Here is a 72,089-nt window from a genome sequence, read left to right on the forward strand (position 1 = left end):
GGGTCCGTGAGTTCAAGCCCCATGTCAGGCTGTGTGCTTACAGCTCAGAGCCTGGAGCTGCTTTGGATTCTGTGTCTTCCTTTCTTTCTGCCCCTTCTGCACTCATGCTCTCTCTCTCTCTCTCTTTCTCTCTCAAAAATAAATAAACATTAAAACATTTAAAGAAAAATTTCATCACTTTTCATGTGCCTGTTGGCCATTTATATATCTTCTTTGGAGAAATGTATATTTAGTTCATTTGCCCACTTTGTAATCAAATTATTTACCTTTTGGCTATTAAGTCATCACACTTACTACCAGGGAAATGCAAATCAAAACCACAATGAGATATCATTTCATACCTGTTAGGATGGCTATCACCAAAATATTTGGTGATGATATGGAGAAAAAGGAATCCACATCCTGATGGTGGGGATGTAAATCGATAAAACCACTATAGAAAACAGTATGAAAATTTTTCAAAAAATTAAAAATACAACTCCCATTTGATCCAGCAACTCCACTTCTGGGTATACAGCCAAATGAATTCAAATCAGGATCTTGAAGAGATATCTTCACTCCCATATTCATTACAGCATTATGCACAATAGATAAGACACAGAAGGAACCTAAATGTCCATTTATGGATGAATGGATGAATAAAATGTGGAATACACATACAGTGGAATATTACGCAGTCTTTCAAAAGAAGGAAAGCCTGCCATTTGTGATAACATGAATGAACCTGGAAGACAATATGTTAGTGAAATAAACCAATCACAGAAGGACAAGTAATACATGACACCCCTTTTATGAGGAATCTAAAATAGTAAAATTCCTAGTGGCAGAAAGTAGAATGGTGATTTCCAGGGGCTATGAGAAGGGTGAAATGAGAAAGTATTAGTCATAGGATTCAAAGTTTCAGTTATGCAAGTTGAAGTCCTAGAGATCTAGTATACAGCATAGCGCCTTCAGTTAACAATATTGTATTGCATACTTAAAAATTTGCTGAAAGAGTAGATCTCATGTTAAGTGTTCTTATCCTATAATAATTGTAATAGTATTATTAATATATTATTATATAACATTATTATATTAATATATAATTATTATTATAAATAAAAAGGATTGGAAGAAAATTTTGGTGATGATGGATCTGTTCATGTTACAGATTGTAGTGATGTGTTCACATCATTTTGAACATATGTTTGTTTATATAAACAAAATCTATTTGTTATTGTTATTTATTTGTTATTTTAATTTAATAAATACATACTTTTTTATGTAAATAAAAAGAGTCCTCCTGGTTATGGATTTAGGAATTTAACATCTAACACACATATTGTCACAATGTGTAAATATATAGAAGTAGTTATATAAAGAAACTGGAAACTAAATTATTAATACATAATTTTCATATAGAATGAGAGCACTTACTTATCAATAAGCCACAGTTAAGTGGCACATTATTTGTCATTTCCTTATATTTCAAATACCAATTGTTAATAGTAAAATGAATCAACACTTTGATCTCAGTTACACATTATTTTAAAAACTGCTTTTCACCTGAAGCCAAGACTGGTTACACAGTATTTGAAAAAAGGGACTAGAAAATCATATTTTGCTTTAAAAAAAAAAGTGACAACCTGTGGTACAGAACTGTAACATTTCTATAGTAGCAAACTCTATTAGGTGGTTTAAATGCTTCTCAAGTACGGTAGGTAAAGCATGGTCCTTTGCATGTTGCTGAATTTGGCATTCTTGGGAAGTTTTCTGCTACTGATAATTAATGTTTCTAATAAAATCAATGTTTTGCTAACTGTAGTTTGGTGACAACATCAGGACCTTGAAGGGATAAGAAGGAAAAGAAATGAGGAGGAATATAACAAAGAGGAAGAAGTGGAAGGGGAGGAGAAGGATGCACCTGTTAGAGGAAGAAGAGGAAGCAAAGAGGAGGAAAAAGATGTAGAAAGTAAATGATGTAATACTAAAAGTTGACTAGGACAAATAGCAAAGTGACTCATGTGCAAGTACCAAAGTAATACTGGGCAATGCACTTTCAGAATGAAAATAAATGATAATCTGTAAAATGTATTGAATTGTGATGTAAAATTTAGTTACCTGAATATCTGATATCTACCTAATAAATTTTATTTATATAAGATAAAATAAATAATATAATAATGAAATTTATGACATGATCCTTCTCTAAGAGAGATCCAATGTCAAATTGGGGAAACAGAAACACACACACAAAATAATAATGTTATAACTGACTTCCCTTAATCATATACATTGGTTCATAACCTCTTTGTGAGCTTCCTGGATATAATCTGAAAGCAGTCCCCATTCATGGAGGATAAGGAGAGAGGGAAGAAAGAAGCAGATCACTCCAGATTTGTAGGTGGCAGTTTTATTGAACAAGGGAACTTACTTAACAGGCTTATCTTTGCAAGCTGCCAAATAAGTAGTTTTCTATACCAGCCCACCAAATCTTAAAAGTGGATTTAGTCACAAATACTGTCCAGATCTTCTCAACATCACATTGTTCTCTCAAGTCTGCATCCTTGAAAGTGGCTCCCACTGTAGGAATGGTGGACACCATACATTCCAAGAACAGAGGTTGGTGTAAGGAGCCTTGATTGCTCAAGTCCAACTCGAGTGTCACATTGTGGTCATGTCTTCTTGATGACCTCCTCCAATAATATACAACAGCAAATCCTGTCAGTGAAGTGCAGTCCATTTGCAACCATGCTATTCCATTTCACCATTGACATCTCATTTCAGATTCATTACTATTTGCTGGAATGTCAAAGCTAAGAGTGATCTCCCTGCTTCCGCACTTGTCTATTCACAGTCTTTTCACTATGTTGCAACTGGAACAGAACCGTCCTGTCATTGCTTTGAATCCCCTTCTCTGCAAAACTCCAAAGTCTTTGCCATGTCCTCTAAGCAGTGATCTGAACTACTTCTCAACTTTGTAGCCTTCCTCTTTCATGTGCTCCAGTCATAGAAATCTTTTGTTCCTTTAATAACCCAGGCATGTCTTTACCTCACAGTATTTGCACCTATTTTTTCCTCTACCTAAAATATTCTTAATTTTTTTTAAATTTTTATTTATTTTTGAGACAGAGAGTGAGACAGAGCGTGAGCAGGGGGAAGGGCAGAGACAAAGGAAGACACAGAATCTGAAGCAGGCTCCAGGCTCTGAGCTGTCAGCACAGAGCCCAATGTGGGGCTCAAACCACGAACCGTGAGAACATGACCTGAGCCAAAGTCGGACACTTAACTGACTGAGCCACCCAGGTGCCCCATAAAATATTCTTAGTGCAGCTATCTACAAGAGTCTCTCCTTCATGCCACTTGGTTTATCTATTTCTACATTTACAGTTGAGGGAAACAGATCAAGTAACATACCAAATGACAAAAAGTATGTATGACAATGTGTGACACAAGTTAGATGAAAACTTAACTTTCCCAGACAAGTAAATAATCCAGTATAACAACTTGCATCATAATATGTTAATTGATATTTATTTCAAGGTCATTTTGTAGTTTGAATTTACATAGAACTTTATTTTATGGTCTCATTTCTGTAATTGTTGCATATCAGCTTAATTTTGATTCTACAGATAATAATATTTAATGAATGGACAAAATCATAGAGATTAGACCAATTTATTCCAAATTTTAAAATCCACTCTAAATCAATCCCTATAAATACCATAGAGTTCACGAAAGTCATCAATGATGGGAAAATCATTACTTCATGAAGCGTTTTTTTTTGTCTTTTGCAGTCTTTTTGTTGAAGCCCTGATGCAAAATTCTTCCTTATATTGAGGTGAAATCTAAATTCCTGAATTTTCTTCTTTCTTGTTGTTGTGGAAGTGTAACTTTCCTTGCTTTCAATTAAAGCAGTGGGTGTATTTTGCAAATTTTGTTTAAAACCTAATTTTACTAATAATTTTTACATAACTAAAGATCAACACTGGTGTTATGGCCAATTTCTGTAATGACTATAAGATTAATTTCAGATCTATTTATAAGTTCTCGCTTTCAGATATTGCTCACACATAATATCAAATCATATTATGAATTCTCCAATCTCTAAAATTTTGCCCCTCTGCAAATCTTCTGGAAGGTGAGATGCCGTAGGCAACAAGTTGTCTATGTTCAAGACATTCAGGAGCAACCCAATCAGCCTTCAGCTGACCTCAGATGCATAAGTGAACATTCCAAGTCAGTCTATCCCTAGATTATTGTGATTGGGAGTCAATTTATTCTTGTATGCCACTGAGGATTTGCGATTAATTAAACAGCACTGTGTGCAAGATATACCTAATACAAATAGTTAAAAAGTTTAATTGGTAAATAAATTTTCACATGATGTACTCTAAAATATGATGTTAAAACTAGAATAGAACACAGGTAACATTTATGTACAGGAATTATTTCAAAGCCTTTCATGCTTTAATTTATTCAATGGATATTTATTACCAGACAGTAGAGATGCCAAGATGTTGCCAACATATGTGTGCCAGGACAAGCCATGGGAAATAGATTTAATCATTTCTTCATCAAAAAAAGTTATCAAATTTGTTTTGCCTAAGCATCAAAATGGGTGCTTGTTAAAAATTGGGAATATAATAACCAATTTTCAGGCTCAAATTTTTGTGTGCAGTTTAAAAACTTCTCTGGCAAAGTGTACTCCAGCTGGTTCTAGTATATTTTGTTTTCATATTACACTTTGAGAAACACAGATTATAAAATGTCCACGAATGGACGTAAAAGTTAAAAAAGATCAATGGTGGAGCTCTGAGGAAGACAAATACTTAACATATAGGAAGAAAAATAGGCCAAAAAAAATTGAAGAGGACTAGTCTTAACATTATTGTTCAAATGTTACCTTTCAATTAGGTCTTCCCTTGCACTTTATCAAAAATTTCAACCATCAAGTCTCTCTCTTAGACTCTCATTATTTAATTGTTGAGTAATTATGAGTTAGAAGGAAAAGCAGTGTTTTGTCTAGAAGATCTTTGTCGTTCCACAGCTAATAGCCTTTGCACCCAATTGTCACCAAAGCAAACCTTCATATAGATGGGCTCCTTCTCAAAAAGAAGCTAAAGAATAAAGAGAGAAGAAATAACAAGAAATAATGAGTTACATACCTAGATGGTTTGCTGCCTGTTAAATTGATGTATCTGGAGAGCAAATTCATGAATGTTTTTGGGTATTTTAGATATAGGTATTTTGGAAGGCTGAATTCCAAAATGGACTAACTTTCATCCCTTAATCCCTGAAATGTGGCTATAATAAGATGTCATATTTGTAATATTTCCAATGTAATTAAAATTAATAATCATTTGACTTTGAGTAACTAAACATGGAGATTCTTCAGATGAGTCTAGTCTAATTACATGAGATCTTAAGTCAGACAGGTTTTTCCTTTTGGTTGCAGAATAGGAAGGCAGAGAAAACTGAAGCATGGTAAGAATTTGACACAGCACTGTTATTTTGAAGATTTGGGAATCCATGTGAGAAGACATGACCCTAAAGATTTATACAGCAATGAGAACATAGTGGATACTTTTTTTTAAATTACATTTTTAAAATACAACAAAACTCTTGGAAAAAGTAAAAGAGAGCTAAAAATCCATAAATCCAAGAAATTGAGACACTTCCCAAAGTAAGTTGAAAATATTTAGTCATTTTTCACTGGAGACATTTTCAAATTGTGGACAAGCATAGAGAATCTGGATTGCAAATAGCAAAGAAGAAAGAAAACTTTTTAGGAGTTTGATAAAGCTGATAATCTAGAAATTGAGGGGACACAAAGAAATGGCTGGCTTCACAGGAGACTGAGAAAGTAGAAAACAAATCTTCAAAAAGGCAGAGTGAAATCACATCCAGTCTTGTGATACTTATGAACCCAAGACTTGACAGAGTGGGCACTTATTTTAAAAACATTGTCAGCAAGACATGTGCACAGTTGTGAAGCCACAGGACCAAACGAAGACTGTAGAATAGGGGATAATCTTTCAATGAGAATTGAATCTCTTGTAATCTTTTGGGGTAAAGGATATTCACTTGGAAAGCTCTCAATCAAAAGCTTGTGAGAGGCATTTTTACAAAAACAGACAAACCAGAGTTATACAAAGTCTTATCAAGACTCCAACAAAGGCCAACTCATCCTAATTTCTGATTGGGTTTAGATGATTAGCTACTCAGGTATTTGTCTTAAGGAGGAAAGGTAAACTTTATTAAGTGTAATATAGTATTATCTAGAACCTCTAGAATTATGTCATTGCACTGACTGGTAGAAAAAACTTCTAAACAAGGTATGAATAAGAGAAAATATGACTAACAATCAAGGAAAAGGGCAGAGAACAGTTGTAGTCACACCAAAGATCCATATAGTAGAATTAAAAAATAAGTACTTAAAAATTACTATGATAATATGTTAAAGAACCTAGTGAAAACATAGATGAAAAGTTCATGAAATTTACTAAAGTATTAGAACCTCTCAAAAATAAAAAAGAATCAGTTGACACTGCAAAAAGAAAACAAAATCTGATATCTGAAATTATGAATAGTGGATAGTTTTAAATGGACACATTAGAATAAAGTGTCAGTTACCTAGGAGAAGGTCCACAAAATACACAAACTGAAGCAGTAAGAAAAAAAAAAGTAAAATAGAACAGAGCATAAGAGATATTTTGGACACTCTTCAAAGGTCTACTATAATTACAATCAAAGTCTTGGAAGGAGAGGAGAGAAATATTGGGTTAAAAGAAGTATTCAAAAGAATAATGGCTAAGAAGTTTTTTAAATGGTAAGACTCACAGGTACAAGAAATCTAATTACACCTTAAGCAGTATATACAAAAAGAAAGTTTAACGAGGCACTTCACAGTAAATCTGCTGCAAAGCAAAGAATAAAAAAGTAAATCCTAAAAGTCAGACAGAGGAAGAAAGATACCTTCTCTTCAAAGAACAATGAGCCATAAGAATGACAGCTGTCTTCTCACCACCAATGATGGAAGTCAGAAAGCAGTGGAATGACATCTTTGTATTTCCAAAGAAAAAGTACTGTCAACCTAGAATTCTATAACAAGTGAATATATTCTTATCCTACAAAAATAAAAGTGAAATAAAAATGTTTGCAGACAAAGACTGAGGGAAGCTGTCAATAATAGGGATATAGTTAAAAATAAAAGTTTAAATTAAAGCCAGTTCTTCAGGCAAGAAAAAAACCGATCTAAAATGTGAACATAGAAATAGAGAATGGAATTAAAATACACCAATAAAAAGGTAAATAAATGAGTGAATAAAAATTGTTAGCACCCATAATTTAATATATATATAAACCTATAAAAATATTTATGCACAAATTACACATTAGTCAAGTGAATGATGGAATAGAAAAAAACTTTTCAAACCAAAAAATTTTGAAATAAAACAAAAAGAGAGCACTATTATAGATACAATGGGATAAGAAGAAAACAAAGAGCTGGATGATATACTTAACACAACTTCACAATAATTACATTAAATGTAATAAATATTCTAATTATAATATTAAAAATGAGATATTGTCTCACAGAGATTACAAAAGAAAAAACAAGACAAATATATGCCATGTGGAAGTATGTCAATAAGACATAGATGGGTTAGAAGTAAAAGATTAAAAACATATATGCTATGCAATTTCTTATTATAAAAGAATTGTTTTAATGTTTATTTGAGAGAGAGAGAGAGACAGAGACATAGTGTGAGTGGGGGAGGGGCAGAGAGAAGAAGACACAGAATCTGAAGCAGGTTCCAGGCTCCACACTGTCAGCACAGAGCCGGATGCAGAGCTCGAACTCAGGAAGTGACAGATCATGACCTGACCTGAAGTTGGCGCTTAACCGACTGAGCCAACCAGGCACCCCACAATTTCTTATTATAGAAAGCTAGAGTATCTGTATTATTACCTACATATTTAGGAAAAGAATGGCAACAGATAAAAATATTTTATGATGATAAAAGTCAACCAGAATATTTAACAACCAAAACCAGTATGCATATATATATAACTAATTATAAAACTTCAAAATATATTATATATAAGTACATATATATTATGTATATATTTACTGTATATATTATATCTATACAGTATACTGTATGTTATATATATACACTGTATATATTATATATACTTACAGTATGTATATTATAAATATATACAGTATGCTGTGTATATTATATATACTGTATATATTATATATACTGTATATGTTATAGCTATACAGTATATATTTACTGTATAGATATCATTATACATAATATCTCCAAAAATATTATGTGATTATGTGTGTGTGTGTGTGTGTGTGTGTTTGTGTATGTGTGTATACACATATATATATCCAAAGTGATTTGGGGCGCCTGGGTGGCTCAGTCAGTTAGGCATCCGACTTCGGCTCAGGTCATGATCTCGTGGTCTGTGAGTTCAAGCCCGGCCTCGGGCTCTGTGCTGACCACTCAGAGCCTGGAGCCTGTTTCAGATTCTGTGTCTCCCTCTCTCTGACCCTCCCCCGTTCATGCTCTGTCTCTCTCTGTCTCAAAAATAAGTAAACGTTAAAAAAAAATTAAAAACAAAAACAAAAACAAAAATGATCTGAGATATAAGTAAAAGCTAAAATTTGAAACTTATACACATGGAATCAAATCATTACAATCTTTGTAAGATCATCTAAGACTCAAAAATCATTAACCAAATATGAAAAAGAATAAAAATTAAACTTTATCAAAGTTTTCTGCTTTTCAGAAGGCACCATTAAGAAAATACAAAGGCTAAAGTCAGGCTGGGAGAAAATTAGCAATCCATTAATTTAAAGGACAAATAATAAGTATCTAGAATATCTAAAAAACTCTTAAAACTTAATAGCAAGAAGATAAACAACCCAAAAAATGGGTAAAAAATTTGAACAAAGCATTTATAAAAAGAAATTATATACATGTCAATAAATACATAAAAAGATATTTGACATAATTAGGAACATGTTAATTTATTTTTTTTTTTTTTTAATTTTTTTTTTTTTAATTTTTTTTTATGAAATTTATTGACAACTTGGTTTCCATACAACACCCAGTGCTCATCCCAAAAGGTGCCCTCCTCAGTACCCATCACCCACCCTCCCCTCCCTCCCACCCTCCCCTCCCTCCCACCCTCCATCAACCCTCAGTTCTCGGTTTTTAACAGTCTCTTATGCTTTGGCTCTCTCCCACTCTAACCTCTTTTTTTTTTTTTTTTTCCTTCCCCTCCCCCATGGGTTCCTGTTAAGTTTCTCAGGATCCACATAAGAGTGAGACCATATGGTATCTGTCTTTCTCTGTATGGCTTATTTCACTTAGCATCACACTCTCCAGTTCCATCCACGTTGCTACAAAAGGCCATATTTCATTTTTTCTCATTGCCATGTAATATTCCATTGTGTATATAAACCACAATTTCTTTATCCATTCATCAGTTGATGGACATTTAGGCTCTTTCCATAATTTGGCTATTGTTGAGAGTGCTGCTATGAACATTGGGGTACAAGTGGCCCTATGCATCAGTGCTCCTGTATCCCTTGGATAAATTCCTAGCAGTGCTATTGCTGGGTCATAGGGTAGGTCTATTTTTAATTTTCTGAGGAACCTCCACACTGCTTTCCAGAGCGGCTGCACCAATTTGCATTCCCACCAACAGTGCAAGAGGGTTCCCGTTTCTCCACATCCTCTCCAGCATCTATAGTCTCCGGATTTGTTCATTTTGGCCACTCTGACTGGCGTGAGGTGATACCTGAGTGTGGTTTTGATTTGTATTTCCCTGATAAGGAGCGACGCTGAACATCTTTTCATGTGTCTGTTGGCCATCCGGATGTCTTCTTTAGAGAAGTGTCTATTCATGTTTTCTGCCCATTTCTTAACTGGGTTATTTGTTTTTCGGGTGTGGAGTTTGGTGAGCTCTTTATAGATTTTGGATACTAGCCCTTTGTCCGATATGTCATTTGCAAATATCTTTTCCCATTCCGTTGGTTGCCTTTTAGTTTTGTTGGTTGTTTCCTTTGCTGTGCAGAAGCTTTTTATCTTCATAAGGTCCCAGTAATTCACTTTTGCTTTTAATTCCCTTGCCTTTGGGGATGTGTCGAGTAAGAGATTGCTACGGCTGAGGTCAGAGAGGTCTTTTCCTGCTTTCTCCTCTAAGGTTTTGATGGTTTCCTGTCTCACATTTAGGTCCTTTATCCATTTTGAGTTTATTTTTGTGAATGGTGTGAGAAAGTGGTCTAGTTTCAACCTTCTGCATGTTGCTGTCCAGTTCTCCCAGCACCATTTGTTAAAGAGGCTGTCTTTTTTCCATTGGATGTTCTTTCCTGCTTTGTCAAAGATGAGTTGGCCATACGTTTGTGGGTCTAGTTCTGGGGTTTCTATTCTATTCCATTGGTCTATGTGTCTGTTTTGGTGCCAATACCATGCTGTCTTGATGATGACAGCTTTGTAGTAGAGGCTAAAGTCTGGGATTGTGATGCCTCCTGCTTTGGTCTTCTTCTTCAAAATTCCTTTGGCTATTCGGGGCCTTTTGTGGTTCCATATGAATTTTAGGATTGCTTGTTCTAGTTTCGAGAAGAATGCTGGTGCAATTTTGATTGGGATTGCATTGAATGTGTAGATAGCTTTGGGTAGTATTGACATTTTGACAATATTTATTTTTCCAATCCATGAGCAGGGAATGTCTTTCCATTTCTTTAAATCTTCTTCAATTTCCTTCAGAAGCTTTCTATAGTTTTCAGCATACAGATCCTTTACATCTTTGGTTAGATTTATTCCTAGGTATTTTATGCTTCTTGGTGCAATTGTGAATGGGATCAGTTTCTTTATTTGTCTTTCTGTTGCTTCATTGTTAGTGTATAAGAATGCAACTGATTTCTGTACATTGATTTTGTATCCTGCAACTTTGCTGAATTCCTGTATCAGTTCTAGCAGACTTTTGGTGGAGTCTATCGGATTTTCCATGTATAATATCATGTCATCTGCAAAAAGCGAAAGCTTGACTTCATCTTTGCCAATTTTGATGCCTTTGATTTCCTTTTGTTGTCTGATTGCTGATGCTAGAACTTCCAGCACTATGTTAAACAGCAGCGGTGAGAGTGGGCATCCTTGTCGTGTTCCTGATCTCAGGGAAAAAGCTTTCAGTTTTTCCCCGTTGAGGATGATGTTAGCTGTGGGCTTTTCATAAATGGCTTTTATGATCTTTAAGTATGTTCCTTCTATCCCGACTTTCTCAAGGGTTTTTATTAAGAAAGGGTGCTGGATTTTGTCGAAGGCCTTTTCTGCATCGATTGACAGGATCATATGGTTCTTCTCTCTTTTTTTGTTAATGTGATGTATCACGTTGATTGATTTGCGAATGTTGAACCAGCCCTGCATCCCAGGAATGAATCCCACTTGATCATGGTGAATAATTCTTTTTATATGCCGTTGAATTCGATTTGCTAGTATCTTATTGAGAATTTTTTCATCCATATTCATCAGGGATATTGGCCTGTAGTTCTCTTTTTTTACTGGGTCTCTGTCTGGTTTAGGAATCAAAGTAATACTGGCTTCATAGAATGAGTCTGGAAGTTTTCCTTCCCTTTCTATTTCTTGGAATAGCTTGAGAAGGATAGGTATTATCTCTGCTTTAAACGTCTGGTAGAACTCCCCTGGGAAGCCATCTGGTCCTGGACTCTTATTTGTTGGGAGATTTTTGATAACCGATTCAATTTCTTCGCTGGTTATGGGTCTGTTCAAGCTTTCTATTTCCTCCTGATTGAGTTTTGGAAGCGTGTGGGTGTTCAGGAATTCGTCCATTTCTTCCAGGTTGTCCAATTTGTTGGCATATAAGTTTTCATAGTATTCCCTGATAATTGTTTGTATCTCTGAGGGATTGCTTGTAATAGTTCCATTTTCATTCATGATTTTATCTATTTGGGTCATCTCCCTTTTCTTTTTGAGAAGCCTGGCTAGAGGTTTGTCAATTTTGTTTATTTTTTCAAAAAACCAACTCTTGGTTTCGTTGATCTGCTCTACAGTTTTTTTAGTTTCTATATTGTTTATTTCTGCTCTGATCTTTATTATTTCTCTTCTTCTGCTGGGCTTAGGCTGCCTTTGCTGTTCTGCTTCTAGTTCCTTTAGGTGTGCTGTTAGATTTTGTATTTGGGATTTTTCTTGTTTCTTGAGATAGGCCTGGATTGCAATGTATTTTCCTCTCAGGACTGCCTTCGCTGCGTCCCAAAGCGTTTGGATTGTTGTATTTTCATTTTCGTTTGTTTCCATATATTTTTTAATTTCTTCTCTAATTGCCTGGTTGACCCACTCATTCGTTAGTAGGGTGTTCTTTAACCTCCATGCTTTTGGAGGTTTTCCAGACTTTTTCCTGTGGTTGATTTCAAGCTTCATGGCATTGTGGTCTGAAAGTAAGCATGGTATAATTTCAATTCTTGTAAACTTATGAAGGGCTGTTTTGTGACCCAGTATATGATCTATCTTGGAGAATGTTCCATGTGCACTCGAGAAGAAAGTATATTCTGTTGCTTTGGGATGCAGAGTTCTAAATATATCTGTCAAGTCCATCTCATCCAATGTCTCATTCAGGGCCCTTGTTTCTTTATTGACCGTGTGTCTAGTTGATCTATCCATTTCTGTAAGTGGTGTATTAAAGTCCCCTGCAATTACCACATTCTTATCCATAAGGTTGCTTATGTTTATGAGTAATTGTTTTATATATTTGGGGGCTCCGGTATTCGGTGCATAGACATTGATAATTGTTAGCTCTTCCTGATGGATAGACCCTGTAACTATTATATAATGTCCTTCTTCATCTCTTGTTACAGCCTTTAATTTAAAGTCTAGTTTGTCTGATATAAGTATGGCTACTCCAGCTTTCTTTTGGCTTCCAGTCGCATGATAAATAGTTCTCCATCCCCTCACTCTCAATCTAAAGGTGTCCTCAGGTCTAAAATGAGTCTCTTGTAGACAGCAAATAGATGGGTCTTGTTTTTTTATCCATTCTGATACCCTATGTCTTTTGGTTGGCGCATTTAATCCATTTACATTCAGTGTTATTATAGAAAGATACGGGTTTAGAGTCATTGTGATGTCTGTATGTTTTATGCTTATAGTGATGTCTCTGGGACTTTGTCTCACAGGGTCCCCCTTAGGATCTCTTGTAGGGCTGGTTTAGTGGTGACAAATTCCTTCAGTTTTTGTTTGTTTGGGAAGACCTTTATCTCTCCTTCTATTCTAAATGACAGACTTGCTGGATAAAGGATTCTTGGCTGCATATTTTTTCTGTCTAGCACCCTGAAAATCTCTTGCCAATTCTTTCTGGCCTGCCAAGTTTCAAAAGAGAGATCAGTCACGAGTCTTATAGGTCTCCCTTTATATGTGAGGGCACGTTTACCCCTTGCTGCTTTCAGAATTTTCTCTTTATCCTTGTATTTTGCCAGTTTCACTATGATATGTCGTGCAGAAGATCGATTCAAGTTACGTCTGAAGGGAGTTCTCTGTGCCTCTTGGATTTCAATGCCTTTTTCCTTCCCCAGTTCAGGGAAGTTCTCAGCTATGATTTCTTCAAGTACCCCTTCAGCACCTTTCCCTCTCTCTTCCTCCTCTGGGATACCAATTATGCGTATATTATTTCTTTTTAGTGTATCACTTAATTCTCTAATTTTCCCCTCATACTCCTGGATTTTTTTATCTCTCTTTTTCTCAGCTTCCTCTTTTTCCATAACTTTATCTTCTAGTTCACCTATTCTCTCCTCTGCCTCTTCAAGCCGAGCTGTGGTGGTTTCCATTTTGTTATGCATTTCGTTTAAAGCGTTTTTCAGCTCCTCGTGACTGTTCCTTAGTCCCTTGATCTCTGTAGCAAGAGATTCTCTGCTGTCCTGTATACTGTTTTCAAGCCCAGCGATTAATTTTATGACTATTATTCTAAATTCACTTTCTGTTATATTATTTAAATCCTTTTTGATCAGCTCATTAGCTGTTGTTATTTCCTGGAGATTCTTCTGAGGGGAGTTCTTCCGCTTGGTCATTTTGGATAGTCCCTGGCGTGGTGAGGACCTGCAGGGCACTTCCCCTGTGCTGTGGTGTATACCTGGAGTTGGTGGGCGGGGCCGCAGTCAGACCTAATGTCTGCCCCCAGCCCACCGCTGGGGCCACAGTCAGACTGGTGTGTGCCTTCTCTTCCCCTCTCCTAGGGGCGGGATTCACTGTGGGGTGGTGTGGCTCGTCTGGGCTACTTGCACCCTGCCAGGCTTGTGATGCTGGGGATCTGGCGTATTAGCTGGGGTGGGTAGGCAAGGTGCTCGGGGGCAGGAGGGGCAGGCTTAGATCGCTTCTCCTTAGGTGATCCACTTCAGGAGGGGCCCTGTGGCAGTGGGAGGGAGTCAGATCCGCTGCCGGAGGTTTGGCTCCGCAGAAGCGCAGAGTTGGGTGTTTGCGCGGAGCGAGCAAGTTCCCTGGCAGGAACCGGTTCCCTTTGGGATTTCGGCTGGGGGATGGGCGGGGGAAATGGCGCTGGCAAGCGCCTTTGTTCCCCACCAAACTGAGCTCTGTTGTCAGGGGGCTCAGCAGCTCTCCCTCCCTTTGTCCTCCAGCCTTCCCGCTTTCCGAGCAGAGCTGTTAATTTCTGACCTCCCAGACGCTAAGTCGCGCTTGCTGTCGGAACACAGTCCGCCCGGCCCCTCCGCTTTTGCAAGCCCGACTCGGGGGCTCTGCTTGGCCGGCGAGCCGCCCCTCCGCCCCGGCTCCCTCCCGCCAGTCCGTGGAGCGCGCACCGCCTCGCCGCCCTTCCTACCCTCTTCCGTGGGCCTCTCGTCTGCGTTTGGCTCCGGCGACTCTGTTCTGCTAATCCTCTGGCGGTTTTCTGGGTTATTTAGGCAGGTGTAGATGGAATCTAAGTGATCAGCAGGACGTGCGGTGAGCCCAGCGTCCTCCTAAGCCGCCATCTTGCCCTAATCGGAACATGTTAATTTAAACGAAACTGAGATTCTACTCCATTCAAATATGGTTGAATTAAAAATAAATAAATAAAGCTACATATACCAATTGTTGGTGGGGACATGAAACAATAGAATGTCTCATAAAATGTGGATGGGGATGCAAAATTTTAACAACCTCTGAGTAAATTGGTAGTCATTTTTGAAGTTAAATGTAAAGTTACTATATGCACCATTATTCTACTCTTAGATAATTCCCCAAAAGAAATGCTAATGTGTTCATACACAAAATACTTATGTAAAAAAGTTCATATTAACTCTACTGGATAATCATTAAAACAAAAAGGTGAATGAATAAACAAATTGTGGTATATCCATAAAATAGGTTTCTACTCTGAGTTAAGAAATAACAAACTACATATGGTTTCACTCTTATGTGGATCCTGAGAAACTTAACAGAAACCCATGGGGGCGGGGAAGGAAAAAAAAAAAAAAAAGAGGTTAGAGTGGGAGAGAGCCAAAACATAAGAGACTCTTAAAAACTGAGAACAAACTCAGGGTTGATGGGGGGTGGGAGGGAGGGGAGGGTGGGGGATGGGTACTGAGGAGGGCACCTTTTGGGATGAGCACTGGGTGTTGTATGGAAACCAATTTGACAATAAATTTCATATATTGAAAAAAAAAAGAAATAACAAACTAATTTACATAACAACACAACTGCATCTCAAAACTGTTATGCTTTGTAAAAGAAGCCAGACACAAAATAATTGAAGCTGCAGTTTCTATTTATCTGACAATCAAGAAAAGACCAAACAAAGTTATAGTAATATGAAGTAGATTATTTCCTGGTGCCAGAGGTTATAAGAAGTTGATTGCAAAAAGGCACGATGGTACTTTCTTGGGATGAAGAAAGTGTTTTACATCTTAATTTGATGATAGTCCTGAGTGTATACATTTTTTAGAACTCATGAGACCTATATTGAAAATGAATGCATTTTAAAATGTAAATTATGTCTCAATAAAGCAGACTTTTTACAAAAGACAACAGATGTGTTAAATAGGAAACAATAAACTGGCAGCGAAATGAAATATCAATTATTTAATAAATGGGATGGATTTAATACAAGTAAAAGGTTAAAATATTTATTTGTATTTTGCTTATTAAACATAGACTTTAAATAGACAGTAATATGACAAAAAGAACCTCAACACATTTAAAGTAATTTAAATCATGCAGACTTAAAGACACTTTACAAAGGAGTATATTCACATGGCCAGTAAACATATGAAAATGTTCTCAGTGTCATTAATCACTAGGGTAATACAAATTAAAAGCTATGATAGATAACATCCCACATTCACCAGAATAAAAATACAAAAAAGAAAATAGTAAGTTTAGGTGAGGATGAGAGGAAACTGGAACTTTCACACACATCTGGCTGAACTGTGATTTGAACAACCATTTTAATCGTAAGCTGAGAGGTGTACATATAAAGGCTAAACATGAGACTCCTCAATCATCCAGTGTATTCATTTTTATTGCTTCTATAAAATTTAGCGGCTTTAAATAACACAAATATATTATCTTACAATTCTGTAGGTTAGAATCCATGTCAGATCTCAATCAAGGTGTTGACAGTGCACAGTTCCTTTCTGGAGGATCTAGAGGAGAATCATTTCCTTGTGCTTTTCCTTGTGCAGTTTCTACAAACTGTCCTCATTTGTTGGCTTTTGGATTCCTATATTCATCTTCAAAGTCAGCGAGTTTGCATTCCACTTTACGGTTCTTCTGTAATCACATTTCTCTTTCACTTGGAACTCAGCCAAGAAAAGTTCTTATATCTTAGCAATTCTTGTGAATAAATTGGGCACATCTGGATAATCCAGGATAATCTCCCCATATTAAGATCCTTAATTTAATCATATTTGCAAAATTGTTTGCTATTTAAGGTAACATATAGTTCCAAGGTAACAAAGGTTCCAAGGATTAAGATGTGGACATCTTTAGGGGGCATTATTCTAACACATCCATTAACAAATCCAATGCTAGTTAGGTTTAGTGTTGGATCTAAGACTAGCAAAAAGCATACATGTGTTAATTGAAAGACCTAAGTACTGGAATGTTGAGAATGACACTGTGTAATACCTAAATAACAAACTACTCAAATGCCTATCAGAAAACAATGTATCAAAAATTGTATTATATTCAATGGAATATAATGTAGAGTAGAATATTATGCTGGAACAATATAGAACAATAATAGAAAACATCCATAACTATGCACAAACATATGGATGAGTTTGAGAGACATAATGTTGAGCCAAAGAAGTTAGACACAAAAGAGAATCTAGGCATCATTTAATTTAAAGTACAAAAACAGATAAATATAATTTATACTCTGAGTGGGCAAAATAGGAATTATCTAAGAAGTGATACAGTATAAATGAGGGTCTGTGCTGTTAATAATATTGTTTCTTGCTATGGATGTGGATTTAACAGGTATGTGCAATTTGTGAAGTTTCAGAGAGTTGTTCACTACTTTGTACAGTATATTATAGTTAAAGAAAATGTTTACAGTTTTTTTAAATCACATATTGTTTAGATCAATTTTCAGCACAAATAATAATCTATGCCATTTATTAAGCTCTTATATGAACTGCTATAGTAAGTACTTCTATTTCTCAAACCAACTGTGCAATTTTGGTGTTACTGTTATTTTTCTGTGAGTTTAAGTAACATGACCAATGTAAAATAGACAATGGTTGAGGTCAATTAAAAACCTTACAAATTTGGTTTCCAAAGTCAATGGGTAGGTAGATAGATCTTGAATGTATTTATTTAAATATTGTAATTACTATAAATCTAAAATTTTCATAGATTATATAGATTATATAGATATAAGTATCTATATCTGTCTCTATCTATCATCTATCTATCTATATATCTATATGTATTCATATATCAGAATGGCTAGAAATGTGAAAGTTCTCTAAGGTCAATTACTCTTACAAAGTATGATAACAGAATAATCACCCTGAAAGATGTCCATGCTCTAATCCCCAGAGCCTCTAATATGTTTTGTTACATGACAAGGTGGGGGAGAGACTAATATTGCAAATGAAATTAAGATTGCTAATCAACTGACATTAAAATAAAAAGATTATCCTGGAATACTTGTGTGGGCCCAATGTAATCACAAAGTCCTTTAATGTGGAAGAAGAAGGCAGAAGGGAATAACAGGGTCAGATGTAAGGATGCTACATTGCTCTCTTAAAGAGGGGGCCAGTAGTTGGAAAGGGAAAGGAAACAGAATCTCCCCTACAGCTTCCAGGAAGAACACAGCTCTGTCTATACCTTGATTAGCCCAGCAAGACCCATTTCAGACTTTGGATGGCCATATATGTAAGATTATGAATTAATGTTGTTTTAAGCCATGAAATGTGTAGTAATGTGTTATAGTAGCAAGAAGAAACTACTGCACTAAGTTCATACTGTAATTTGAAGTGGATGCTTTACTGCCATTACCCTAGTTATCTGTCTGCTTCCATCCAGTTACCCTAATTACCTGCATGCTTCCATATGGCTGTTCTCTCTGGAAAGGAAAGTTCACAATTCATAGAATTTTGGAGAATCCCTCAATTAAATATTTGAAACAATGTCAACAATAGTGATTTTCTGTGGCATGTGACTTACTGAAGAAGGCAGTCAATTGTCTGTAATATTAGACACAATTAGTTCTGTTGGAGCTTGGGCTGCATGAAAAGAAGAACCCTACGTTGTGAAAAAGATTTAAAATTGCAGAAAGTGGGGCGCCTGGGTGGCGCAGTCGGTTAAGCGTCCGACTTCAGCCAGGTCACGATCTCGCGGTCCGTGAGTTCGAGCCCCGCATCAGGCTCTGGGCTGATGGCTCAGAGCCTGGAGCCTGTTTCTGATTCTGTGTCTCCCTCTCTCTCTGCCCCTCCCCCGTTCATGCTCTGTCTCTCTCTGTCCCAAAAGTAAATAAACGTTGAAAAAAAAAATTTAAAAAAAATTGAAGAAAGTGGAGTTGGTAATCAATTGACTGAAACAAGTGTCATAGAACACTTATAGCAACCGAAGAAAATTCAAAGAAATATTTCTATAAATAGGGTATAATATTCAGTAAATGTTCTGTACTCTGAATAGCAGAACCCTCAAATTATTTCCAATCTAAAGTTGTAAACTTGTTAAATATACAGTATAATGCAAACTTTGCACACTTGGATAATATAGCTAAATGATTCATAGATGAATAAAGTATAGTCAAAATGTTCGGCTGTCCATTAAACATTACAAGTTTGTTTTTTTTTTTTTTAGACTAGAGAATTGGTCAAATTGGAACAAGAAAGTGTAGACATTACCCGTAGGAAACAGCTCCACTCCAGGTGTAGCAACTCTGAGAAGCATTGGCAATATTGGAGGTAGGTACAAAAACCTTGAGCAGTCAACATTTAACTATTGCTGTAGTCAACCTAAACAAGAAGTCAGCCATGGAAAAGGGACTGAAATTGTAGATTCTGGAAAACCCACATTAATAATATAGCTTGATCTTATGCTCTGGAAAAAAAGTGAAAGGTAATGTTTCAAACTGAAATATCCTACTATAGAATGCATAATTTCAGAGGGGAAGAAGAATTATTAATATGTAGAGCAGTCATAAAATATATCGGGAAGAAAATGGCTTATTTAGCTCTATGCTATGATACTATTTAGATTCCCAGTGGTAGGTGAAGAAGTGCAATCTGTCTGAAAGTTACAATGTCCAGATGTGACCTTCACAAATTTAATTTCTTTTATTCTTCTGAGGAACTGTCTTAAATTTTTAACTGCCCTACTTGTCAGCACCACCTGCCTGTACATTGTTAACCCCCAGAAGGTTCATTTAACTGATCACTTCAGAAACATAGAGTCTTTTTCATTGAAAGGGAGCATACTTTTTCCCCAAAGGGACAATGGTAGTCATATCTCATCATTTATCTGAATAGTAGGTAAAGCTTAACCAATTCTAACACTGGGCTGCATCAGTTTAATATAAATAAAGAAAGATTTAAACATGTACTCCACAGAAAAAAATTAATAAGAAACATATATGAAGACTCGGATTGCAAAGCTAGGATATTCAAATTAATAGAAACACCTTATAAGTTGAACAAAAATGGCAGAACCGAGGAAGAATATAATGTTCAAGTTACAATTTATGTGAAGCAGAAACGTAATTCTTGAGCTGATAAGGTTAATTAGGACTTTATTATTATATCCTGTATCTATATTACCTATATCTATCTATAGTCTGAATTAAACTGATGTGAAATGATCATATCTAGTTATGGGAATGTCATTATTGAAGTAATTTATTACTTCTATGTTGTTACTGAGTCAAGCATATATTAAACCCCTTTCACTTATTTATGAAAATGAATAAACATAATGTTTTAGTATGTCTTCAATGGTAATGCTTCTATTTTTCAGTTTTCACAACTCATAAGGAAACTGAGGGGAGGAATACCACAGAAGGTGAGGCTGAGGGAAATTTTTTTCCATAGCAATATTTCTTTTCAATTTGAGAACAAAATAAAGTAGAAAACTATCCTCTTTTGAAGAAATAATTTATGTAAGAGTTTAAAAGGGTAATCAATGAAAATGTTGTTGGGTGAACCAAGGAGACCTTGGGCCCTAAGGCCTCAATCCAGCCCCTTCAGAGATGTTGCCAGAGGTTCTTGGTCTTGCCAGAAGAAAGAATTCAAGGGCAGACACAACACAGTTAATAAGCGGTACAACCAGGAAAATTTATTAAAGTAAAAGTACACTCTGGAGATGTAAGAGTGGGTGAGCTCAAAGGGGAACGGAGCCCACTGGGGTTTGGGCTTCTATTTTTTTATTGACAGTTGTTGACAAAGGGGTGAAATTTTCATTTCATGAGGCAACGATTTATTGGAAGCAGGGTGTGTCTTCCAGGAATGTGGGTTATGCGCTTTTCCGTCCTTATTTGGTGAGGGGTTTCCTGTCATGGCACCTTCAGGGAGGAGATTTTTGTATGTTAATATAGTATAATGAAGGAATAATATGAACTTTGGCCTACTTTATCAGCCATCTTGGGCCTGTCTCCTTTGATGGTGTTTCTTGTGGTTTTGTTTGGAGTGTTGCCAGGACAGGCCCCTGACTTCCTTACAGTTGGCCATGATTTCCTTTTTTGCTGGAGTCCAGGCATCTTGTTAGAACCTAACTGCCAGAACTTTAACAAAAATATGGATTTTCTAACAGAGTCTTATATTTTGCTCTATGAGATGAAAAAGATTCATTCTTGATATCTAAATATCTCTATATAGATAGAGATATATTTCTGTTAATTACTAGAGGAAATTTAAGTATCAATGTCTCAAATGCTAACGCAACAATTGCAATTAGAACCTATCAGTATCAACTACCTCAATGTAAAATAAAGAAGCAGATAAATCCAACACCAAAGACATACAGACAATGTTGCATTCATGGAACATTGAACATGGAAAATCTAAATTTTAATTGCATGCTGAATAAGCTACCCTTTCTGCAACCGAGGAGGAAATAAGAAAATTTTGAGAAATGTTCTGAATTAGAATATGAGATCAGAGCAGAGGCTTTATCCTGGGGCAGGAAGCAGGCTGTAAAAGCTATGATAAGAAAGAAATTGGTGGAGTTTGCTTCGCTTCTTTCCATCCATTGCCGTGGGAAAATGAGTTACATCCCATATTAGCAGTAACTCAAGTCTCCAGTGCTAGTGTATTCCAGAGTAAAATCAGGCCTGTAGGAAAGCCCTGGAAACATGAAAAGCTGATAAAAACATTGGGGCTGGCTAGATGAAGATATGTGATTCTCTTCCCTCTCCAAACCCCAGAGCCTTGTGAATTACAACCTATGAAGTGTTTCCCCCTAAACTGCGTATCCTTTGAAAACAAAGATCTGATTTGAGGAGTTATTTTCCAGAATTTCAAGTGATAAACTATTCTGATTTCAGGATGGGGGTTGGGATTGGGGGGGGTGGATCTCCCTCCATTCAAGGGTTCATATATAGTGTCCTATGTCTTGAGTTTTTCAAGCTGACCCAGACTGCAGTCTGGCCTATCCCCAGTACTCAAAAATCTCATCAACATAATCCATGCTTTCCCTTAAACTTCTTGTAAAGCTGTAAAGCTGCTAAGGCCAACACATTATGTTCTTAGAAGGTCTATTGTTTAAGAGAAGCGATTTGTAGGACATATCCTTGAGATCCTGAGGGGAACATTTTTTCTAACAGAATAGTTCCCTGAGGAACCATCTTATGCCTTTCTGACATTTTATAAAGTCCCATTCTGCACTTCACCTTTGCTCTAAAGCCTTTTCTTAATTTGAAAACATGGGAAGACCTGGAAATGTGAAACTTAATTTTATTTTTGAACTCTGTAAGTACTGTTTTTCTATTTCTTATAAATTTTACTTAAAAATGGAATAATTAAATTTCAGCTCATCTCTCTCATCTATCATTTTATCATAGCCAGTGAAAAGTTTCAAGTGGTGATTTAAACATTCTACCTTGAAATATTTGCTGAATCATTAGTCATATTTTCTATTTTTCAGGTGATACGGTTTATTTTTCTATAGTTCCTAACAATTCCCTATTAGCATGCTCTTCATATTCTTTTAAGCTTTTATTGATCTCTTCTTTAAAAAAAATGTTTATTTTTTATTTTTGAGAGACAGACAGAGAGAGAACGAGTGGAGGAGAGGCAGAGAGAGAGAGAGACACAGAATCTGAAGCAGGCTCCATGCTCTGAGCTGTCAGCACAGAGCCCAGTACAGGGCTCCAACTCACAAGCTGTGAGACCATGACCTGAGCTGAAGTGGGACTGAGCCACCCAGGCACCCCCCCCCTACTGATCTCTTCTTTACTAACACCAAGCTTCTGCTAAATGACTTCCTGAGGTTCTTTTCACTTTTGCTAGCACTCTCCAAATATTGCTTGTTTCACCCAACCACCTGGTCCTTAAAAAACTTCCACATCCAGGTACAACAAAAACCACTCTCAAACTCAGAGGCACACATTTTTTTTGTCTCCTAAATATGTATTTTGGCAGGGCTTAGCAAAGAATATTTTATTTCCACTCAACTCATCACAAGATGACAAATTAAATATATGATTATAATTGTAGATCATTGTGCAAAATGTTTTCCCCTTGCGTAACTATCAGTTTTGCTTCATGTATCCTAAAGCTCCTTGTTATATGTTTGACCATTTAGGATTGTTACATCCCTCCAGATGAATTGATCCCCTTATCATTAGGATAGGACTTCCTTTATCTCGGGTAAATAAATGTCTCTTCTCTGAAATCTGCTTGAATATTAACATACTAACTCCAACTTTACCTTTGAAGTAGGTAGGTCTTTATATTTAAATCTTCCCTTTTTATTTAATTGGGGTGCTTAGACTGCTTCCATTTAATGTGATTACTGACATGGTTAGGTACAAATCTATCATTTGCTAAAATCTCTTCTTTGTTCCACTTTTTCTTTTTTTCTGCCTTCTTTGGAAATAATTTAATATTTTTATGATTCCATTTAGTTTTTTTTCTTGGCATATTAGTTATAATCCTTTTTTTTTAAATGTTGTCGTTTCTCTAGAGATTATAGCATTCATCATTGAGCTAACAGTTCAGTTCTTAAGATAGTATAAATAGTGAACTTTGCAAGTGTATGTTTTGATTTCTCACTTCCTGATATTTATGGGTTTTTTTGGGAGGGGGTTATTAACTTTATATGTAAATATGGCCTAAACTCCACAGTGAGTTGTTATTTTTATGTAAGTATTATTTTATTTTGAATAATATATTGCCTAAAATAGATTTAAGTAATAACAAAAATTATACATTTACCAAAGTAGATAGTATTTCTGATGCTCTGCTTTTTTTGTGTGCAAAACCATTTTTGCATCTGGTGATATTTTCTTTCTTCCTACTGGATTTCCTATACTTTCTTTTATAATGTGAGTCTTCGAGGAATGAATCTTTTACTTTTTGTATGTTACAAAACACCTTCTTAAAATTATTTAGTTTTGAAATATATTTTCACTGGGAATAGATTTAGGCTGGCAATTTTTTTTTCCCTTACAGATATTTAAAGTTGTTGATCTACTGTCTCCTCATCTGCATCATTTTTGATGAGAAAGCTGTTGTCATCCTTATCTTTATTCCTTTGTATGTAATGTGTATTTTGCTCTGGCTGCTTTTAATATTTTCTACCTATCACTGGATTTGAGTGATAGACATGATGGTGTTTTCTTCATGCTTCTTGTGTTTAGGGATCATTGTAGTTCTTGGATTTGTGTTTGTCATTTTCATCAGTTTTGGGAAAAATTTTTCCTGTTATATTTGCAAATGTTAGCCCCTATCACATGTCAGGGACTTGAATTACATGTTTTAGGCCACTTGAAATTGCCCCACAGCTCAGTGATGCTTTTTATTTTTTTACTCATTTTTAAATCCCCATTTATCATTTTGGGTAACCTCTATTGGTATGTCTTTAAATGCACTAATCTTTTATCCTGTAACGTCTAAGCTGCCATTAAGCCCATCAAGTTCATGTTTCATGTCAGATTAGGTAGCTTCATATCCAGAAATTTGATTTGAATCTTTTTTTATATCTTTCTTGTCTTAACATATGCTATAATTTCTCTAACTTTTTGTACACATAAATATAGTTACACTTAGTGTTTTAAAATGTTCAACTGCTAGTTCTATTATCTGCATTATTTCTGAGTCAGTTTACCCTAATGACGTTTATATCCATTCTGGCTTTTTAATGCTTTTTTGGGAAGCAAGCTATTTTTTATTGGATGCCATACATTGTAATTTTACCTTGATGAATGCTGGATATATTTGTATTCATATAAATGTTCTTGAGCAGTAATTCAATATTATTGTAAATGTTGGATACAGTTAGTTTGATCCTTTTGGGTCCGGCTTTAAAAAACAACTATAAGTAAAACTAGACTAATTACTCTCCACTAGTGATGTGAAGCCTTTATGAGGACTACATTTACTCTTGCCTCCATGAATTATGAAATATTCCAGCCTGACTGATAGAAATAGTCACCATGCTCAACCCCATGTGAGTGCTGAGCTCTGTTTCCTCTAATCCTCTCATTTGGTTCTTTCACTGGATTTGGGCAATTTCTTCATACATATGCATGGATCAACACTCTGCTGAATGATCAGAGGGAATGGTCCAGTCCACAGATCTCTGGAGTTCTCTGTGCAGGTCTCTCCTCCCTGGCACTCTGCCCTGAAAATAGTAGCTGCCTGGCTTTCCTCAGACTCTCCACCTCTTCAACTCAGACAGTTTGCTGGGTTTTGCCTGAGTTCCTTTTCCCTGTGCATTTCCTGGAAATTCTCTTCAGGTAGGAACCTGAGGCAATAATAGATCTCGAATTTTTGTCTTGTGTTTCTCAGGAATCACTGCCCTTTGTTGTCTAATGTTCAGTGTTTTGCAGACCATCATTTTATATATATTATCTGCTTTCCTCTTGTTTCAGGTGGGAGAATAAACCTGTCCCCTTTTACTCCCTTTTGGTTGACTAACCTCAGGTCTTCTCTCAAAAATTACTCAAGATAAAACAGAAAAGCAAAGAGCCGGTCTCAAACCTATAAACCTGGTCTATTTCAGTAACTGCTATATCTCTGTTTCTCTCAAATTCTTGGATTCTTCAGTCATTTTCACTGCTTTTTCACTTTCTTCATATCCATGGCCATCACTCCATTGACTTCATTATTTCCAAGGTCATCAGAGATACCATTATTGCTAAACATAATTAAACATAAACGTTAATCTGACCTCACCTCACTTGAGCTCTTTGTAATAACTGAAACAATTGGCCAGTTCTTTTTTTTTTTTTAATTTTTTAATGTTTATTTATGTTGAGACAGAGAAAGAGCATGAGCAAAGGAGGGGCAGAGAGAGAGGGAGACACAGAATCCAAAGCAGGTTCCAGGCTCTGAGCTGTCAGCACAGAGCCCGATGCATGGCTCAAAATCATGAACTGTGATATCATGACCTGAGCTGAAGTCGGCCACTTAACTGACTGAGCCACCCAGGTGCCCCTGGCCAATTCTTTAAAACATCATATCCCTTGACACTCTTTCTACTTCCCTGAACATTCCATGGTATCTTTTTTGAATCTTTATGAACTTATCTGTCTTTACTGAAATGTTGGCAGTCTTCAGGTTCTTCATTAGATCTTCATTTTCCCTCACACTTTACAGTGAACACTGGAATTCATCCACTTACCTTAAAATGATGATTTTCAAATTTGTTTATCTGCCATCCTTGTTTCTAATTTGTTGCATCTGCTATAACAACTACAAATCTGAGAAATAGCAATTATTCTTACCTTCTTCTTTTTCTACCCATTATAGAAAATAACCAAGTCTGAAAATCTGTCAAATTAATCCATGAATCCCATGTAGCTTCTAAAATCCACTATTATTTCTTAAATTGCTTGAGAGAGATCTTCCTAATTAATTTCCTTGCCTCCAGTTTTATATTTCTTAAACTTATCCTCTACATTGTAGTCAGAGTTATCTTTCTTTAACAGCTGTTTGATCATTTCACTACCCTGCTGAAAACCATTCAATGTGTCCCTGTTGCTTTTAGATAAATACCCAAATCATTATATCCGGCCTAAAAATTTTTTACATGGTATGAACATTCTTCATGTTTTCATCATATCTCATCAGTGACCTCTCTTTTCAATCTATATTCACCAAATTTAGTGACTTCAAAGACAGGCTTTATCTCATTTTCATTCTCATGCACTTATTTTTGATGTGCCTGAAATACTTTCCACTGCCTCATCCTGTCATCTTTCATCTTGCAAATATCCATTCATTTTTCATGTTGCATATTCCTCCTCGAGGCAATCCTCACGGATGCCCAAAAAACAATTAACTGACTTTCCATATATTCATGTAATATATTTGACCTCATATATCATATTTTATATCATTTGATTAATTGCCTTTTCTTCTCTGTTTTGCTTCAGTAAAGATAGACACTCTATTTATTTTATTTGCTCCTTTAAATATACCACACGATACAGTACCTACCACAAAGATAACCCTCAATAATGTTTTTGTTTATCAAAAAGTGTTGAGCATCTACTGTAAGTCAAATATTTGTTGTAAGCACTTATGTTACTTCGAAGACAAAAGCCGCTGCTTTTATGGAATTCATATTCTGTCTGGCTACACAGACGATGAAAAAGAAGCATAATAAATGGATACTGTTATATTAGGCCGTAATATTATAAACATTACAATGGAAAAATAAAACAAACCAAAATTTAGAGCATGGAATGATCAGGGAAAGACAATGGGTGAGGGAAGGAGCAATTCCACAGAATTCTCACTGAAAAGGTGAAAATCAACAAATAATTGAAGGAGATAAGGTATTTATCTACATATTGCACCAGGGAGAAAATATAAGTAGAAAACAAACCCTTAAATAAAGTGTGACTGCTGTATTTGAAAAATAGGAAGGGACTCATAGTGGTTGGATGAGAGATAGCAAGAGAGGAAATCAGAAAAGTAAGAGATCACATAATTTAAGGACTTTAACTTTTACTCTGAGTGAAATGGGAAACAATGGCAGAATTCTCAACTGAGAAGCTTACTTATACATAGCTTAGACATGATCTTACTTATGTGTAAAAAGAACTCCTCTGACATTTGTGTTGAACAGGAACTTCAGGGCAGGCTGGGTGGCTCAGCTGATTAAGCACCTGACTCTTGATTTTGACTCAGGTCATGATCTCACATTTCATGAGATCAAGTCCTGAACCAGGCTCTGCGCTAAAAGTGAGCCTGCTTGGGTTTCTCTCTCTCCCTCTCTCCCTGCCTCTCCCCCACCACCCTCAAAATAAATAAATAAACTTAAAAAAAAAGAACATGAACTTCATAGATATAAAAGTAAATATATGTTTCCATCTTTGAAGGTATATTAAGTTTCTATTGTAACAAGTTAATACAAACAGTGTCTTAAAACAACACAAATTTATTCTGTTACAGTTCTGGAGGTTAAAAATTCTAAATCAGTTTCACTGGGCTAAGATCAATGTATTATAAGGACTGCATTCTTTCTGAAGCCTCTAGGGGAGAAACTATTTCTTGTCTTTTCCAGCTTCTAGAGTCTGGCTATATTTCTTGGTTTGTAGCCCCTTTACAAGCAACAGCATCAATCTGACCTCTGCTTCCATTATTACATCTCTTTCTGTGACCCTGACCCTCCTATTCCCTCTTGTAACCCTTGTGATTACATTGGACTTCCCCACATAATCCAGGATGATCTCTCCATCTCAAGATCCTTAATTTAATAAGGTATTCAAAGTCTTTTCTGCCATGAAGGTAACAAAAGAACAGATTTGGGGGATTAGGAAGTTGATGTCTTTGGGGAGGGGTATTATTTTCCCTACCACAGAAGGCTAGCATAGTTATCTAGGAAAGAGTTTGCTAATAGGACCAGAGCTGGAGAAATAGATGCAGTAAAAAGATGGATGCCTAGGTGTAGAAATAGAAATAGAAATAGAAATAGAAATAGAAATAGAAATAGAAATAGAAATAGATATAGTTTTTATTCAAGTATAGCAAACATCTGGTAAAGTAGGTCATCTTAAGTATATATTTGATGAATTTTAATACATATAAACATCTACTTAACACCTCTTAGATTGTGTTGTAAAACATTTCCAGAATTTCACAAAGCCCTTTCATTCCTTCTTCCAGTAAACCACTCCCCTCAAAACAATCACGGCACTATTTTGTCATCTATTGACACGGATTAATTTTCCCTATTTCGATATGTATGTAGGCTAAACCATACAGTTTATATTATTTTGTGTCATTTATTTATTTATTTATTTACTTATTTATTTATTTATATATTTTTTATTTTATTTTTAATATAATTTATTGTCAAATTGGCTTACATACAACACCCAGTGCTCATCCCAGCATTTTGTGTCATTTTTAAATTTTAAAATTATATCTGGAAGGTTCATCCATGTCATTGCTAAATAATATTACACTGCATAAATATATGATCATTTGCTAATTTATTAATGATTTAGACTTGGGCTTTTATGACTAATTATGGTATGAACATTCCTGCATGGGTCTTGTGGTGAATAGAAACTGAAAACATTTCCCACACCATAAAAATCAATTCCACATGGATTATAGACCTAAAAAGAATAAATATTCTACAAGTAAACAGGGGAATATCATTACCACATATAGAAAGGTTTTTAAGCAAGAAACAAAAATTAATAATCATAAACAAAAGACTGGATAAATTGGTTATATTTCATAATTAAAGTCAACAAGATTTCATGACAAAGGGAACATGGATTGTGAAAGAGAGAATCAGATTTGTTCCTAGGTTAGGTTTGAGTAACCGGAAGGCAGATTCAGACAGACAATTTGAACTAAGGTTTTGGAGATGGGAAGCCACTTAATTTTGGACATATTGAATTAGATAATCTATTAGATACACAAGTGAAAATATCGGATAGACAACTTGACATCTGACTATGGGGTTTATAAGAGTTGTCTCAACTATAGACCTAACTTTGGACAAGAGAATGTGCAAAATCACCAAGATGGTGTGTAGAGATAGACAGGAGGAAAAAAAAAAATCAAGGGACTTACTTAAATCCAAGATATTCCAATGTAAAAAGGCCTAAGGAGGAAGGAGGAGACAAAATCAAAAAAGATCAGTAAAATAAGACCAACTAGTCCTCCAAGGTAAGAGAAGAAATTTAACATTGTTGAAGGAGTGATAAAATGTTGTTTTGTGCTCAAAAAGCTAAATCTGAGAGTGTGTGGATTGTGGTTATGTTTATAAAAATAGTTGCAGTGGAGAGGTGGCAGCAAAATCCTGTTAGGGAATCTTGATTGGAAAATGAGACTAAAAGAATTAAAGACATTAGTATAATCGGTGGAAGTAATGAAATGGGGTGTTATTTGGTGGCAAAAGTGTGCTCAGAGAAGTTTTGTCTTTGTTTGTTTTAGCTGGGGGTTAACTGGAATTAACTAGTGTTATGATTTTGCCAGAGGACTACAACAAAAGTGAGAGGTGGCCACGTTGTCAAAAGTGTATGGAAGGGAATTATTTTAATTACTGAACACAGAATTTAAACTAGGTAAGTAAGGGGGTGAGGATGTCAAAGGATATGGCATCACGAAAAGAAGACAGGGCTTTGGATAATGGAACTAGTGTGGTGGGAGAAATGTTAGGTTTGTGAAGTGGGTGAATTGTAAAGATAGGAGATGGTTATCAGGAGTGAGATGTAGATTATGAAATGATTGAGATCTTTGGAAAGAAAAGGCCTAGCTTATGAGCATAGAACTATAAGGCTGATGTAGAGTACTGGATCATTGCAGGAGAGGGGTGTAAGAAACAAGAATCTAGGATATGGAAGCTTTATCTACACTGTGCCTTTGGAAAAGTACCCAGCACTTTTATGAGAGTAGTGTTGGAGAGAGTGACAATGAGGACCTAAAAATCCCTGAATAATAAGGACAAATGATCCAAATGTTAGTAAGAACAGTTAGGCATAATTACTTATATCATCTAATGATATGAGATTCAAAACTGGATAATTTAGAAATAAAGAACAACATTCAGAAAGCAAAAATGAGCTAACAGGACACTTACTACACCTGATGCCCACTGTAACAAGTGATACAGGAAGAGGAAACAGCCATATCTTCAGGGGGCTTCAGGGGACACAACATCCTGATAGAAGATACAGATAGAGGGGGGCAGGTTTTTAACAGACCTGGCAAATTAAGGGAGAATTCAGAGAAGAAATCACTAATTAGCATAGAGAGCAAGATTAAAGTTTGAGTGTGTGGTGAATGCAGGGGACAGAATCAGGATGTACTGGGCTTCAAAGGGATAGGATGGGAGCATGAGAAGCAAAAGATGACCTGGGATTCAGAGACTTGCTACATTCATTGTTAAAATCAAGGAATAAGATCATGATGATCTTAGTCCTGATGGATTCAAGGAAAATAACAGTGAAGAAACTGAGTGAAGATACTTAGCTTTGGAATTGGTGGTGGCAGTAGGAACATGAAGACTCATGCACATGGTCACCTGTGCTCCTCTCCCACTGTTACTCTTCAGTCCTAATCATAGGTGGGGGGAAATGAATGACTTAGTTGCTAAGAAAATTTATCTTTAAAAAGGAAAACCTACACAATATTTCAAAATCAGATGGAATGTAATTTCATACAGGGGAAGTTGGATATTCTAAAAGACCAGTGGCTTTTAGGCTATTGTAGCATGGATATCATTACCTCCCATTTAATGTAAGAAAAGGTTTGTACTAGTGTATCCTTGGAAACCTCTGTGAACAGGCATTTCAGGGATGGCAGTCAGCTTAACAAGCCACAGTGTTACGCAGGCAATTCTTAGAGAAAAGATTTCTAGTTGAGAGAGGTCAGCTCTGTTTCCTACGGGCACATACTTCTTGATTCCTAGTGGGGAATATAATCTCTCTTTCTCTGAATCCATAATACAACTGTCTAGGGTGAAGGAGAAACAATGCTGTAATACCTTAAGACCAACCAGGAACATAACCAATGAAGAAGTGATGGATGAACTCCAGAATTCTTTCTGAATGATGCTTTAGAGATGAGCTTTTCTGTCACCTTTTACAAGCTATTATTTAAAAGAGAACATGTAAATATGTGATTTTTTGTTATAGTAATATAAAGAATAAATAAAATGAGAATGTGGTGATGGAAGAAATGTCACCATGATTTTGAAGACTGGAAAGTGACAAACCTCATCACAGATTAAATCACAAAGAAACAGAAACTAGAAGAAAGATAACTGAGATGAAATGATTGGCCACAAGCAGTGTTAGTCAAGGAAACAAAGAAAAAAGAATGTCTATATATGAAACTGTCAGACTGAATGGAAACATTATTGGTTTCCAACTTTTGTGTAAGTGTGGAGCAAAATGCCAAAGTCAAAGCAACCAGCCAATTATGGAGTTAGTGAACTTGAAAGGGGAAACAATTTTGAAAAAGTTTTTTTCTGAGGAGGATCTTGAAAAGTTATCATTTACCAGCATAAAAATATCTTCAGGGCAATTATCAACAGAGTGGGTAGATATCATTACAAAAAGGAAAAGGTTAGAGAGTTGAGATAAACTTGTTATCTTTGTGTTATTACTCTTTGTTATTTGTAAGAGTGTTACATCCCTGGAGCAGAAAAAACAATTTAAATATTAACAAGTAGAACATTCATGAAAAAATTCTGGTAATGGAAGAAATAACCCCAAACTAAGACACAGCAAGGGCAATTGAAACTATATTATACATTTGTAAGAAACCTTTATGTTTTTTCCAGTCAAAATAATGATACATGTTATAGTAAATTTTGGGAAAAAATATATGAATATTATATCTTAAGTATACTAATTTAGGAAATTAGAGATTTTGGAATCACATGAGAATACTGATGTTTATCACAGGACAGCTTACACAGTACTCAGAGATTATTTTTAAACAGTAAAGAATATGCATTAACTGTTTTGCTACTGGAACTGTTTAAGGTTCTCTAAGAATATAAATATTACTAAAAATGTATTATTACTATCATAAAAGACATGTGCAGCTCCAAACTAAGCTATGCTAAATCTTAGAAAATGAGTACAATTATTGAAAAATTAAATTAAGGGTGCCTGAGTGGCTTAGTAGGGTAGGCATCTGACTCTTGATTTCCACTCAAGTGACGATCCCATGGTTTGTGAGCTCAAGCCCTGCCTTGGCTGTGGGGACAGCGTGGGGCCTGCTTGGGACTCTCTCTCTCTCTTTCTCTCTCTGCCCCTCCCCTGCTTGCCTGTGCATACACTCTCCTTCTCAAAATAAATAAACATTAAAAACAAAATAAAGCTTAAATAAAAAATTTTGTGGGGGCGCGTGGATGGCTCAGTCAGTTAAGCATCCAGCTTGGGCTCAGGTCAAGATCTCACCATTTGTGAGTTGGAGCCCTGTGTTGGGCTCTGTGCTGACAGCTTGGAGCCTGGAATCTACTTCTGATTCTGTGCCGCCCTCTCTCTCTCTCTCTGCCTTTCCCCAGCTCATGCTCTGTCTCTCTCTGTTTCTCAAAAATAAAAAAATTTAAAAAATTAAAAAAACATTAAATTAAAATTTTGTGCATAAAATGAAAGGTAACTGGGAGATCTTCACATGAACACGCCCGGGGCAATGGCTTACATGGCATAGACAACAGAACAGAGAGAGGCTCAGAAAAAAAAAAAAAAAGTATATTGTGGGAATTGTTGTGTGGTTCAATACTTAGAGTACATAGCATAAGAGAAGCACTTTAGAATAAAGTGCACTGCATTTTTACTTCAATCCTAATTATTCTTTTTTTTCAGAGTCATTATACTGCTGTGTGTTCTTCAGAAAACCATTCACTGCATTCATCAAATGTGTTTACCTATTTAAAATAATCAAATATACATTGACCTATTTAATATCTAAGAATGATATAGTAATTAATTGAGGTAAAGTTCTCACATGTAATAAATTAATTGTATGTATAAAGTAGAATATTATACTGCAGTGAAAATGTATAATGATATCTCTATGTGTTAATATGAGTAATTGTCAGGAATATAATCCCATGGAAATAAAAAACATGTGGCAAAAGGATAGATTCACAATAGACCCTTCGGTATGAAAAACACAAAATAATAATGTTTGGATTACAAAGACATATGTAAATAAAACTATAATAAAGAGGAAAAACATAAAAACAAAATTCAGGATAGTGGTTGTCTTTGTAGAGGGGTAAGAAGATGATAGGATCAAGAGAGACAAAAAGGGATATAAATTTATTATAATGCTCCATTTCTTGAGCTGGATATTGAGTAAATAAATACGTGTTAATTTCATTGTAATTATGTATGTCTTACACAAATTCTGTAAATGTGATTTTGTATGCACTTATATGTAATAAAAGTAATTTAAAATTAGGTGAATGACTTCATAAAAACTGATAGAATAAATAAAATAAACAGTTCACAAAATTATTGTATGAAAATATCCAGTATAAAATATAGGGATGGAATGTTTTCAAAGACTGAACGGCAGATCTGGAGCGATAGGATAGTAGATTAAACTTAGATTTTTGTAAGGTTAAATATCAGTAGGAACCTACTTTCTATTAAGCGTTACTATTCTTTTTTTTTTTTTCTTTTTGGTAAAGCTTGACTCTTCTTGTATATACTATGTTTGGTAGTATTATCCCAGACCACTTAAAAACTTGTAGCTTTAAGAGAACCTTAGAACTAATCACAAGACTTTTGTAAATCATCTGTCTAGAAATAACTAAAACTTGTCGTTAGGTGTAGAAGGATTATCTGATGCTACTTGTCATAAACTTTAGTGCTAGCTCTAGTCCAGACACTATAAACAGAATCTTGAGGAAGTCAATCTCTCTTAATTTTTTAAAATCTTCCATTCAATATTCAATGAGTTTATTACAGTAGATCTCATCAAAGCTTTTCTCTAGCTTAAAGATTCTATGTATCTGACCTTCTAGAGTATTATGGATTGAAACTGTCTCTTTGGGGACCACCTTAATTTTTAATTACTGTACTGATACTACTCTGAGACAGAATGCTGTTATGCTTTTATCTGCATCACTCACTGAGAAAATGCAGTGTTAAATAATGATGCACGTTTTAATAACTCATTGAATAATGGGGCTAGTAACTCAGGAAGTTGTATAAGTGAGAGAAACAGTAACAAGTCTATGTAATACAAGGGCCAAAATGAGTTATGTTTGATAATTCATTGTCCTGCTATATTCATATTCAGTTTAGAATTATGGTCTCACACCATTATATATGCATCTATAATTTATTATTCAGAAAATATGATGGGTAAGGTTAATAAATGTCCATAAGAATGTTGGAAATGCAATTAAATTATCTTCATTTTGTATATTTAGTCTGTTTTAGACTTGAAATGTATTGTCTATATCTTCTGTTTACAGCTTTTTTCTTGGAAAATGCAGATTAACATGTAAATGAAATTTGTTATACAAAGCAAAAAAAAATCATAGTTTCATTACTCTAACAGAAAACAAAATTAAGCTACATAATTTTAGACTTTTATAATCTGCATCCACAATTACAGGAGAGAAAACCCAGAAACCTACAGATATTAGAATAAATAAAAATACTACTTGGCTTACACTTATATCTATAATTTCTCCAGTTGTAGGTAAATGTTAGATAAAGTATAAGTTATTTTAATGTTTATTATTGTTCCATTTGTTTTTTTTAATTGAAATTTTCTATATTTCAAAAGAAAAATGATTCAACATTCCAAAATGACCTATATTAGCAGAAATAAATATTTAATTTAATTTAAAAATGTTGTCATTATTAGGGGCGCCTGGGTGGCTCAGTCGATTGAATGTCTGACTTCGGCTCAGGTCATGATCTCACGGTTTGTGGGTTCGAGTCCCACATTGGGCTCTGTGCTGACAGCTCGGAGCCTGGAGCCTGCTTCTGATTCTGTGTCTCCCTCTCTCTCTGCCCCTCCCCTACTCATGCTGTCTCTCCCTGTCTCTCAAAAATAAATAAGTAAACTTGAAAAAAAAAAAAAAGGAATCACTGGATCGCTGGGACATCTCTCAGTGATTCCCATGTCTGTTCTCAACTGTGAATGGGAAATTACAGCAACCGCAATCTGAGAAGAATCTCATGATTTTATGAGTCAGTCCCCAGGCAAAGCACTTGGTACTAGTGAAAGTAAGGAGTGATGTACAAAGTAGAGGTATTAGTGAAGATGGAAAGTAATCTAGGAAAAGTGGTAGAGGAGGGAGGTATTGAATATCAGTTTTAGCCTTGAGGACTACTACAGCAAACTGTAGTACAGCTTTTCTCTCCAACCTCCTTTCGACATTTTACAAAATGTATTTTGAAGAGCCCTCTGGAAAAATTTGTGACAGGTTGGAGCAAATGGAAGGTGAGATGAGAGTGGACTGTAATAAATATCAGTGTTCTCCCAAATCCTCTCACTGAAGCTGCTCTTGTGTCACAATCCACCCCATCCCTGCTGCCTTTCATTTCCATTGGGAGCAATTGCAGCTCTTTGTTGGAGCACTGTCTTCGGGCTGCTGGAAACTGCTTCCCTTGCACCTAGGAAAGACACAAAAGTACCTAGGGCTTTGCAACCACCTGGGCATTCCTAGACGAATTCCTGACAGATGGGCGAGTATGAAGACTCCAGTCCCTTTGTCTCAGGTCAGGACAACTCTGAGTTCTTGTTCTGGGCTACACTCCCTGTGATAAAGGCTGAAGTTTCCATCTGTGAGACTTTGCTGAAGAGAAACCCCATTCTTCGATTCATCCGTTTTACTGAGGTGTTCCCCTCTTCCCCTAAAGGTTTCCGTAGAGGATATTTCTATTAGAAAGCATGTGCCTATGAGATCTTTTCTTGAGATTCCCTTAGATTACTCCAGTGAGCCAGAAGTAAGGCATTAATCTGCCCAAGCCCAAATGTAAATAGTTTCTTCCTCTTTCTAACCAACAACGATCTGAAGCCCGTTAAAACTAATTGCCCCTCCAGATTAATGCGGATGCTATAACATATCTAGCGTGATATTTTAATTCATAATAAGAAATATATATTAGGTCTTCATCTCTTTTTCTGGTACAGAGCTCCTAAAACCCCAGTAATTTCCTGAGAGGAGACCAACAAAAGTGTCTTTTGTTATGTTAATGAGGTGACCTTTGACCTCACCGAGGATGGAGGGCTGGTCGCCAGGAGAACCAATCATTTGATCAGAGGGTTAGAACTTTCAGTCCCACCCCTCTGACCTCTGAGGAGGGGAGAGTTTGGAGGTTGAATCAAGTGTCAATGGCCAATGGTTTAATCCATCGTGACTCTGTAATGAAGTCTCCCTAAAAACCTCAAAGAAGGGTTTCAGAGAGCTTCTGGGCTGTGAACACATGGACATTCCAGGAGAGTGACACACCTGGGAGAGGTCAAGAAAGCTCTGCATCCTCTTCTCTTGCCTTGCCCTTTGCATCTCTTCCATCTGGCTGCTCCTAAGTTACACCCTTTATAAACCAGTGGCCTAGGAAGTAAAATATTTCTCTTGAGTTCTGTGAGCTGCCTTAGCAAAATGATCAGTCAGTAAGAGAGGGCCATGGAAACCTCTGATTCATAGCCAGTCAGAAGTACAGATAACAACCTAGACTTGTGACTGACTAGCTTCGAAGTTCAAGGAGGGGATTGTTGGAGCTTCTAATCTACAGATGATTGGGCTTGTGGCTGATGTCCGAAGTGGCAAGGGGGTGCGGTGAGGGCAGTCTTGTAGAACTGAATCCTTAACCTCTGGAATCTGATGCTATTTCAGGGTGTCAGACAGAGTCAGAAATGACTTGAATTCTGGGACGCCTAGCTGGTACCAGGACCATTGTTTGTTGGTCCCTTCCACAAACTGGAATTGGGATCTTGATACTTTATCTACATTTAATTTTTTTTTTTTTTTTTTGAGAAACACAGAGTCTGAGTTGGGGAGGGGCAGAAAGAGAGAGAGAGAGAGAGAGAGAGAGAGAGAGAGAGAGAGAGGAAGAGACCAAAGCCGACTCTGAACTATGTGGAACCAAGTGGGGCTTGATCCCATGAACCGTGAGATCATGACTTGAACTGAAATGAAGAGTCATATGCTCAACTGACTGAGCCACCCAGACGCTACAATTTAATCTTATTTTAACCTATAAATGCATTATTAACCTTGGATCTTAGTCAATATTGTTTTTTAAATAATTTATACACATTTACTGTTATATGCTGCATTCTGGATAATTTACTAAAACATAATTTCCAGTTACTTATATGCTTTCTGACTTTGTTGTTATAGCTGCTAACTAATTAGAGTATAACTTATATTAGAAAAAGTAAACAAAACAAAACAAAAAACCCTAAGCATGCAGCTCAATAAATTATTACAAAGTGAATAAAAAGACACAACTAACAACTAGGTTGAAACACTTAACTTTGCCTCACTAAGAAGTCCTTTTCCTTCCCCTTCCTATATACTCACCTTCTTCCTCCCCATCTTTAATACTATTTCAAAATGACTATTTTGAAGTTGTATAAAAAAAATTGAATCTTACAAAATATTTTTGTATCAGGCTTTTTTCAGTGAAAATATTTATGAGATTTATCCACATTTTAGCTTGTATCTGTGGTTTATTATTTTTATTGCTATATAATATTTCCCATGTGTAAGTACACCCTCATTTACCTGTCCTACAACACATTTTACTATTGATGGGATTTATTTTCAGAATTTCTGTATTATAGATAAGCATTGTACCCATCTTTTGCTGCAAGGGGTAGACATTTCTTTTGAGCAAAGATCTAAGAGCAAAGGTTTGCTGGGCCCAAAAGCACATATTGACAAATAATTTTCTGAAGTCATTGTGTTAGGTAGACACTAGACCTGAGGAGTGGAAGGAATGCTGGAGGCAGAGTCCCAAGTCCTTGAAGGGGAATTATAGAGACATGAGCTGGAGGCAAAGACAGTGATAGATAAGCTGTACATTAAAAACCCCTGGGCACAACATCCCAACCTTAAGGCTTCCAAGACCCTGGGGCTGACAGATCCAGAGCCATAACTATGGAGCTTGTCTTCTCCTCCTCCACCTCTGCCCGAGGGCAAACTCTATACTCATTACATCATAATACTTTTGCATTGCAGTTATAGCCCCCTTCCCCCACCAGAGAGAAAGGCTGCCTTGATGGTTCCAGTACAAACTTTATAGGTTTGTGGGAGTAGTTCACCCAAATGATTGGAAGCAACCTCCATTAGAGACCACCCCAGTGTACTTCCCAGCTCTTCCCATCCCAGAGAAACCCATTAATATCCAATTCCAAAACAATCTAGGGGCCGGTTCCACCTCTGGGAACCTACCCATTCTCCAACCTTGAGAGTGTACTTTTGCTTTAACAAACTGCTTTGTGCTTGCTACTTTCCTTCTGACTGTCTTTATTCCAGCATGGATCCCCATGGAAATCTTATAAATCATCTCCTGGGGAATCCAAAGACTGAGAACTCCACTGTAACAACTGTACCGATTTATACCCTTTGCTAGTGGTTATTGAGCATTCTTTTGTCTTTCAGATACGTGAGAACACTTGCATTGTCAGTCAGCCTTTTGAATGTTTGTCATCTAGTCTCATTTGTAATAGTGTCCCATGTGGTTATAGTTTGCATTTCCCCGATGATGACACTAAGTCACATTTTTGTATGTTTACTAGTTTTTGGACATCCTCTGCAAAAGGTCTATTTAGTTTTCTTGACATTTTTCCATTGCATTATCTGTCCTTTTGTTTTGCTTTCTTTTACTGAAGCCTCTTGTCATTTATAATATTACAAACATGTTCTCACATTCTTTGGCTTCCCTTTTCGCACTGTAATTGATGCCTTTTAAGCAAGAATTCTTAATTTTAACTCTAGAAGGTTTATTGGTTTTATCTCTAATGTTTATATCTGTAATCAACCTGTAACATTGTAAAACATGAGTATGCAACTAACCCCTCATCATGTTTTGAGGAGATCATTTTTCCTCCAGTTTGCAATGATATATTTTCCTTAAGCCTAGAGATTAGATATGTGTCATTCTGTTTTTGTATACTCCACTTCATCCACTGGTCTATACTTCTACCTTTAGCCCTATAATCACAATAACTTACACACTGTATATCTGTACTCTTGGTAACTGTTGAATAACTCCAACTTAGTTTACTTTTCAAGAGCATTGTGACTATCATTGATTCTTTGTATTTCCTTATACATTTCAGCTTGTTAAGCTACCTGTTGTAATTTTTATGTCAGTGAATCAATAAGTTAATTTGCAGAGAAATAACACTTTAAAAATTGAGCCCCCAAATCTAGGGAAATGATATATACTTCCATTTGTATTTCTTCTCCAATATTATTCAATAATATTTTTTCCATATAGAGGTCTTATACATTCATCATAATATTTACTCCTAGATATTTAATAATTTTGATATTATTATAAATAACATCATGTATATAGCTTCATTTTTAAAATGTGTATTGCTGATTCCATTTAGTTTTTGTTTAAAAATATATGTACAAACAATTTCCAGGTTATTTCCAAAATTATTTGGTAGTTTATTATCTCCTGTTTGCAAACTCACTTTCTAGTTTTAAACATAACAACATATTTATTCAATATTTTGTGGCAGACTATTTCAAGATCTAAAGCCTTTTCCTGATGTGTTCTGTTGATTGTCACAGACAGTGCCTTATTTATGTGTGAGGTGTGTTTTTTGTTTTGTTTTTTTGTTTTTGTTTTTGTTTTTGTTTTTTTAATTTAAAATTGTGATCTCATTTTTTCCAGGAACTTTATCTGTGGGGACACTTTGAAGTCCAGGTTGAACCTTGGTTATTTCAGAAAGTATTTGCTTATGCTTTGTTTCAATCACCTGCAAGCACTATAATAAATTTAAAACAAATTTTGCAGTTTGGTGTCTTTGAAACACTCATTCACATATAAGATAACTTCATTAATTTTCTAACATGACTCAAACTTTTATGTTTTTCTTAGGTATTTACTAATATACTATTTATTAAAATGTGCATTTTCTGCATGAACAGCTTTGATAATTCTTTTTCATGATTTCTAGATTAATTAGATCAAAGATAGTTCATATTGTCAATTCTATTACATGGATACCAGCAGTTCATGGAAATGTGATTTTTATAAACTGCTAATTTAATGCATTAAATGCTTTATTTAGCATTGTAATCTTACATTTCCTTAATTAATAAGATGGTTAAAAGTTTCCCATATGTTCATTTGCTCAGTGTATTTCCTCTTTGGTGGATTTTGTATTACCTTTAATATTATATTTATTGTGCCCTTTTAATAGTTGCTTTTGTAAATTAAGATGTCATTATAGAGTGGTTTTTCCACAGGTTGCTGTAGCAATAAAATGATATCAGACTTTCCCTTGAAAGCCTAAGCTAACTTTTATTTTAAATTACTTTTTCATCTTTTAATATTTTATTGCACTTTTAAATCTTGAATATTAAATGTCAAGCCTTAAAAATTTAGGAACAATATGTATTTCACTTTTCAACGTTGAGCCTATTTTCAAAGGATTTTTTTAAGGTAAAAAAATGTTTTGTGGCTACAAACTGATCTTAAGAGTCCGAAAAAATAATCTGACTGTGAATTTTAACTCTATCATTTAACAGCTTTTAAAATTATAAGTTGTGCAAGAGAAACAAAAGCAAAAAAAAAAAAAAAAGGCAAAATTTGGTGAGACTACACCAAAATAAAAAGCTTTTGGACAGCAAAGGAAACCATCAACAAAACAAAAAAGCAACTGGCTGAAAAGGAGAATATAACTTCAAATGATATATCTGATAATGGATTAATATACAAAGTATATAAAGAACTCACACAACTCAACACCCAAAATACAAATAATCCAATTACAGTCAGAGGACCATAATACACAATTTTCCAAAGAAGACATACAGATGGCCAACAGACACTTGAAAAATGCTCAACATCACTAATCATCAGGGAAATTCCTATCAAACTCAAAAGGAGATATCACCTCACACCTGTCAGAATGGCTAGAATAACAAAGACAAGAAATAACAAGTATTGGCAAGATATGGGAAGACGAATACCTTCATACACTGATGTTGGGAATGTAACTGGTTAATTGGTGTAACCACTATGGAAAACAGTATATAGACTCCTCAAAAAATTAAAAATAGAAATACCATATCATCCAGTAATTCTTCTACTGAGAATTTACCCAAGGGAAATGAAAATACTAATTTGAAAGAAATAATGCATCCTTATTTTTATTGTAGCATTATTTACAATAGCCAAGACATGGAAGTAGCCAAAATGCTCATAAATAGATGAATGGATAAAGAAGATGTGATATATATATATATATATACACACTGTATATTCCATTATAATGGAATACATATATATATATACTCTTTATATATATACACTATATATACTATATATATATATATACTATACTATATAGTATATAGTATATATAGTATATAGTATAGTATATATAGTATATATATATACATATATAGCATATAGTATACATATATAGTATATAGTATATATATATAGTATATAGTATAGTATATATAGTATATATATACATATATAGTATATAGTATACATATAGTATATAGTATATATAGTATATATATACATATATAGTATATAGTATATATATAGTATATAGTATATATATATAGTATATAGTATAGTATATAATATAGTATATATATATAGAGAGAGTATATATATATATATATATAGTATATATATATATACTATATATAGTATATAGTATACTATATATACTATAGTATACTATATATAGTATACTATAGTATACTACATGTAGTATGCTATAGTATACTACATGTAGTATGCTATAGTATACTACATGTAGTATACTATAGCATACTACATGTAGTATACTATAGCATACTATATGTAGTATACTATAGTATACTATATGTAGTATACTATAGTATACTATATGTAGTATACTATACTATAGTATACATGAAATACACAAAAATGTATGTAATTTATGTTTATGTTTTATTTATTTAACATTTTATTTGTATTATATTTATAATATAGAATTTATATTAGCCATAAAAAGTAAATTAACAGATTATGATGCAATATGTAAGTAATAACAATATTGTGAAGAAAAACAATGCAGAGAAAATAAAAAGAAAGCTATGGAAGCTACTTTTTTGGTTGGACAATCAGAAAAAGCCTCTCTGAGGAAGTGATGCTTGAGCAGCTCTCTAAACAAAGTGGACACTGAGCTGTACATACAGCCATTAGAAAATTAGTTTAGTGGAGGAGAAAGGGAAACAGCAAGTGTAAATTCCCTGAGGTGGAACTATGATTGTCATGTATGAGAAAAAACAAGAAAACTAGCAGTTGACAAAAGTGATTAAGGATGGTAAGCATGCTTAGAGCTGAGAAAGGGCAGACCCTGGTTTAATGAGGCCTAACAATTAAATAATTTGGGGCAGTTCTCTTAAGAATTGCAAAAAAAAAAATTATAAGAACAAATTACATAAGAAAGTGAATATTGGGACACCTGGGTGGCTCAATTGGTTGAGCATTCAATCTTGATTTCAGCTCAGGTCATGATCTGAGGGTTGTGGGATTGAGCTCTTCATCACTGCACTGAGCATGGAACCTGCTTGGGATGCGTCCTCTGTCTCTCTCTTTCTCTTTCTCTCTCTCTCTCCCTCCCTCGGCATCCTTCCTCTACTGGCACTCTCAAAAATAAACAAACAAATAAACAAAAAAATTTAAAAGCAAAGTAAATATTTAATTAGATTGAAAAATATTCTAGATTTAAAAACTCGTAATACCACAAATGTTTTTCCATATAACACAAATAAACATAGCTTTGTGCTCTGTGGCATCCTCAAGATGTTTTAGGATTTTTCATATATTTATCCAGTCTGTAAGCCCATCAAATGTAAGTAATATCTTTCTTGTTGAAAAAAATTGCCATCCAAACAATATATTCAAACCGTGGTTTTGAAAAAATGCTAATGAAGAGCTGATATATTTGACTATTATTATTAAAAATCATGCATTTGGGGCGCCTGGCTGACTCAGTCAATTGGGCTTCCAAATTTGGCTCAAGTCATGATCTTGCAGTTCATGGGTTCAAGCCCAGCGTTGGGCTCTGTGCTGACAGCTCAGAGCCTGTAGCCTGCTTCGGATTCTGTGTCTCCCTCTCTCTGCCCCTCCCCCACTCATATTCACTCTCTCTCTCTTTCTCTCTCTCAAAAATAAATGAAACATTAAAAAAACAAAAAAATAAAACCATGCGTTTAAACATAGCTGTTTGGTTTGGTTCTCTGTAAATATAAGTGGGATAATATTTTAAAAATACTGGCTTTCCATGAAATCATTGCCTTTTTAAGTAGTCATGAGAAAAGAATTGTTATATACCTCAAAGGATTCATAGAATTAAGTTCTTCACCTTCACATGTACTCTTGATCAGCCAGTTAATATCTGTCTTTATGTTAATTTTCATCTTCAGTCTGCTTATAATTTTCCAGTTTGGGTGCATCCTGATCATTTACTTTTCTGCTGTTCATTATCATTTCATTATCTGTAGTTTCTTGACTGTCATGATGTTTTCTTTTACCTTTGTAATTTTGAACATGAGATATTTTTAGTTCCATTGCTTTATAAAAAGAGACACTTTTGATATTTAGAAGTTTTTGATAACTTTTTTTGCTTGTTTATGCTTTTAGTTTCTATTTGGATAATTCCTTCCATTCACAGTCAAATTTTGGTATAAATGATAATTATGAAACATACAAAAATTTATATTAAGACATGATCAAGAGCATTTAAAATTTTGACTACATAACGTTGAATTGTGTGATCAAATTCCTATTACGCTATATACTTGACTCATTGATAGTTATTGGAGTTTTATCACTTGTACACTTGTTTCTCAGTCAGTTTCATCATATTAGCAAGGTAACATGCCATATTATTGGAACGGCCAAATTTTATTGAGAGAATTGGTGAGTCAAATATTCCAAAAATTCCAAAAAATTCCCATGGCCATTCCATCACTACCAGCAGGGAAAATTGTTTGGAGGGAAAGTCAGAGAAGAAAAGACGGTAGTCCTAACTTTCTACTCTTAAAATATCTCTCTTTTGCCAAATTATTTTTTAAAAGACATTAAAATGTTAAAATGCACTGCTGGAGACCCACACAACACTGGCAGGAGGTTGTACAAGTGAGGAAACCCATAGCTTACGCTTCGTTAACTTCCCAGAAAATTGGCATATAGCAATAATTGGAAGACAAACTCAGTGGTCAAGTTATATTAGGTCAGGTGGGAAATGTTAAGAGTCTGGGGTTGTTTTTAAGATTAAATTATGCAACACTCAGAATGTTTAGAGAAATTGCAAGCAAGTGCTTAACACATGAAAACAGTCAAATGATTACCATAATCATTATTATTAGACCACAAATAAACTAATATAACTATTTTAACATGCTTTCTAGAATATACTCACACACATACACACTTAGGAACATCTATATAATTACATATTCAGTTATATAAAGTTTAAAGTGTCTTTTATTTCTCTCTCTCATATATATGTGTGCACACATACACACACACACACACACACACACACACACACACAATATGCAACATGCCCATCTTTGCATACTGCCAACTTCTCCTATCTTCACAGGGCAGAAAGAGGTAAGAATCAAGCTTTCTAGTAACTTTTATAAGGGCACTAATCTCATTCACTAGGGCTCTACTCTTATAACCTCATCTAATCCTAATTAGCGCTTAAGGCCCCACCTGTTAATATCATCACAGTGGCGGTAGGATTTTGACAGGAACTTTGGGGAGATGCATTTAGTCCAGACAGGTAACTTGCCCTCTCAGCATGCTTTAGCTTAACTCCAAATAATCATTTCTTTTTTCACATATTTATATTTCTAACATATCTGTATTGTCTTAGAATTGAGAAAATGCTTAAAGAAGGGGCAGGGATCTGAGAAAACCCTTCTCATAGCACAAAGAATTCTTCAACCTGACTTACGTGATGAGTTGATAATATACACATAATTCTTTTAGTGTCGTAAGTGTAAATTGATGCCCATATAACATATAATCACATTCTGTGCCTATGTGCCTATGTGTCTATGACACATTTGGATTTTTGGAAACAATGAAATTTTAATATTCTTAGAAGAAAGATTAGACTATAAATCAAAGTCAAAATGATTTTCTGGTTTATGTCCTGTTGTGTGGGAGGGAACTGAAAGCTATTTAGAAACTGTCTAGGTCTCTAATTACATTGTTTTTGCACAATTTTTAAATTAATCAAATTTTCCACTTGGATAGAGTTTGAATAGAATTTTTTTTTATTAACATCTAACAAAAACAGAAAAATAACATAACAAAAGGGAGGTATGGACTTTGGAAAACAAATGTTGAAAACAATTTAAGCCTAATTGTGAAATGAAGAAAGCCAATTTTCCTATAAATGACCATTTTCTCTATATTTCTACTTTATAACTACTGTGTTATGAGAATAAATAAGTTATTTCAGAGGAAATACAAGTCTGAAAGCAAGTTTGGGTTTTAGTGTCCATGTAGGGAAAGATAACATATTTCAAGCTCACATGAACTGAGACTAATAAATTCAGAATCCTTAGTGAAAGGATGCCTGAAAAACTTGGCCTATTATCTCCAATAGGAGATATGTAAGATTGTCACAGTCAAAGCTCTAAATAGGAAAAAATATCTCATAGGAAATCAGGACTTCAAACTTAATCCTAATATAATTCTGACGTAAAAAAAAAAGTCATGATCTCTGAAACGGAGGATACCCAAATTCCTCCATAAAAACATATAACAAGTGATTTTTATAGTGATTTTTCTGGAGCCCAGATCAGATAAAAAGCATAAACAAAAAATTTCAAAATTAAGTTTTTTATAATTAAGAACCCATGATAGTCATTCTTTCATACACATTAGCATAGAAACAGAAACATAGTTATAACAAAATCTGAGTAAAGTGATTTATTATATGCTATTAAATTGAAAATATTTAAGTTAGATATGCAATTGAATTTTATTTGAACTTCCAGGAAGCTATTGCAAAAGTTCAGGGTGAGGAAAAAAAATGGCCAATAAACTAAAATTACATGATCATCATAGAAGCACAACTGGTATAGGATTTTTCAATAATATATTTGGTATATGTCTATTATATTTGATAAATTATATTTGATATATGATAATGTCACAGGTATTACAAAAGACAAGACTAGAACTTATACAAATGATCAATTATTCAAAATAACTTCAATCATAAGACTATAACTGTGTTTCTATTATGGTCTTATTGATTCAAAATAATTTTGGATTTTATATTTTTCCAATAAATTTGTAAACCATTTTATTTGTTATAGTTAAAGTCTTTATTTTGGGGCGCCTGGGTGGCGCAGTCGGTTAAGCGTCCGACTTCAGCCAGGTCACGATCTCCCGGTCCGTGAGTTCGAGCCCCGCGTCCGGCTCTGGGCTGATGGCTCAGAGCCTGGAGCTTGTTTCCGATTCTGTGTCTCCCTCTCTCTCTGCCCCTCCCCCATTCATGCTCTGTCTCTCTCTGTCCCAAAAATAAATAAACGTTGAAAAAAAAAATTTAAAAAAAAAAGTCTTTATTTTACCATTGTCAAATACTTTTTAATGTTCATTCCTTTCTTATATTTCTTCTGCAAAATAAAAGCATTTTGTTTGACTGCAAGTTTAATATAAATAATATTTATATGCCTTTTTCTAGGAGCTGCTTTACTTTTTGTATGCTCCAAAGATTTCTTGAGATTAAAAATGAGTGAAATTGATTTAGAAGAACATACATTCAAAATAAATGAAAAGTCATACATCAAAGAGTGATTTGTTAACATTCTTCTTATAGCTTTAGGCATTAAATCATCATCTTCATGTCCAGTTACCTTATATTAACAACTAAATTTGAAGGAAATGCAGGTGCTTCTTCAGAAAAATGTCCTAAGATTTTCATTTGGATATGGACATCATCTTCATGATGTGGGTAGTAAAGTCCAAAAATACGTTGAGTTAGCTATATGTTCATCAAACGTTTTTTGGAAAACTGTAGTAAAAGGTTTTAGTCTCCTATGTGTACTCTCTTTAGGCAGAATGGCTCAGCCTCTATTTTGCATACGTAATTTGCATACCCAATTTACAGTTTCCTACCTTTTCCACTTATCATGGCGACTGGCTGCTTGGTGATTTTGTGCACATTAACAAAACCACAAATGGCTAGCACATCAAGTTCTCGGGCATGAACTCACATGATGCCTCTCAAACCATGAACTCCCACAGTGAGCTGATACTAGGCACTAATGGCCAATTACAGTATATTATAGCTTATTTTACTGTGCACCTCACTGAAAGGGAGGTGTTAATTAGTTCTAAGCATCTGAAAAGTGCTCAGAAAAGAGATAATCATAAATTATTGTGAGTTGTCTATCATATTTAGCCATATGTAAAAGATCATTTTTTTCATTATGTAAATATCTCATGACAGAAGCTGAAAACATAAAAAGGAAATTTAAAAAACCCATTTCATTCTACTGTTCTTTTTCTCCAGTTTTAAGCAATTTTATTATAGTATGTGTCTTTATTCAGTTGCCTTCATGTTTCATGTTTTTATTCCTTGGTATTGTTTGACCTTAGAGCTGTGGGTTTGTAGTTTTCATGAATTTGGGGAAAATTTTGACCATATTTCCTCAAATATTTCCTGCTCTTCCCCTCTTTGGGACCCACATTATATGTATGCTAGAATCTTTAAAGTTGTCTTACATTTAACTGATGCTCTCTTCTTTCTCTTTCCAGTCTTTTCTACCCCTCTGTTTCATTTTATGTACTTTCTACTGCTATGTCTTCAATTTCATTAATTTTCCAACTATTTTTTAATCCTCACTTGTTTCTCTATAGTCTATCTTTCATCTCAGTCACTAATTTCCGTATCCAGAAGTTTCATGTGTCTAATATTTAATTTTTTATTTAATACATGTAGTCTTTCCTGTACCTTGTTGAATACAAGGAATAGAGTTGTAATAGCTAATTGAATGCCATTTTTTCTAATACTATCATATATGTTATTTCAGAGTCACTTTCCACCAATTGACGTTTCTCTTCATAATGGATCACATTTTATGCTACTTTGCATTGCAGGTAATTTTTTGATCAGTTGTCACTCAATATGAATATGTTGGTGATGGTTCTTTTGTATCCATATTTACTTTATGCATATTTTTTATCTGTAATTTGTCTATGTATATTATTGAGATTTGCTATAGGATGAAGTTAATTCATAACAGCTTGATAATTCTGATTTTCAGGTTTTGTTTAAAGGAACTAGAGAAGCATTTATTTTAGATCTAATTGTGCCCATTCTTGAAACAACAGAATCAGGACCATGAACAGATATAAACTTTGGAGATCCTTCTTATTCATTTAGGTCCCAGACCCACCTTTCCCTATTAGCCCTTAGAAGTTCCCTCATAGGCATGGGTTGACCAGTATTCAGTTGAAGACTTGACCAGGATCCTCTGCATATCTTCAGAGCTTTCTCTTTGTGCATCTCTCTCTAGACTGCTACACTGCCCTGCAAAACTTAGCCACTTCAGACTTCCTGGACTTCCAGCTCCATACTCTCAACTCAACAATCTCCAAGTTCTGCCCAGCTTCTCCCTTTATTCTCAGTGGCCTGAAAACTCTCTGAAGGTAATAAACAGGGACAATTATACATCTTGCTATATTTGATTCCCATCTGTCTGGGAACACTATTCTTCATGTGACAACAATGTTCAATAACTTGAAACTATTGTTTCACATGTTTAGTCTGTTTTTAAAAAAATATTTCAATCAGAAGCACAAATTCAGATCCTGTTATTTCATCTTGGCCAGAAGCGACAGCTTTTCCCATCATATTATAAGAAAGTAGTAATAATAAATAAAAATATAGGAGTGCCTGGATGGATCAGTCAGTTGAGCAGATGACTCTTAATTTTGGCTCAAGTCATGGTCTCAGGGTGGTGGGATTGAGCCCCACATTGGGCTTCACGCTAGAAGTAGAGCCTGCATGGGATTCTCTCTCTCTCTCTTTCTCTTTCTCTCCCTCTTCCCCTCCTCTGCTCTCTATTTCTCTCTCTCTCTCTTTCTCTCTCTCTCTCTCTGTAAAATAAAATAAAATAAAATAAAATAAAATAAAATAAAAGAGTTCTCACCCAGATGGCAATGTAGGAGCCTCCTGAACCTACGTTCTCACATAGACACACTGAATCAATAGCTACATATAATCATTGCTCCTTCTGAAAGAAATCCAGAAAATCAAGGAATCATTTCCAGAAAATCAAGGAAAATGAAGAAACAGAGGAACATATTCTGAATGAAACAATAAGAAATAAAAAAGAACTTAATAAAACAGAACTAAGTGATTTATCTATTAAAGAGTTCAAAATAATGATCATAAAGATGCTCACTGAGATTGGGAGAAATGAATGAACAAAGTGAGAATTTCAACAAAGATAGAAAATATAGAAAATACCAAACGGATATCACAGAGCTAAAAATCGCAATAACTGCACTGAGAAATTTAATAGAGGGATTCAGTAGCAGACTAGATGAAGCAAATAAAAGGATCAGCAAACTTAAAGATAAGGCAGGCAAAATCATCCAATCAGAACAAAAAGGAAAAGAATGACAAAGAGGATAGCTTGAGATGGGATAACCAATATTCATATAATAGAAGTCTCAGAAGCAAAAGAGAAAGGGGTAGAAAGCTTATTTGAAGTAATAATGGGTGAAAACTTTCCTAAAATATAAAATATGGCAGAGTAGAATAAAAATGTAGGGCTTTAAAATGAATTCAAAATTATCATCTTAAAATAGACTGTAATCACTCTTAGACATTTTATGTAAGAATCCTTGTAACTGAAAAACAAAAACCAATAATAGATTGACAAAAGAAAAAGAGAAAGGAATCTAAGAATACCATTAGAGAAACCCATCAAATCATAATGGAAGAGAGGAAGAAAGGAATAAAGGAATTAGAAAACAGCCAGAAAACAATGAACTAAATGGCAATATTAAGTCTATACCAATCAACAATTACCTTATATGTAAATGGATTAATTCTCCAATAGAAAGATATAGAGTGGCCGAATAGATGAAAAAGCAGAATTCAAGTATATGCAGCCGATAAGAGACTCAGTTCAGCTTTAAAGACATAGACTGAAAGGGAAGGGTAGAAAAAATATATTGCGTGGAAATGGAAGCTAAAATAAAGCTGAGATAGCTATACTTATTTCAGAGAAAATATACTTTAAGACAAAGACTGTAATAAGAGACAAATCCTCAAATAATGATAAAGAGGTCAATACAACAAGAAGATGTAACATTTGGAAATATTTATGCACCAAACCTAGAAGCACCTAGGTATTAAGAGAATATACCTGAATACAGTAAAGACCATATATAAAAAGCCCACAGCTAACAGTGGAAATCTGAAAGCTTTTCCTTCAAGAACAGGAGCAAGGCAAGGATGCCCGCCCTTGCTTCTTATTCAACATAGTATTATAAATCCTAGCAAGAGAAATTAAGCAGAGGAAAAAAGGTATCCAAATCAGAAAGGAAATACATTATTTGCAGATAATGTATTATATACCAAAAGCCCTAAAGAGTTCACCAAATAATATTAAGACTAATAAATAATTGCATTAATGTTGCAGGATACAAAATCAGTATATATATATATATATATATATATATATATATATATATATATATATACTGATATAGTATGTATTTTTATACACCAACAATGAACTGTTACAAAGAGAAATTAAGAAAACAATCAATCTCATTTACAATAGAATCAAAAACAATAAAATAGTAATAAATTTGGCCAAGGAGTGAAAGATTTGTACACTATAAAGTGTAAGATAATGATGAAAGAAATTGAAGATAAAAATAAATGGAAAGCTATTCCATGATTATAGATTGGAAGAATTAAGTGTTGTTAAATTGTCTATATTACCTAAAGCAATCTACAGGCTCAATGCAGTCTCTGTCAAAATCCTAAGTGTATTTTTCACAGAAATAGAAAAAACAATTATAAAATATTTATGGAACCACAAAAGACAGTGGCCAAAATAATCCTGAAAAAGAAGGATGAAAGAAAAGATAGTCTTCTCAAAAAATGCTGTTGGGAAAACTAGAGAGCCACATGCAAAAGAATGAAACTGGGCCTTTATTTTAGACAACAAACAAAAATCAACTCAAAATGGATTAAAGATTTAAATGAAAGATATGAAACTATAAAATTTCTACAAGAAAGCATAAGAGAAAACTTCAGGATGTTGGTTTGAAGATGATCTCTTGTCTATGACACCAAAAACACAAGCAACAAAAGCAAAATTAGACAAGTGGAACTATATCAAACTAAAAGGCTTATGCACAGCATAGGAAAAATCAAAGAGAGTAAAAAGGCAACCCACAGAAGGGGAGAAAACATTTGCAAACTAAATATCTGATAATGGAATAATATACAAAATGTATAAGGAATTCATACAACTCAATAGAGGAAAAAAACAAATAACCTGATTAAAAAATAGCACAGGAGGGGTGCCTGGGTGGCTCAGTTGGTTAAGCGTCCAACTTAGGTTCAAGTCATGGCCTGGCAGTTTGTGAGTTTGAGCCTCACATCAGGCTCCACACTAGCAGTGTGGAGCCTGTTTGAGATTCTCTCTCTCTCTCTCTCTCTCTCTCTCTCTCTCTCTCTCTCTCTCCCTCAAATAAATAAACATAATTTTATATAAAAAAAAATAGCACGGGACATGTCTCCAAAGAAGGCATACAAATGCCCAATAGGTATATGAATAGATGCTCAATATCACTAATTATCAGGGAAATGCAGATCAAAACCATAATAAGTTACCACCTATACGTGTTAGAATGTTAGAATGACTATTACTAAAAAAATGAAAGATGGTGAGAATGTGAAGAAATTAGAGTGTGATAAAATGTAAAACGGTGCAGCTGCCATGGGAAATAGTATGGAGGTTCCTCAAAAAGTTAAAAATAGAGCTTCTGAGTATATACCCTAAAGAACTGAAATTTGATCCTGAAGGGTTATCTGCACCCCTATGTTCATAGTAGCATTATCACTACTAAGATATGGAAACAACTCGTGTTTATTAACAAACAAAAATATAAAGAAAATGTAGTATACACATAAAATGAAATGTCAATCAGCCTTAAAAAAGAACAAAATTCTGCCATTTGTGGCAATATCCCAATTTTTGCATTACTGTGGTTTGCGCCACTGTAACTGTCAGTTAAAATCAAGATTAAACATCTTGAAATAGGAAACCATGTCTAGAAACACTTTTGTGCTTTTTTTCTGTGTGCTTTTCCTTAACATAAATTCAAATATATTAGTAAGGGTCAAATTATCTCCATCCATTGAACAGAATTATTCACGGATACACCTGCTCATTTGACCACATGTAGATGTGATTTTTAAGATGAAACCTAATTAAATATTTCTTACTTTTAAAACCAAGAAAATGCAATAGCACATCCCTGAAGGACCAGGGATAACAAATGGAAACTTCTAAAAACCTACTTACTGAGATACAATGGGCACATGTGCCAAGAGACTAAGCCATTTTTATTAAAATATCTATTACAACAAAAAGATGTTATATTCTCTGGAAGCAAAGAATGTACCAGAAGATAAAGTATTTAACAGTTATCTTTATTATTTTTAGGCATATTCTGATAATTATTTTGCTGATGAAAGATGCATTTTTTTAAATTTTTTTAAATTTTTTTGCTAATTCAGGTCAATGGCATATATGGAGAGTTGTGATTGATCTAACCTCATGTTCCTTGTTGGCCCATATCTGGTATCTCACACTGACATACAAATCCCAGACCATCTGGCTACTAGCAGAACAGGTCAGAGGTCAAGGACTGTTTTAGCATAGGATAGTATGCCAGCTGCCTTGTCACAGTCTTTTATTGTTATTTTCATCTCTGTTATATGAAGGTGTCATTTCCTGTTGCCTTGGAACCTTTGAGATACAACAGTCTTTGTTTCATAAAATTGAATCAATTGAATAAAACTGACCTTTTCAAATGTTGCATGAGAGTAAAATAGTGCAATTAGAAAATAGATATAATGTATGTAAAGAATGATGATATATTAATATTCCTTGGTTAACTATAGTAATTCTCCAAACATCATTTTTTAAAATTACACTTTTCAAAAATGCTTTTAAAGAGATTATTCTTTATCCAGCAGAATATTAAAGAGTAAACAACTTACCAAAGGACAAGACTCTTTCAGATACATTCGTGACTATGAATGACAAAAAAAAAAAAAAAAAAAAAGCAACTTTGTACATGGGAAGATGTCAAACTTAAAAAGATGAAGCTTAAATTAAACTCTGGTCAGCAGTAAAGATTACTGATTTTTAAAAATTACAAATTTTGGGGTGCCTTGGTAGCTCAGTCGGTTAAGCATCCAACTCTTGATTTTGGCTCAAGTCATGATCTCACAGTTCATGAGTTTGAACCATGTGTAGGGCTCTGGGCTGATAGCACAGAACCTGCTGGGGATTTCACTCTCCCTCTCTCTCTGCCCCTCTCTGGTCTCTCTCTCTCAAAAATAAATAAGTAAAAATAAATTAAAAAAAATAAAATTACAAATGTTATGCTGATTGCAATGCAAATGGATTATGTATTATAATGTAAGCATTATTTTCTACAGAATAAAATTAGGTTTATTAAAATTGTTAAATTGCAGTGTTGCCATATATATGAATAGGAAATTAGTTTCATAATCAAAGATAACCAGACACATTTTAAGGGATTTTAACATTTTAGCTCATTTAAAAATTATTCCTTATTTAAATGTCATTTCTTTTGAGACTTTTTTATTGAATTAAATACATGACATCATGTATCTAGCCACATTCTAAAGTGACATATTAATGCTATATGTAAATATATATATATGTAATATCAATGATTAATGAGTAATTTTATAGTTGTTTTTCAAACTTTTCATAAAACATTGCATTATAATGTAATACATGTATCTTTTGTAAAGGAGTATTAAAAATACCGATAGGTTCCAAAATCACTCTGCTTTTGTCATTAATCTAATTTTATTTATATAGTTAATATACTTCTACCTTGTGTCACATACTGTTCTACATTATTAGGATCCTTAGGTCAATAAACACACCAATAATTCATGGATAGTAGAGTAGGTTCTTTTTGATATAAGAAATTTATAATAGTCAACAGGTTGATTTCAGTGGAAAGGAATAAATGGATATAAAAAATAAAAGAAAAAACAATTTATCATTCTATTATAAAAATAAGTGAAGATTTGAACACAATTGAACCTAAAAAGAAGTAATTTAAAAGGGTGACAACTTATAAAAACACAGCTGAAAAGAAATAAAAATTAGGTATATTAGCTGATGTAAAAGAAAATGAATGATTTTTAAATATTCTCACAGTCTCTACATATCATAAATATATATCCATACACATAAAATTTTATATAATATCTGTAGTCTCAAAACAATGTATGCAAATAATATTGTTACAAATTGAATCACATATAAAATGTTTGACAAGACTCATTGTTCTAAGTAGAGTGGTGGCAAATCTTTCTCCCTCACTCACTCCTTTCTTTCCTTTTAAGTTTCGGGGCACCTGGGTGGCTCAGCCAGTTGAGCATCCAGCATCCTACTTTGACGCAGGTTGTGATCTCATAGTTTCAGGAGTTTGAGCCCCGATCTGGCTCGCTGCTGTCAGCACGGAGCCTGCTTAGTATCCTCTGTCCCCCTCTCTCTCTGCCCCTCCCTGCTTGCACACTCTCTTTCTCAAAAATAAAATAACATTTAAAAATAAGTAAGTACATTTTATATCCATGTCTTATGATACTATCTCTGTGTTTAAATATCCTAATTTGGGGGCACCTGGCTGGCTCAGTTGGTAGTATGACTCTTAATCTTAGGGTTGTGAATTCAAGCCCCATATTGGGTGTAGAGATTACTTAAAAAAAAATCCTCATTTGTCAAAGAAATTTTCCTCTGTAAGTTTAATTAGTGTAGCTAATGTACAGAGTTGGTTTTTTTTTTTATAAGTATGGTGCATTATACTTTTCAATGCTCTTTTAGATCTGCTTTCTTCATTTCCAAAACTACTGTTCCAAGAAAGATGGTATGTCATGGGATCTTATTTTAACCCCTGGACGACTTTGGGTATTTTAGTTTCACAATTAATATGGCCAGTACTGCCATTATTCTACCATTCTCTGAACATTAATTTCACATTTAAACTTGGCTAGACTAGGCTACCCAATGTTGTCAAACACTAGTCTAGATATTGCTGTAAAGGTATGGTTTAGATGTGATTAACATTTATAATCAGTTGACTTGAAGCACATCAGATTACTCTTCATAATGTGAATGGGTCATTTCAAGACCTTAAGAGCAACACTGAGGTTTTCTGAAAAGGAAGGAATTGTACCTCAAATACACACCATAGAAATTCCTTAAACTGACCCTCTTTCTTTTTCTCTCTCTCTTTCTCTGCCCTCCCTCCAATTCAGTCTGTTTTTCTGGAGAACCTTGACCTAATGGAGATGCCAAAGAATAGAATAAGAGTGTATATCCTGATACTACTTTTTAATGTATGAGTTGGCTTGCATTTAACAAATTCTTTCTGCCTTTATGCCTTTTTAAAATTTGTGAAAGTGATGTTTTGACTATTAAATAAGATAATCAAGCGATGTTCTTAACATGGCACCTACAACTCAAAAATTGTTCAATAATTTTAATTTCATTATTATCTTTATCATACTACTACTGGGTGGAAAATGATAGAAACTAAGTAAATATTCCTAATTTACTATTTTCTAGAAGTCATTTAGCTGAAATTCACAGAATGTAGACACTCTAACATACACAGTCCTATTTTCCACTAATGTTAAATCCCAGTTGGATAACAGACAATGTACATTTTTTGACAATGTTCATTTTAAAGAGTTATCAAAGTAAACTGCCTATTAATCCTCAATTTAAGAATTTAAAACTATTTAGAAACCAGATTTTCCAGCTCATGACATTTTAACAGGTCTCAGTGGGTGGATAAATGGAGAAGGAAGGAAGTCTGTTTGTTCCTGGCCAAATATTTTCCAAAGAATATAGTTACAATAAAAGTTGTTTAAAATTACTCAATCTACATTAATTTAATGGAGCCTCCTCCTGTGGTTGATGACATATTAACGTATTTTAATCTTTCCCATACTTTGCTTATAAGAGGCTAAGTCATCTTCAAACTATTAGAACTTACCTTGCAAACATGTATTTCTTTATTTTAATAAGATTTTAAGTAACCATAAAAGTAGGTTGGACATAACCATCATTTCTAAAATGAATCTGAACTTGATAATTTAGTCTAATATACTTTTTTAAGGATGGAAAGTAGGGTGGGGGAAGCCTAGTTCGTAATTAGTTCTGTATCTACTACAGCAGATGGACCACACTGTGATCTATTTCGGAGTCATAAATCTCTATGACTCTTCTGCTGATGTTAAAGCAAGGACTATTTGGCATATTATAAGGCTCTTCCAAAAGATATGAGTGAAATTTTCTTGCTTGCTTGATCACAGATCAGTGGAAATGAGCACAGTATGTTCCATGGTATAATTTACCAAATAAGGCTGCCTATTTTAATTTTATTTTTTCAAGACCAGATTGAGATTATTATGAGCATCTGAGCCAGCACCAACCAGTTGTGTTATAATGTTTAAAATATGTTTTCATGTTTACTATAATTTTATAAAAGAAAATTAAGCTTGTGAGATAAGAATGGGAGCTCTCGGAAAATATGTTAGCAATGTGTCTATATTAGGAATGTGGTTAATTTTAAATTATGTATAACATTTTGGACAATGCAGCAAGAGACATGCAGTTTCATCTCTGCTCCTTACTGTGACACCTTGGGTAGGCTCCTCATCTGAGCTTCCTGTTCATCTATAAAATAAAGAGTTATTGTCACCAAATCTGTTCATTATTTTTAAAAACGCTCACTTATTCCAAAATTACATAAAATGATAATAACAACAAAACCAGTAACAACAATAACAGCTTGTGTTACTGATCAGCTGCCCACTGTCAACTACTCCACCTGGAACCCCTCATATGTTAGCTCACCTTGATCTTACCAACCACCCTAACTGGATATAATGCTCATTTTATAGATTAGGAAGGCCATGTATTTTTTTCTATACACTTAAAGAGTGTTTCTAGTATTGAGGCTATTCTGCATGTCCCACAGATATTTATTACGTAGAATGATAAACTGTTTCAAATTCTCTTTTGTGCCCCATACCTGAGATCACATTATTTTTGGTCAAGTCTCCTAAGGCTCCTTTTGCTGTAAAGTTTTCACTAACTTTCCTTGTTTTTGATGACTTTCATAGTTTTGGTGGATACTGGTCGGGTATGTTGTAAAATGTTCCTCAATTCGGATTTGTATGATCTTTTTTTCTCATGTTACCCTGGGGATATGTGTTTTGGGGAGATGGACCATAAAAGATAAGTGCTAGATATATTTTATTTTAAAATGCCATTCTTTTTTTAATAGTATTAAGGGTATATAATATCAAAATATATACAGGATCTGATTGTGGTAAACTAATCAAAGAAGATCTAAATATGTGGATAAATATTGTGAAAGTTTTTTAGCTTGCTTGGCTAGAGATTTATCAATTTTGTTGATCTTTGTAAATAATCTGCTTTTGGTTTGTTGATTTTCTTAATTGTTTTCCTGTTTTTAATTTCATTGATTATCTGTTCTGAATTTTATTGTACCTCTTAGGCTTATTTAACTTTACTCTTTCTGATTTTTTTTTCTTTTTCTAATTTCTTAAGGTGGAAGTTTAAGTTGATAATTTTAGATCTTTCTTATTTTTTAATATATGCATATGATGTAAATTTTTCTCTCAAGTACTGTTTTTAGTGCACCTCACAAATTTCAATGACTTGCATTTTCATGTTCATTTAAGTGGAAATTTTTGCATTATTTATAAGTGTGGTGTTTTATTTCAAATATTTGCAAATATACCAGCTATCATTCAGTTCTTTATTTATTTATTCATTCCATTATCTGGGAACTTACTTTTTCTATGATTTCCCTTCTTCTAGATTGTTACAGTGTGTTTTAGATCCTAGAACATGGTACATCCTGAAGAATGTTCCATGTGAGCTTGAGAAGAACATGTATTCTGTTGTTGGATGGAGTATTCTATAATTGTCGATTAGATTACATTGATTGGTAGTGCTGTCTAGGTCCTTGCTGATTTTCCACCTGCTTAATCTATCAATTTTTTACAGAAGGATGTTGAAGTCTCCAAATAATAGTGGATTTGTCTATTTCCCTTTTTTGTTGTATTTCGACATTCTTTTAGGTGCATACACATTAAGGTTTATTATGTCTTCATAAAAATACAAAAAACAAAACAAAACCTGGTCCATCTTCATCACTGATAATTTCTCTTGTTCTGAAGTCTGCTTGGGTTGAAATTAATGCAGTTATTTCTGTTCAGTTCAGGTTAGTGTTTTGTTTCTTTCCCCCATATTTTTCTGCCCTGTCTGATTTTATTTAGTTATTTTTGCCTTCTCTGATTTTATTATTTTATTTTTTTAAATGTTCATCTTGAGAGAGACAGAGAGAGCATGTGCATGCAAGCAGGGGAGGGAAACAGAGAGAAAGAGAAAGAATCCCAAGCAGGCTCCACTGAAGCCTGATGTGGGGATTGATCTCACGACCATAAGAACATGACCTGAGCTGAAATCCAGAGTCCAATGCTTAACCAACTGAGCTACCTGAGTGTCCTGACTTGTCTGATTTTAAACGAATACTTTACATGGTTTCATTTTATCTGCTCTCTAATGTATCATTATACTTTAAAAAAAAAAAACTAGTGCTTGCTGAAGAATTTGCAATATACACTTTTAACTAATTCAAGTCCATAACTGAATGACTCCATACCCCTCCATTTACAGTGTAGGTACCTTATGACATAGTATTCCTGGTCCATCCTTCCAGTATTTTGTAACATTGCTGTCATTTCACTTATCCTTATGTTATAATCACACAATACACTCTTGCTATTATGACTCAAACAAATAGTCACCATTTTGGTCAATTCAAAAAAAGAAAAAAAATATTTTACCATCATATATTCCTTCTCTAATTCTCTTTCTTTTTGTAGATCAATGTTTTGATCTATTTCATTTTCTTTCTTCCCTTTGGAACCCCTTTTAACATTTCTTGCAGGGCAAGTCTATTGGGATGAGCTCTTTCAGTTTTCATTTTCTGAGAAATTTCTTATTTTTTATTCACTTTTGAAGGATAGTTTCACTGGACGAAGAACACTAAGTTGATGAACTTTTTCCTTTTATTTTTAAAATATTTTTGTATTTTGGACTTTTTCCTTTTAACATATTAAATATTTCACTTGTTTTTTTTTTCTTGCTTTTATGGTTTCTAAGGAGAAGTATACCGTAATTCTATAGGTAGGGTGATTCTCCCTCCAATGTTTGTGTTTAATATTTTTTTCTTTTTCTTTTACTTTTCTCTTCAAATATGATAAGCTGGTTTTGTTTGTTTATTTGTTTTTGGTATTTATTGGTTCTGATATCCATTAAGCTTCTGGGATCTGTGATATAGTGTTGGTCATTAATTTGGAAAGATCTTGGCCATTATTACTTTCAATATTTCTTCTGCTCCATTCTTTTTTTCTTCTTGTTCTCATATTCCAATTATGCATATGTGACGACTTTTAACATTGTCCCACCATTCTTGGATGTTTAGTGTTTTCTTTTTCATTGAAAAAAATTTTTTTAATGTTCATTCATTTTTGAGAGAGAGGGACAGAGCCCAGCAGGGGAGGGTCAGAGAGAGGGGGAGGCACAGATTCTGAAGGAGGCTCCAGGCTCTGGGCTGTCAGCACAGAGTCCAATATGGGGCTTGAACTCAATGAGCCGTGAAATCATGACCTGAGCTGAAGTCAGATGCTCAACCAACTGAGCAACCCAGAAAAGTTTTTTTTTTCTTTTTTACATTCTTTTTATTCATTCATTGAATTTCAGTTTGGGATGTTCTTATTGACTGATCTTCAAGCTCCCTGATCCTATAATTGGTCATGTCCTTGAAAGGCATTCTTCATTTCTATCATGGTCTTTATGAGTTCTAGCATTCTTTTGACTTTTTTAAGAGTTTCAGACTTTCTGCTTGTGTTACCTATCTGTTGCTATATGCTATATATTTTTTCCATTAGATATTTTAAATATTAATCATAGTTTTAAATTCTCTTTTTAATTCCAAAATCATTGCCGTATATGAATTTGGTCTAATGCTTATTTTGATTCTTCAGACTGTGTTTAACTTGCCTTTTGAAATGCTTAGTAATCTTTTATTGAAAGTTATGCATGTTGTCTTGGATAATAGGCACTGAGTTAAGTAAATGTTAAGTGTGAGGATATATATTAATCTTGATATGAGTTGGGCTATATTTAATGTTTACTGTGACTACAGGTTACAGAGGCTTCTAATCTTTTTGTCTCCCCTCTTGACTTTGTGTTTCTCAAAGTACTCCTTCTCAGAGAAATTCTGTCTTAAACCTCTTTCAGCTATCATATTGAAAGTCTGTTCTTATAGTTGTAAAGTCTGGGACAGGAGAAGTGTTCCATAATCCTCCAATTAAATCTCATAATTTAGTCATCCTGTGTGTGAGGCCTGTGACCCCACAAGTGTTTCTCTAATGTTAATAGACTCTACTCTTCTTCATTTGCAATGTTCCTAATAGGTTTCTCCTATTCCCTGAACTTTGTTTGCTACATGTCCTTTGCACTAATGAATCAGGAAGTCAAGATCAGGTTGGAGTGGATGAATGCTCTTCCCCCATCTAGGATAAAACTAAAACTTTGATTCAGTTCTTTCTCTGGAAAGTAGAACTTTGTCATGGAAAGTGATTTTGGCATATTTAACATTGATTTCTCTTCTCATTCTCCTGCCAGAGCAAGGATATATTTCTTGGACCTTCATCATTAGAAGATAGAATTCCTTTTTATTATTTTCCATTCATCTGTTGTTAAGGCAGGTGTAATTTGCTTGCTCAATATTTTGACTTGGGCAAAGTATCTCTACTTGGGCCTGTGAAATTTAGTTCTCAGTGTTACTATAGTTAGTCTAATATAGATTTTATCTGACAGAAATACATGAGAAAATTTCACCCACAATACAGAAGAAAGAATCCACCGTAGTTCTACATTTATAACAAAGAGGTATCAACTAAACATAAAGGAAATGCAAACAAATTAATTAGAATAAACTCTTTTCTCTGTACTCCATGATGTTTTCCTAAGTCAAGTTTATAATGACAAGTATAATACAAGCAATGGTATTTTTTTCCTATATATGCTTTAGATACACTTTTGATATATGCTATTGATCTTTCTGAAAAACTAGAAAAGCATCTATCTATCTACCAACTCTCTATCTATCTGTATCTGTGTATATGTGTGAATATATATGCATATAAATGTACATATATATGTATACACTATATATGTATACACACATACACACATATTTATATCTATCTATCTATCTTACATATGTACTTAGTTTAAAAGCAAATTTCCTAGTTTGTCATTCCTCTAAGAATTTTATATTTCATTTAAGGAATAATGTCTCCATTTGAAGATAAATGTACTTAATTAAATTTTTAAAAGAGAAATGGGAAACATTCCTTTAAAAAATGTTTATTTATTTAGTTTTGAGAGATAAGGAGAAAACGTGAGCAGTGGAGGGGCAGACAGAGAGGAGACAGAGAATCCCAAGTAGGCTCCATGATGTCAGCCCAGAACCTGATGTGGGCTCTAACTCACGCACTGTGAGATCATGAACTGGGCCTAAATCAAGAGTCAGATGCTTAACTTACTGAGCTACCAGGCGCCCCAACATTCCCTTTTAAATGTAAATCTAACACAGAATTATATCCATTCCCTTAATTTTTTTTTCAATGTTTATTTATTTTTGGGACAGAGAGAGACAGAGCATGAACGGGGGAGGGGCAGAGAGAGAGGGAGACACAGAATCCGAAACAGGCTCCAGGCTCTGAGCCATCAGCCCAGAGCCTGACGCGGCGCTGGAACTCACGCACTGCGAGATCGTGACCTGGCTGAAGTAGGATGCTTAACCGACTGCGCCACCCAGGCGCCCCTCCATTCCCTTGATATTTTAAAAAAGACTTAAATTGATGAAAATCTTTGATTTATTGTTTTGTTTGTACAAATTTAAAAAGAAAAAAAAAGACTGATAGATAAAATTGGATAGGTCTCTGCTATTGTCTAAACATAGTTTTTGTGTGAACATAACTGAGAGTCTTATCTGTAATCTAAAATTTTAAGGGCGCCTGGGTGGCTCAGTCGGTTAAGTGTCCGACTTCAGCCCGGGTCACGATCTCGCGGTCCGTGAGTTCGAGCCCCGCGTCGGGCTCTGGACTGATGGCTCAGAGCCTGGAGCCTGCTTCAGATTCTGTGTCTGTCTCTCTCTCTGCCCCTCCCCCATTCATGCTCCGTCTCTCTCTGTCTCAAAAATAAATAAATGTTAAGAAAAAAAAATTAAAAAAAAAATAAAATTTTAAAAGAGTATACATACATTTATATGGCATATAATGCCACTAGTCATAGTTATTTCTTCTTTCAAATTTGGATTTTTTATTAATAACCTGGTAAAATTGAACTGGCTGTAAAACATGAAACTTCAGCTGGTCTCACACATATAGGTAACTGTATTAGTTATCTATTGCTCTAGAATAGTATTAATGCAAACTTAGCAACTAAAAACATACATTATTATCACAACTTCTGTAGGTCAGAACTATGAGGTCCTCTACCTCAGAGTTTATCACAAGGTTGCAAATAGGTGTCAACCAGGATTGGGTCTCATCTGACATTCATGTGGGGACAGGATCTGCTTCTACCCTCATGAAGTTGTTGGCAGGATTCATTCTCTGTTGACCTGAAAACCACTGAGGTGGACAGAAGCCACTTTTACCTCCTTGCTACCTAGGAGTATGCATTTGGCAGCTTACTTCTTTAAAGCTAGACAGTGAGACACTCAACAGAGGATTGGCAGCAAAAACTTAAAATCTTATGTAATGCAATCTCAGAAATGATATTTCATCACTTTTTTGTATTTTCTGGAAAGAAGAAATTCACAAGCCTCACCCATATTCAAGAGGGAGTGAATTATGTAAAGCCATGAATATCAGAATATGGGATAGTTTGAGACCATCTTAGAGCTTGCTTACCAGAGTACCTTAGCAAATGCAGTTAAATCATTGCCAGTCCAGAAAAGTCTAAGTAAATCATTTCTTATGAGAAATACTTCAGGAGACTAAGGAAAAAATTGTACCTGTTTTGTGCCAACCCTTCCATTTGCATTAACTTTTCCTGCTAATCTCTAATATCTTTGAGTGAGATTTTTTATTCCAAATTAATTCCTCTAAGTGAAGAAAATCATTGTAGATAAACTATTTTTCACTAAGCTAGTATTATATGCTAAGTCCTATTCTAATTGTTGAACATATAATGGTTAAATAGACACATAAAGAAAAAAAGATAGATGTTCAAGATATTTAGATCAAAAAATATTAATTATTCTGCCTAAGCTCTTTTGTATTATAAGTAAATAAGAGCTACTCAAGTTATATCAAGAAGATTTTTTGGATTGTTCCAGATAGGGAAACTACCAGAAATGAAAGAAATAATAAAAATAGCTGTTCTTTCATTCTCTTTTATAGAAAATCCTTTTTCTCTTCAAAAATTCTTTTTTTCTTCTAAGTTCTTCTTATTATTCATGGTTTCTCCTCCTGTCGTGCATGATCATCATAGCTTTCCAGGCCCTGATTTTCCCCTAATATGTATAAACACATATATTTAATTGATAAGTTATAGTAGCAGAGATCTCTCACAAGTACTGTAACTTAGAGATAAGAGAATTTTGTTTTAGTTCCCCCATATTGTTTACATAAACATGTTACATGCCTTATAGAATTATACAATTTCTGATTTATTATTATTTTATATTGGTAATTGGCTACCTTCTGCTTCACTGTACAATTCATTTTAAGTACCTAATTTATTTACTTTGCCTGATTGCTTTCCTTTCATCTTTTTATACCCATACTAATTATTATTTTAAATGCACACAAATAATTGTATTTTTTAAATTAATAGAAAGCATTCTACTTATACATTCTCTGAGATGATCAACAATGATAAACTCTGTCATCATTGCACCATATTGAAAGTAGAGAGCCTTTCCAGAAATATTCATTCACTTTAATTAATTTTATTTAATAATTTATATTCAGCTCTTGTAGCAAAAATATAATTCTATTTTTTTTAGCTTAGAGGCCTCTAAACAGCACTTCAATTTTCATCCCTCATTTTATTCAGTTCATCCATAAATAAAAACTCCAGAAATGCAATCCTAATTTGAGACTGAAGTAAGATCATCTCTCAAAATATTTTTGTTTTTAAGGAGTTTATTTTATTTGACTTCAAAACAATTCTCTGAATAAATCTGTATATTTCCTGTGAACTTTTTTATTTCCTGTTTTTTCCTATTTTTTATTTATTTTTGTCTCTCTGCCCCTCCCCTGCTCATGCTCTGTCTCTATCTCAAAAATAAATATTAAATTTTTTTTAAAAAAGAACAGAATTCTGACACACTAAAACACATATTTTTCTAAAATTTTATGTGTAACCATGTAGTTTTGAAGTCAGATTATAAGCCTTTTTCCCCTTTGCCCTTTATGTTGGTCTAATAAAAGACACCATATGTCTAATTAGTTGTATTATAAATATTTGTTTTAAAAACTACACACTCAACCACTAACTTAAAATGTATAAATATTTTTAACGGGGCAAAAATCAAGATAAAATATACTAATCTATTGCTAACTGCATTACCTTTTTAACAACTTTCAATGAACCTTACATTTAGACATGAAATCAGTATATTATTATACTCCTTGTGATATATCTAATTGTTTTAGTGAAATATTTTTGCAAATCAGTAATTCTTTGTTGAAATTTTCACAATGAAGACCTACAGTTACATAAGAAAAATGTTAATTTGAATAAATAAACCCTGTGAAAATATAATGGTTTCTGCATTGGACTTGGTCATTAAGGAGGGTCAGCAAGGAATCTGGGTTCGGAGATGATATTTTAATTTGTTATTTCATTCAAAACGCCACTGCTGTTTACGTATAGTTAGTTTTGCATGTGTGCCATTCTTAGGTGTTGGATGTGGAATATGGCCGGGTAATATGATGCAGCAAGTAGCATTATGTAAGCAAGGTTAACTTTCTCAGGTAGAGTTTGAGCTGGAAGAAGCTCTCAAGGTAAATTTCTCACTGTCTCACAACAGTACACAGATAGAAGCCATTTCTTGATTGGAGCAGCAAAACCACATAGAAAGGAAGAGTGAATTTTCCAAGCTACATAAAAGGAAGACTTTGTGCAGCAGTTGAGGCCTATAGAAATAGATGATTAGGACTATCTGAACACTTCATAAATTATCATGAAGTTTCTGAGTTAATTAAGTAGACATTTCCCAGTGGATTATTGAGGTATATGCAAGCTGAAAGTAAAATAAAACAGGGAAGAGTGATGTGAGAAATGGATCTTTGAAGGAGGAGAGATTAGGAAGTCATAGTTGTAAGTAGTATCTCCCAGAAGTTTTTCAAATTAGTCTTAAAAGGATTTCTACCAAAATTTAACATCTATATGTGTGTATATAATTCCCTGCAAATAGATACTATATTCATAAGTGGTTTTTAACTCTGTTGTCCTAATATTTATCCTCAAAAAAAAAAAAAAACCATGGACTAGCCTAATATAAAGAACAGAATTATGGGGGTGCCTGGGTGGGGGTGCCTGGGTGGCTCAGTCAGTTAAACTTTGCTCAGGTCATGATCAAGCGGTTCATGAGTTTGAGCCCCTCGTTGGATTCTGTGCTGACAGCTGAGAGCCTGGAGCCTGCTTCAGATTGTGTCTCCCTCTCTCTCTGCCCCTCCCCTGCTCATGCTCTGTCTCTATCTCAAAAATAAATATTAAATTTTTTTTTAAAAAAAGAACATAATTCTGACATGCTAAAACATATTTTTCTAAAATTTTATGTGTAACCATGTAGTTTTGAAGAGATATTTTTTATAATATGTGCTAAATATGAATCTATTATTTTACTAATTGTGAAATGGAAATCTAATTTTATGATAAATGTGAAAATGCAAAGCCTTGGGTAATTGATATAAAAGATACTCCGTGTTCTTAAAAAAATGTTAAAAGATGGGGCACCTGGGTGGCTAAGTCGGTTAAATGTCCGACTTCAGCTCAGGTCATGACCTCACACTCTGTGGGTTCAAGCCCCGCGTCAGGCTCTGTGCTGACAGCTCAGAGCCTGGAGCCTGCTTCGGATTCTGTGTCTCCCTCTCTCTCTGCCCCTCCCCTGCTCATGCTCTGTCTCTCTCTGTCTCAAAAATAAATAAAAACATTAAAAAAATTAAAAAATGTTAAAAGAAAATTATTTTAAATAGTTTATGATTTTAACTTTTCAAATGAATTATAAAGTTGAAAATCCTTGGCAGTATATATATATATATATATATATATATATATATATATATATATTGGCAGGTATATGTACAATTTGGCTTGGTATATTTGCAAGACAAATTCATGTAAGGATGTATAGTGGTATACATACATGAATTCTAAGTAATCATTTCTACAATTAATCAAGAAGAGATTTAAAGCCTATTATTATGATAACTGTTCAAATTTGCCTAGACGGGGGTAAACTGCAATTTATTTCTCTTTTTTCCTCAGATTTAGAATATGTCAAACCAGTTGTTTCTTATATCATTCTCATATATGTAAATTTCTAGTATATAACTCAGGTTGTATCCATCCCTCAGATATTTCTATTGAATATGGCTTAAGTATTACTAGAATTTACAAACAAATACAGAAACTAATAAAGAGCTTGTAAGTGTTATAGCTAGTCCTTTTAGGAATTCTCTTCTTTCAGGTGTATGTGTTTCTTTTTTCTCCCTTTTTTGTTTCTCCTTTTCCTCTTTTTTTTTCTTCTTCTTTTTTTTGGTCATACTAATCAATTGGATATATTTAAGGAAACTTCATTACATTTTTTTTATTTTAATATGAAATTTATTGTCAAATTGGTTTCCATACAACATCCAGTGCTCATCCGGTGCCCTCCTCAATACCCATCACCATCCCACCTCCCCCCACCCCCCATCAACCCTCAGTTTGTTCTCAGTTTTTAAGAGTCTCTTATGTTTTGGCTTCCTCCCTCTCTAACCATTTTTTTTTCCTTCCCCTCCCCTATGGTCTTCTGTTAAGTTTCTCAGGATCCAAGTAAGAGTGAAAACTATGGTATCTGTCTTTCTCTGTATGACTTATTTCACTTAGCATAACACTCTCCAGTTCCATCCACGTTGCTACAAAGGGCCATATTTCATTCTTTCTCATTGCCACGTAGTACTCCATTGTGTATATAAACCACAGTTTCCTTATCCATTCATCAGTTCATGGACATTTAGGCTCTTTTCATAATTTGGCTATTGTTGAAAGGGCTGCTATAAACGTTACCTTCTTAACAAACTAAATGAAAAACAGTTGTAATACAATAGTTTCTGTAGTATAAGCTATAAGATAGCAGTTTATTATCTTGACTGTATCCACAATATATAGAATACTGCCTGGCACAGAAAAGGCACTCAAATATTACTTGTTGAATTAATATAATACAACATTTAAACATGCTGTACAATCTTGCCATTTAGGTATTTAGCTAAGAGAAATGAAAGTATATATCCATGAAAAGACATATACTGGAATATTCACTTTAGCTTCATTTATAATAGCCTCAAAATGGAAATGATACAAAATGTCTATCTTCAAGTGAATGAAAAAGTAACCTATGCTATATCCAGACAGCAGAATACTACTCAGAAATAAAAGGGAATGATATATGTTACAATGTGGATGCATTTCAAAAATAGTTACATGGAGTGAAAGAAACCAAGCCAAAACAAATATGCTTTATAATTATTTTAATATAAATTCTAGAAAATGTATACTATACTGATAAAACAAAACAAAACAATTCGTTGGTTGGCTCAAGGGGTAGGTTTTAAAGAGGATGGTAGGGACACTTTTGGGGATGATGGATATATTCATTATCATGATTGTGGTTACAGTTTTAAAATTCAAAATTTATCAATGTACACTTTAAATATGTGGTTTATTGTATGTCAGTCATACCTCGATTAATGAAAAGATAAAAGCCAAATTAACTGTGGGAATGATTCAGTGTTGTTATTGACCAGTAATGGCCAAATACCGATTTAGTGGGAAAAGTACAAATTAGGAGATCTCCAAAGGCATTGCTAAAGATTCTTCAAACTTTAATGTCAGCATGCAGTTTTGTTTGGTCTGTACATTCTAAGCTGACTTTGATAAGAATCTCTGTCAAGGGACTGTATCGAAAGCTGTTTCTGTAGACAGCCTGGAAGAAGAGAGTTAACAGCTGGTTTATGCCTAATTTCTTGCCTGAGTAATGCCTGAGGTTTGAATCTTAATTGCAACACTAACTCAAGACATTTATAGAATTAATCCAGATGTAAGTTAAATAAGTATTTGGTGAGGTTAACTATGAATTTAATTAGGCTTCTGTATCTCGCAAAGTTGTTTCTCAATGAAAAATTGGTGAGTAAACTTTGTGAACACAGTTCAACTAGAGAATAAGGTCTAATTACATACCCATATAAGGGTTACCTGGCTAGCAAGTATACAAGCTGAAGTGACCTCAGAGATGATAACTTTCTTAGATGCTATCTCCATGCTCTCTCAGGCACATCTCTCATGACAATAAGTGTACCGCATATAGAACAACTTTGGGATAGCCAGGTAGTCATGAGATACCCACTCTAAACGTATACTTTCTTTAAGCTGTGTAAATTTTGTCCTGGGTAAAGCTTATTGCAACTCATGAGTTTTAGTTTCAGTTCAAACTCCAGACCACTGTTTCTTGTTGAGTAGAGTACACGTTGTATCTGACACATACTAACATTTTCCATCCAGTTTTTTAAGTGTATTGGGTAAAGCAAATATACCTTCTGTTTACATTTACATTTCTTTCTGCCTCTGGGAATTGGAATAATAGTAAGATCTAGCACTATTTATAGCCATGTATGTATCCATTCATTATTCATTTATTCTTTCATCTTTCTTTAAATCAAAAAACATTTCTTGAAATACCTACCATGTTCCAGGCACTGTTGAGTATTATGAGGGAATCAATTGAAGTAACACACTTGCAATATTGCAGGACTACAAAGCAAACCTCACTTTTTAAATTATTATCAAAGTTTTTCTCTTTTAGTCACCACGGATTTTACTTTGATTGTTATTAGTTTATAATGCATATTATTTTCAAATGCTTACATGAATAAATATTATAATTGAGTTATATTGGGCAATTTCATATAAGTGATAACAAAATAAAATGACTTTACTATGCCATTATTTACCATTTTATGGCTTTCTGTATTTTAATAATATATAAAACGATTTTTCTTTCCATTAATAGATTTTTTAAGCCAATGGGTATTGCAAGTGTTCAAAGATTTTAAAAACACGGCTTGATATTTATCTGTTGCTCTAAGATAGACAAGTTTAGTACATAAAAATAAGACTTTGGGCTTCAAAATGACCCATCTAGGCAGCACCCTGAACATGATTTCTATGTGGAAGCTTCTGTTTGAAATCAGATTATTCTGTGTATGTAGCAGACAGATACAAGCTCCATAAAGTCATGAGAAATTGTTTAGGCATGTAGAAAAATGTGAAAAAGCAATAAAATACTGGAACAAATCTTGGCTTAACAGCTTATTCATAATTAAAGCTTCTCACACTTGCTCTTCCCATGGGAAAAAAAATAGGTTTTTCAGTGTTGTTTTAATAGAAAAAAGTTTAATTTTTTTTAATTTTTAAAAAATGTTTATTTATTTTTGAAGGAGAGAGAGACAGAGTATGAGCAGGGAAGGGACAATGAGAGAGGGAGACTGAAGCAGGCTCTAGGCTCTGACCTGTCAGCACAGAGCCCGATGCAGGGCTTGAAATCATGAGCCATCAGATCATGACCTGAGCTGAAGTCTGACACTTAACTGACTTACTCAGGACCCCCTAAAAAAAAGTTTTAATTTTGAGACCTAAATGTGGAGCAATCTTAGTTTGTACCAATATTAGAAGATGCTTTTAGCAGAAGTTATTTTTATTTTTGTTACAATATGAAAAGTGAGTAGTATTCACTATTGTTTTGTTTATAAATTGTTTTAAGACCTCAAAGAGTTGTGAGAATTTATCAGAATTTTGCAAATAATGAATATTAACTGTAACTATTATTACATATATTATAACACTTTGGTAAATGCTCAATAGGCATTATAACTCTTAAAACACAGAAGCTAGGCAGGTTACATAAATAATTTTAAAATATATAATTTTAAAGAGTGGTGAGATACTCCTTTGACAATAAGAGAATGCATATTCAACCTATATACATTTAAAATCAGAATTATTGTAAATCCCTGATGGCCTCAAAGAAATAAATACATATACACTTAATATATAAATAAATTACTTTCTGAGGCAAAATGTCTTTCCTGGCCATCAGTATGCACATTCTGGAAATTTTCTCATGAGCCAAATCATTTTCTTATAACCCTTTATAGAACAAAAACTTACTCGATATGTGTCTGTTGACCAACCCTCATTCTATTAATCTATCTTAATCTAGTCATCTGTAAGACAAAACCCATGAAGCCATTCTCTCTACCTCCATGAGCCAAATGCAAATCTAATCTTTCTCTTTGACAATAGGAGTATTATCTTTCTTGTTAATGATGCCATCACCTAGTCAACCAACTGACTCAGAAGCTGAGAGTCAATCTCAAAGTTCACCTTTCCCTAAAGTCCAACATCCAAATATGTTCATGAAATCAGCGATGCTGCCACTTCCTCTGTCCTTTCTTCCATTCACATTGCTATCCTAATTTACTGTTTGTCATGTAATAGTCTCTTACGTGATCTCTTCACCTCTAGTTTTCTCCCCTTCTA

At 34.3% G+C, this 72,089-nt stretch overlaps 1 long non-coding RNA gene across 1 annotated transcript; it reads left to right on the top strand.

Annotated features, from left to right (window-relative positions):
• The first annotated feature begins 28,336 nt into the window (after positions 1-28,336).
• LOC125172042 (uncharacterized) lies at positions 28,337-49,447 on the top strand. Its single transcript, XR_007154562.1, has 3 exons — positions 28,337-28,414; positions 48,879-48,945; positions 49,365-49,447. It is a non-coding gene; the product is annotated as an uncharacterized LOC125172042 (long non-coding RNA).
• Positions 49,448-72,089: the final 22,642 nt, after the last annotated feature.

The sequence above is a fragment of the Prionailurus viverrinus genome, chromosome C1, assembly GCF_022837055.1.
Source record: "Prionailurus viverrinus isolate Anna chromosome C1, UM_Priviv_1.0, whole genome shotgun sequence".
NCBI lineage: Eukaryota > Metazoa > Chordata > Mammalia > Carnivora > Felidae > Prionailurus > Prionailurus viverrinus.